The sequence below is a fragment of the Prunus dulcis genome, chromosome 3, assembly GCF_902201215.1.
Source record: "Prunus dulcis chromosome 3, ALMONDv2, whole genome shotgun sequence".
Classification (NCBI taxonomy): domain Eukaryota; kingdom Viridiplantae; phylum Streptophyta; class Magnoliopsida; order Rosales; family Rosaceae; genus Prunus; species Prunus dulcis.
In genome coordinates, this window is record NC_047652.1 from 10,124,615 (window position 1) to 10,177,071 (window position 52,457).

Genomic DNA, 52,457 nt, shown 5'->3' on the forward strand with positions numbered 1-52,457 from the left:
AACTCCGATTTTGATTATTTTTTACAGCTACACTCCTTGACCCTATATGAATACAATGACTGAATTTGATCTTCAATTTAAAATATTTACACTAGTGGATACCACAAAATCTTATGTTATATTTAGCGAAAATATAAATAAACTCTTAATTGTTAGTGAATATATTGTTTTGATGGCATACACATTCTACGAAACTAGTTTCAATGATCCAACCGTCAAACTTGTTTGTTTATACTTCGAGATCATATACGCCAAAAATCGGAAAAAATAAACATTCATTAATCAAGTAACGGGACAAAACTTTTCGATGGTTATAAATGAAAAATTATGATTTAATGATTATTTTAACTTCGATTTTGATGATTTTTTTACAGCTACACTCCTTGGCCCTATATGAATACAATGACTGAATTTGATCTTCAATTTAAAATATTTACACTAGTGGATACCACAAAATCTTATGTTATATTTAACGAATGTATAAATAAACTCTTAATTGTTAGTGAATATATTGTTTTGATGGCATATGCATTCAAAAAAACTAGTTTCAACGATCCAACCGTCAAACTTGTTTGTTTATACTTCGAGATCATATACGCCAGAAATCGGAAAAAATAAACATTCAGAGATCAAGTAAGGGGACAAAACTTTTTGACGGTTATAATGAAAAATCATGATTTAAGGGATATTTCAACTCCGATTTTGATGATTTTTTACTGCTACACTCCTTGACCCGATATGAATACAATGAACTAATTCGATCGTCAATTTAAAATATATATTTTCTAACAAAAACCCAATCCGAACAACAATAATATATTTTTCTAATAAAAATCCGATCCGATCTAAAATAATAAATTAAAGCTACTTAATAAATATATATACCGTTTAATTTCTTAAGTGTTATGCATACAAAATAAAAAACAAAAATAAATTGGTTTAGGTGACAAAATGTTTGGATTACGTCATGCAATGATTTTAAAAATTAATTTTTTTATTTTATTTATTTTTATAAGGACTTTGCGAGACGAAGTTTACTTTTCGTCGTGCAAAGTCACTTTGAGCGACGAATTATTTTTGGTGGCGCAAAATTGGTCGCGCAAGACTTTGAGCGACGATGTATTGTCGTAGGACAAAAGTTTGTCGCGCGAAGTGACTTTGCGTGACGAATTATTTTTCGTCGCGCAAAATTTGGTCGCGCAAAACTTTGAGCGACGAAGTTTCAAGTTTCGTCGTGCAAAGGGACTTTGAGTGATGAATAGTTTTTCGTCGCGCAAAATTTAGTCGCGCAAGGGGTTTTTTTTACTAGTGGCCCCTTTCACAGCTGCTTTTTGCATTGTTTACTTCCTACCAGGTATTTATTAGCTAGAGAGCAATCCTTGTTTCAAACTAGGGAGAGTTTGAGGTTGTCTAAAGTTGTACAACGATAAGCTAATGTTGGTCTTGCTGTGTGGCAGTAAAACACAGCAAATCCATCTTTGCTTATGGCAGGTAACAGCTATGTCGCCTCCCAGCTTCTTCAATCATGGCAAGACTGTATAGTTGTGCACCGACTTAGTGGCCCCTTGTACAAGTACCTTGGTAGAGACTGTTGGCAAGTTCTTAGTTAGCACTAGCAAAGGTGCCTGCACGTTGTTGCGGGTTTTAAAGCTTTATATAGACATGGAAGATCTAAATAGTGGCATAATATTTTGTTTAGCAAGTTTTAGTTACAAAAATTAGACTTATAATTGTCGTGTTAAAATATTGACCATATTTTAATAAATCAAGTAGTAATAAAAACATCAAAATAGCAGTAGTTTTGAGCCCTAATTGTTCAAAAGAGTTTGGACAGGTCTTATGCTACTCGGTGGTGGAAGGGAATTCATTGTTTTGATATCTGTTGGAAGGGGATCTATCTCTTGCAAGCTATGTTGTAGAGGTGGCTTCTGTTTTTCCTTGTCTTCAGTAGGGGTTTTAACTCTGTTGGTACAAATTTGCAAAATGATAGGTGTTAGTGTAGATAAATGGAAAATTTTGAGTGACAGTGATAACAATTATCACATAATGAAAGTTAAAAAAAATCCAATAGAACAAACAATAGTTTAGATACATCAGATTTTAGCTTGACATTGAGATAGAACCCACAAAATTTTGTTAAGAACAAACTATGCATGTAATGTGAATTTATGTGAGATAAATGAATTTTAAAATAAAAAATACAAACTCTGTTTGTGGGGCCGCAGTACGTAGTAATAATATTACAACTAGAGAAAGGAGGATTTTCAAATGCCACAGTATTTGCAAATAAATTAGCAACAACTACCATACATAGTCTTTTGAAAAATGAATAGAAAATTAACATGTAATCAGAGAAGCTATCAAACACTTCCCAAAATAGGTTCACAAAAGCAGAACAACATCACCTATCCAAAATACAAAGACAGAAAAACAAAATGAAACAACAATTAGGCGAGAAGAACAAAAAACTACCAAAAATAACTTGGTAACTACAAAATACAACCAAAAAACACTTCAAACACATGGCTCATCCGTAGGATCATACATAATTAATCACCAACTAACCTTACCCTAACCATAGTTACTCAAAAATTAAATATAATAAGAGATATATCCAGATGATTAAATAAATAAATTTGACAGTCCTGCTTAGTTGCGTGTGGAATACATAGATCGGACGAATATGGTTAATTGAGGAGACCACCATGCATATGACAAAAGCAGCTCCAGTACACATTTTCTTCACTCACACACACACACGAGATTGGACATAACGGGAGATTGGAAAGAACTAATTTTCACATGAGAAGATGAGAGATTGTTGATTGGGAAGAGACCAAACGGCTGCAACAATACAAGTTAGGTTAATTCTTTTTCTTCCGTTTTTGGTCGAAAGGTGGCATGTGGAGAAGAGAAATCAAGCAGATCATGATAGAGAAAAACCAAGCAGAGAATCCGAATCCGTATATAAGAGCATATATTGGTTAGAATAATTATAGTAGGCTGAGATTCTATCCTCTCCAATGTAACCAAATTGATTATAATGGCAAACTTATTGTCCTAAACAACAAAAGATGATAGACCTACACTTTCCATACACTGTTTTACCATGAATAATCCCTCAAGTATATGAAACTCATCATTTTGGTCCTTCAAATTGAGCAACGACGTAATGAGTTTGACTTAATTGTTCTTTTTAGTGAATTTGGGACGTGACACATCGGCTAGATATTGCACATAATTGAAACAACTATACCCCAAAACACGAATTGCATCAATTCCAAAGGTCTCTTGGAGAAAAAAAAGAAAAAGAGAAACATAAATAAATCTAAAGGATTAATGGGTTTGAGTAAAACATGTTCGAAAGATCGAACTATGCTTCAATTTAATTTTGAAAATAAATGCATGGATTATGCTTCTATTTATATGATATGTATAGTACAATTTGTCTTAATTATATGATAGCTAATTACATTTAATTGGTGTTTAAACTCCAAATCTTATTCTTTGGATGCTACAATATTATGGGAGGACATCCACGATGGGGACTACGTCTGCTTACCATCAGGAGCAATAAACATGTGCTCTGGAGAAGTTGATGGGTTGGTTGCAAGATTCCAAACAATTATTTGAATCCTCTCAAATTCAACTCAGCATGCTGATGATGTAGAGTCAAAAGGTTATGTAAGGCTTTCAATATAAAGTAGAAAGGCAGAATTCTAACCTTTGCTGTTTTACTCCCATTGACAGATAAAGAAGATGTGTAATCAAATAAGGGTTGCTGGCATTCTTTATACGCAAATCAAAGAGGCGCTGCAACTGCAACTATATGTCGAGAGGCCTCTTCGTTACAGTTGCATAGATGAGATCCATCTCACTATCTCAGTGGTGTCTCAAGATTATATGATTTTTATATACGGGATCCATTGAATTTCTTGTTTCCACATTGTATTTTACTCTGCATTAGAGTCCTTGTTGGGGTTAATAACTGTAAACTGGTTTGCAACTCATAACAATAGCCAAATTAGTTCACTACGTTTCGTCGCGCAAAGGTGTAAAGTCTATGTTATTGGCGCCAAACTCTTGCGTGACGACAGAGATCGTCGCGCATGACTATATTGCGCAACAATTCCAGATATGCGTCGCGCAAAGACGGACAGAAAATTGGCTCCTATTATGGCGGTAAAAATTTTTTGCGCGACGAGAGTTTTCGTCTCAAAAGACAACTTAGCGCGACGAAAAAATCAACCGTCGCGTAAGAAAACGAGGGAAACTTATTTTTGGCGCCAATATGCAGGTGGGTTTTTGCGCGACGGAAGTGCCGTCGTCGCGTAAAGTTTAATAGCGGTGCGTTCTTGCGCGACGAAATAGTTTTATTTGCGCGACGAAAGTTAAACTTTGCGCGACGCCGGATTTTTTATGCGCGACGGAATTTTGTGCGACGAATAATTTTTTTCGTCGCGCAAAAAAGCAGATGTCGACACGTGATTGCGCGACGGAAATGTTGTTTTGTGCGACGAAAAAGTGGGTTTTCGCGACGGCGTTTCGCGCGACGAATTTCCCTTATTCGTCGCGCAAAGTCCTTCTTCTTCATATTTGTATCTGCCTCTCTCTCACTCTCCCTCCCTGCTGCTGCTCTGCTGTGAATTCTGTACGTTTATTAGGTCTGTATTTTTTGTCGTTAGTTTAAATGTATTAATGTAAATTCGTACTAATGCTATTAATTTTGTTCTCGTTAGGGATATTTGTGATTAGTGATTGGTGGAGAACGATTGAGAAGGTATGTTATTGTAAAAGTTTGTTTGTTTTGTTTGTACTTTTTTTGTGAAGTTATATGTTTATAATGTTGTGAAATTGTGCGTGACGTAGCACAATGTGTTGTGATGTAAGAAGTTAATTGAAATTAACTTCGTACTTTTATTTTTATGTTTAGTAACACGTAGTTTCCCGTTCGAGATTAGTTGGATTTGGTGCATGGATGCGTAAGGCATGACTGCGGTCCAATTAATTCTTGAATTGTCCCATTATTTGGACAGTTTGGTAATGCATAGTGTTGTCACATAATCTTCGGCTACAGGATTAGGTTTTGATTGTGGAGATTTCGGTGTCATCTCGGTACGTTCTTCGGGTGGTACGTAGGTATTTATACCTATGCCCACTTCAAGAACTGTGTCGAGATGCTGCCGAAATTAATCCACGTCGAAATCTAATCTCATGTAACCGTAGGTTACGTGACAGGACTATGCATTCCCGAATGGGATAGGGCCCTTACCGGAGGCATAAGGTGACATTATAACTTCGTATGAAGTTGTTGTGATTGTTGTGTCGTGATTGTGGTTTCAGGAATTATGAGCAGAAGGTGGATACAGAACCCGAATAGATGCGCAGACGAATACTTGGATGGAATCGAGGATTTTATTGAGTTTGCACGTAGACACAACCCGGGTGCAACTAGAATCCGTTGTCCTTGTAGGAGGTGTAACAACACGTTGTTTGAGACAATTGAAAATGTTGGATTTCATTTAGTAAGGAATGGAATGATTGAAACATATAGCATTTGGAACCTTCACGGCGAACAAGTAGACCATGCTTCGTCTTCAAATGCCCCAAGAGTGGACAATGTTGAACCTATTGTGGATCCTAATGATCAAGTCATGGGTATTATACAGGATGCTTTTCCATTCGCATCGACCAACATCAATCAGGAAGGGGAAGATGACGTGCCTACACCAATAGACAGTGCGGAGTTTGAACAGTATGAAAAACTGTTAAAAAATGCCAACCAAGAGTTATACCCGGGGTGCGAGAGCTTTTCCGTTCTCACTGCCATTGTGGAGCTAATGCACGGAAAAATAAAGTATCGTATGTCGAACTTGTGTTTCGATTACTTTTTGGGGGTTTTCAAGAGAATGCTTCCGACGGACAATTGTTTGCCGAAAGACCATAAACATGCACAGAAGGTGTTGCATGGTCTTGGATTGGGTTATGAAAAAATCCACGCTTGCAAAAACAATTGCATGTTATTCTACAAAGAGCATGAAACGTTGGATACATGCCCTATATGCAATGAGTCGAGGTTCAAAATGACATCCCAGAATAGAACGACTAAGATACCACAAAAAGTGATGCGTTATCTGCCCCTTAAACCTAGGTTGCAGAGATTGTATATGTCGACGCATACTGCCACAGACATGAGATGGCATAAGGAAAAACGGGTAGACGATGATGTGATGCGGCATCCTGCAGATGGGGAGGCATGGAAAGAGTTCGATCGAGCGTTCCCCGAGTTTGCTGCTGATCCCCGAAATGTTAGATTGGGACTTGCCACTGACGGATTCAATCCGTATGGGGTTCTAAACCAACACCACAGCACTTGGCCGATTTTCGCATTCCCATATAATTTGCCGCCTTGGAAATGCATGAAAAAAGAATACATGATGATGACTGTTTTGATAACTGAGGATCCTGGCAGGTCAATTGATGTGTACTTAAGGCCTCTGGTTGATGAGCTGAAGGATTTATGGACAAACGGTGTTCGCACGTACGATAAATCAACTGGGAGGATGTTCACTTTGCGGGCAGCAGTTATGTGGACTGTGAATGATTTCCCAGCATATGCAATGGTTTCTGGGTGGAGCACAAAGGGTTATATGGCATGTCTGTATGCAAGGAAGATGTAACTTCTGGTTGGCACGCAGGAAAAGTTTGTTACCTTGGTCATCGGAGATGGTTGCCATGGGACCACGAATGGCGGGAAAAAGATAAAGAGTTCGACGGGAACACAGAGCGTCGCCTCAGACCTAGAGAATGGTCCGGTGATGAGATCTTGGAACAGCTGAACCGTTTGGATTTTGCTCCGTTCGGAAAAACAGTTAGTCGGACCAGACCTTCTACACATTTGAACTGGACGCACAAGCCTATGTTTTTTGAGCTCCCATATTGGTCGAAACTGAAATTGAGGCACAATCTAGATGTGATGCATGTTGAGAAAAATGTATTCGACACATTGGTGGGCACGATTCTAGATATCGAGGGGAAGACGAAGGACACGATCAAAGCTCGTCTTGATTTGGAAAGAATGGGCATACGAAGGGGTTTATGGATGAATAGGGACAGTGATAAAGCTAGAAGGGATCTTGCATTCTTTTCTATGAAACCGAATGACAAAAAAGAGTTTCTAAAGTTTGTATCGTCTGTCAAATTTCCCGATGGGTATGCTTCTAATATCGCACGTTGCGTGAATGTCGATGGGGGTAAATTTACTGGACTTAAGAGCCATGACTGCCATGTGTTTATGCAACGCCTACTTCCTGTGGGTATTCGACACCTACTGCCGGAAGATGTGGTGAAGCCAATCATGTTGTTATCCAGATTTTTTTCCCAACTGACGGCAAAAACATTGCGAAGGACAGACATGTTTCAGTTGCGCCATGACATTGTCCAAGTCCTATGCAAGTTTGAGATGATATTTCCTCCAGCTTTCTTACAAGTATGATGCACGTGATGGTTCACTTGCCAGAAGAGGCATTGCTTGCTGGTCCTGTCAACTATCGCTGGATGTATCCAATAGAAAGGTATATAATCTTTATCATTTGTGTATGCATCATTATCGACAGTTTGCTAATTTGTATCATATCGTTTTATTTTGGCAGGCTTCTCGGAGAGCTGAAAAAAAGTGTACGCAACAGAGCAAAGCCCGAAGGATCAATTATAGAGGCTTGGGTTCAATATGAGTCGCTTACTTTCTGTGGAATGTATTTAAAAGATGTGGAGACGGTTTTCAATCGTCCTCAACGCAATAATGACGGAGGTATGAGAAATGAAAAACTTTCTGTTTTTGCCCAAAGCGCACGACCATTTGGAGATCCTGGACGAGGAGAGTCGTTTTCTAGAAATGACATGGAGGTAGCGCATTGGTTCGTACTGAACAATTGTGATGAGATAATGGCCTACTTAGATGAGCATGAACAGATGATGAAGCGAGAACATCCATCACATTTGGTTGCCCGGAAACACCGTGAATTATTTCCACAATGGTTTTTGGATTCTGTAAGTTATAAGTGTTTTGTAATTGACAAATATAAATTGTAGTATTTAATTTTGTCAGACTAACATGTAAATGGTTTTGTATACTATTAGGTGAATAAATTGAAATCATCGAATTCCCCCACTTACAGTGATGAGTTATATAACTTGGCGTTCGGCCCAATTCGCGCTGAATTGTTCTCGGGTTGTAATGTTAACGGCGTCAAATTTTTGGGGGCCGCACGAGATGACAAGTTGTGTACGCAAAACAGCGGTGTCCATGTCCCAGGTGGAGGCGAAAGTACGGACATTGATTTCTATGGCAAACTGACAACTGTCGTGCAATTGCTTTACAAAGATCGATACCAAGTCATCATGTTTAAGTGTCGATGGTTCGATACCAACCCAAATAGGGCGGGAAGTGTTAAAATCGACCATGGAGTACTGTCTGTGAACATTAACAGAACTTGGTATGATGACGACCCGTACATTTTGGCAAACATGGCGTCCCAAATTGTGTATCTAGATGACCCTAAAGCCGGAACGGGTGGAAAGTTGTGCAGAAGATGGATCATAGGAACGTGTATGATATACCAGAACTAGACCCAAGTGACAACGACGTCGACAATGTGGCTGACCAACGTTTAGAATCTTCAATGGAAAATGATGCGGAAACACTTCGAGATACAAATGTTATACAAGAACCGTTTCAAATAGAAGGAGTGTCTTCAGTCGAAATACCGATTCAGTCAATTACAATTGACCTCGGTGATCTTCCCCGATACGATGTTGCAGTGGGCCCTAGCAACGCCGATGATGCAGTTATAGAGGAGGAGGAGGAAGAAGATTGGGAGACCGAGAGTGATGATAGCGACGATAACGAAAGTTATTATAGTTCAGATGATGAATAATGAATTTATTTGTAAATTTATTATGTTAGTGTATTCATTTTGTGTAATACAAATCTTTGAATATATGTAGTTGTCCATATGTAGTTGTGTATTCATTCTCCATATTTCATCACAAACTTCATTGGAATGTCAATACTTTAGTCAATACTTTAGTCAATACTTATTACGACCCCATGCTTGTTGATTGGTTTTTATTTATTTATTTATTTATTCATGCCTTAAGGCCTCTTCAATTATTATTTTTTTCTTTTGAGATATAGTTATTTCTTCATGTTTAAACAGAAAATTTAAGTTATTTCTCCAATATTAGCTGTGTGCCACTTATTTTTCTTCACTTTGGTTCATGATTAGTGGCATCAATCTAGTCAAACCGATAAATTCGGTCGATTCAAATCTTAATTATCAATTTAGTTTGGTTTTGATGAAGAAATACAAAGCCTTTCCAAAAAATACAAAGCATAAAAAATGATGAATACAAAACCTTTCCAAAAAATACAAAGCATACACAATTTGAATTAAAGGGGGAGTTATGGCGCCAAATCCTTGCGCGACGAAGTCTCTTTATCGTCGCGCAAAAATACCATACGCGACGCACAAAAATGCGTCGCGTAAATTTTGCGCGACGAACAAACCTCGTCGCAATAGTTTTGCGACGAATATATGTGCGTCGCGTATGGTTTTTTTGCGCGACGATAAAAAGTACTTCGTCGCGCAAATATATATTAGGTAACGTTATAGTATAATATATACACACATATATATTTCAAATTGGCGATCGAAGTAGTTCATTGTATTCATATGGAGTGTAGGACTGTTGGTGCAAAAAATCATCAACATCGGAGTTCAAATAACCGTTCAATCATCACTTTTTATTTAGAACCGTCGAAAAGTTTTACCCCGTTACTTAATCTCTGAATGTTTTTTTTGGCCGATTTTTGCTGTCTATGATCTCGAATTATAAAAAAACAAGTTTGACGGCTGGATGACTGAAACTAGTTTCGTAGACTGCGTGTGCTATCAAAATCATATATTCACCAAAAACTCAAAAATTTGTTCATACATTTGTCAAAATGTAACTTAACGTTTATGTGGTATCCCCTAGTGTAAAAATCTGAAATTGAAGATCAAACTCAGTCATTGTATTCATATAGGGTCAACAAATGTTGCTGTAAAAAATGATCAAAATCGGAATTAAAATAACCGTTAAATCATGACTTTTCATTTATAACCGTCGAAATATTTTGTCCCGTTTTCTGATATCTGAATGTTTGGTCGTTTTGATTTTTGGCGTATACGATCTCCAAGTATAAAAAAATAAGTTTGCCGGTTGGATCATTGAAACTATTTTAGGGTTTAGGGTTTAGGGCTTAGGGCTTAGGGCTTAGGGTTTAGGGTTTACATTTTAGGGTTTAGGTTTTGCGCGACGAATAACATTCCTATCGTCGCGCAAAGTGAAAGTCATAAAGATTGCGCGACGGATATGTTTTCATTCGTCGCGCAATCTGGGACACACAGTTCACCCCTCCATCCCCTTTGAACACTTAGTGAAAATTTCAACCGAATGAAATTCTGAACTAGCGCGACGAAAAAAACAAAAACGTCGCGCAATACATAGTCTATTCGTCGCGCAATCCCTCGACACTCTGAACACTTAGCGAAAATTTCAACCGAATCACAATCTTGAACTCGCGCGACGAATAACACGCCTTCGTCGCGCAAAAGGCAAAGACCCTTCAGTTTAAGCCAAACCCTAAACCCCAAAATTTTGGCGGCCAGAAGTGTTTTGAGCGATGAATAAAGAATGTGCCGTCGCACAAGTGTAATATTGCGCGACGCTTGACGCCTTCGTCGCGCAAAAGGCACAGACCCTTCAGTTTCAGCCTCCCGCTAAACCCTAAATCCCAAAATTTTGGCGGCAAGAATGTGTTTTGCGCGACGAATAGAGTGTTTTCCGTCGCGCAAAGGATGATATTGCGCGACGCTTACTTACTTCGTCGCGCAAAAGGCACAGACCCTTCAGTTTCAGCCTCCCGCTAAACCCTAAATCCCAAAATTTTGGCGGCCAGAAAGTGTTTTGCGCGACGAATAGAGATCTTCCCGTCGCGCAAGGATGTCCTTGGGCGACGCACAGTTCCTTCGTCGCGCAAAAGGCACAGTCCTTTCAGTTTCAGCCTCCCGCTAAACCCTAAATCCCAAAATTTTGGCAGCCAGACAGTGTTTTGCGCGACGAATACAGTCCTTCCCGCCGCGCAAGGTTCATTAATGCCATTTTGCGTGACGGATATGTCGTCACGCAAGATTCATTAATTCTATTTTGCGCGACGCATTTTACTATTCGTCGCGCAAAGTCGAATAAATCTGCAGAAACGACCCGAGGCCTCCTTCTTCCCCATTTCTGGTTTTCCTCCTTCCCTGCCTCTCTCTCCGCCGTCACCTCAGCCCTCTCTCTCCGCCGTCACCTCAGCCACCTCAGCCACCTCAGCCCTCCCTGCCGTCACCTCAGCACCCTCCCTGCCGTCGCCGCCTCCCTGCCGTCGCAAATTCGTCGATTTTTCCCGATTCTTCGCCGGCCGATTTCTCTCTCCTCCGGCCACCATTTCCGATGCCTGAGGTATGATTTCTCGACTATTTTTTGTGCTCTAGCTGATGGTTGGTTAGGATTTACTGAATTTTCGCTGTAGGAAATACGAATTAAAACCTAGGTTTTGGCCGGTTTGGGAATGTCAAATCCGGCCACTTCCGGCCATTTTTCGGGGTAGGTCCGAGAACAAAAGTGGCTCCAATTAATGTTTTCAACCTAGGGTAGGAACCTTGGCCCTTAGTTTTTAGAATTTTTCGGCGAATTTTATCGCTTTGGACACCCACGCGCTGCCGGCGCGTGTGGTGGCGGGTGGGATACTGTGGCAGTGGGGCATTGGGTCCCAGAGCAATCCCCTGTTTGTCACGAGCGCGTAGGTTTGCTCGGATTTGAATTTGGTTGCCGTTTGAGTCTTGATCGGATTTCGCCTATTGTGCGATTTCCAGGTTTGATATGTTCGGACCGTTGGATCGAACTGAAACTCACGTAGTTGTACCTTTGTGTTTCTAGGATCGTTTAGGATTCGACCGATCGTTGATCGGAGTCCCGGATACTCCGAAATTCCAAACCCTAGGTCATGCTATGCTTTTAATTAATTAGTTTAAATTCTGAATGAAATTATATGTGCAGATGTCAGACTTGATTAGGCGTGGTAGGTCGATGACGACTGCACCGAGTTCGGATCCCCCGGCTCAGTCGGCATCTGCTGCCACTGCTCCAGCTTTGCTGGACCACGTGGTGGTTGGTCCCAGGGCGTCCCGGGCGCCTGCGTCATCTGCGTCATCCGTCGCGCAGCCAGCTAGTGCTAGGCGGCGGCACCGGCCCACCGACACCATCGACACGACATCGACCGACGGTACTGGTGCCTCGGGATCACAGCCAGGTATAACTACACTTTTGTATTGTTAATTTTATATTGAAATTTGACAATGTTTTTTTATTTAACATTAATACCTTATTTCTTTGCAGCGAAGAAGAACACCCGAGGGCCGTGTCGTCAGCTGAAGACGGCGAAGGTCACCCGGGTGACCAACAGTCGTATTAGCATCGGATACGACGAGCGCCATCGGGCTGCACCGACGGCGGAGTTGCATAGCTCCTTGGCCCACGACATTGGCCACGTCGTGCGGACCCATTGCCCGATGCAATGGAAGTCTTGGAGGGTCATGCCTGACGAGATCAAGGTGGAGGTTCGCGGCCAGTTGTCGGTATGTACCTTACATTTTCATTATTTTTCTTTAAAATTGTGTATATTTCTATTACTTAACGTATCTAATTAATTGATTGCAGACGAACTATAACTTGGAGGATCTCGACGAAGAGTCGTTGACGTACGTCAACAGACTCTTCGCTGAGAGGTACAAGCAGTGGAAGAGCGACTTGCACCACCATTTTCAGGCCTATGATGATCCGCAAGTCGCTCTTCAGGAGGGTTGCCCGAAGGAGCTTGAGGGGCGGGAGGATAGTTGGGAGTGGCTCTGCGCTCATTTTCAAGCGCCCGAATTTGTGGTATTTTTTTAATTATATTTGTTTAATTATTACTTATTACTTATTAATGTTTATTTTATTTTTTTATTTCATTATTATTTAATTTTTTATATTTTAACTAATACGTTTCATTTTTTGTATAACAGAATAAAGCCCAAGTGAATAAGGGTAATAGGAAGAAGAAGACCCTTCTCCACCATTCCGGCTCCAGACCCTTTTCGTATAGGATGGATGCACGGCGTCGGGTAATAATCACAAAATTTTTATTTCATTTTTAATGTCATTTTTATTAATTTATTTTTTTCATACTAATATTTTTCTTCTCTTGTTCAATTTAGGAGGGGTCCAAGTTCCCAGAGATCGACGTCTTTGGTGGCGTTTATGTTCGACCCGGGAATGAGTTGGCCGAGTCCCTTCATGTAAGTATTATTTAATTTTAATTCTTATGTTACGCATTCAATTTATATGCATGTTTTAATTTATATTTTATGTTATGTTCAACAGACGACGATGGTGGAGAGGAGCCAGTTGGTTCTTCAGGAGTCCGCCTCCCAGCTTCCTCCCGAGACTCCGATCGAGTCTGTGGCTCCTCCACAGGATGCTGGATTTCAGATCTTGACGGAGGCGTTGGATCAGACTCTCGGGAGGAGGCCGGGGACATATTGTCGAGGGATGGGGAATGCCCGGCGGAGGGAACCTAGACCTCGTTCATCGGCGCAGTCAAACAGTCAGGTCACTGCTTTGACAGCACAGGTGGCCACTCTTGAGAACAAGTTGTCGGCCATTCTGCAGTCCCTCGCACAGTCCGGCATTCCAGTCCCGCATTTTGATGCGCCGACCTCCGAGCCCGTCCATCCTGAGCATCCCCACCAGACCACTGCCCCGGTGAACGCCCAGACCTCCAACCCGCATATTGGCGACGACTCGGTTGATTTTGATTCATTATTTGATTAGTGTATTTATTTTCATCATAAACATTTATTTTATTTGTAATACATTTATTTTATTTTATAACAAAATTTTATTCTAATTTATTTTTATTGCAATTTCATTGTTTAATCAATAAAAAAAAACCAATTTTATTTAAAATAAAAAATATTTAAAATAAAAAATATTAAAAATATTAAAAAAAAATTGTAATATTATGTTTGCGCGACGGCAAATATTTCGTCGCGCAAACCCGCATGTAACAAAAAAAAAAAATCAACTTTTTTATTACTTTTAATTCTTGCGCGACGAATACATACGTCTCGCAAACATGTTTTGCGCGACGAATTATTTCGTCGCGCCTTCCTATGGCGCGACGACAAAGATTTTTGTCGTGCAAATATATGAGCGACGAAAGCTTTCTCATCGCGCGAATGGTTCTGCGGCGAAGATCTACATCTCCGGAACACGTTTTGCCCGACGAATTATTTTTCGTCGCGCAATTCCAGTCGTCGCGCAAAGATATGTGCGCCGAATAATTAATCGTCGCGCAAATTTTATGCGACGAACAGTTGTTTCGTCTCCATACCGTTGGTGCAACGATGGTTTACCCGTCGCACAGTTTTGCGCGACGAATGTTTGTACCTGGTCGCGCAAAGGCTTTCTTCACAATCTTCGCGCGACGGAATATGTACGACGAATTGTTTGTCGCGCTGAAGTTAGGGCGACAAAATGAGACTTTGCGCGACGTTTTGTTATTCGTCGCGCAAAGAGTAAAATGTAGTAGTGGTTATAGGGATTCTCAGGGCTTGTCTTTGTGCCAGTAAAAGGAGATCTCTGAACTTGGAAGACTTTGATGTTGCAGAGGACTAATAGAAAACACAATGCCAAGTACCTCTTGTTACATTCTAATATTTCAATTTCATTTATTTACTTGGTTGAAGTAATGGGCTATTTTTCTCTTTTTGTGCTCACCCACATAAGCAACTCCGGGACTTCCATTTCTCGGCCCATCAATGGGCCTCATGTCAACTTATTACCATCCATACCACAATCCACTCAAGCAAGCCCCGGGCATCTTGCGTGGCTTGGGCCCACTTAAGCTTGTAGAGTGGCGTGTTGCTTATTTGTTTGGCGTGGCATGTGTGCAAACACATATGACAAATTTTCACGTGCCCAAATCGGGTTTCTTCTCGGTAAGGTATCGCATTGGGCCGAGAATTTAATTGGGCCAAACCGTGGATTTTTTGGGCCTCAACACAAGGCACAATTGACTATGGCATATGGTATAAGTCTACTACAGATCCAAGACTATTTAGCTATACAGACAGTGATTGGGCTGAATCAGTGGATGACATGAAAAGCACATCAGGCTATGCATTTACAATTGGGTCCGGAATATTTTCATGGTCATAAAAAAAAACAAGAGAATGTGGATCAATCATTAGCAGAAGCCGAGTACGTAGAAGCAGCAAGTTCAGCATGCCAAGCTATTTGGCTCAGAAGAATATTTGAAGATATGGGAGAATGCCAAACAAAAGCTACTAAAATACTTTGCGACAACAAGTCTGCTATAGCAATGGCAAAGAAACCTATGTTCCATAATAGGACAAAGCATATCGCCATCAAGCATCACTTCTTATGAGAAGTCTCAGCAAACAAAGAAGTTGAGCTCAAGTACTGCAAGACAGAGGAGCAAATTGCAAACATTCTCACTAAGGCACTTCCAAATCCAAAATTCGAACTACTACGAAGCATGCTCGGAGTAACATAAATGTGCATTAAGAAGAAGTATTAAAAATATAGAATAATATAGAAAGGTCTTTAAAAATATAGAAAAGTAAAGTCTAGAATTTGAATGAATGTGCAAACCGACTTTAACAAAGTCGGTAAATACAAAAATTCTGAGAGATCAAAAGTGTACTTTAATATAAAATATTCAAAGTGCTAATCCCACCAACTAAGCTATTGTCGTTAAGTCTCCAATATATAGGCTTGATGCCTATACAAAATTGTAAGTAAGAAAAGCTGAAAACCACAGCTGTCTAACTCTCCCATCAGCCAACTCTTGCATCCAACAAACTCTCAAGCCTTGTACCCTTCTTATTTCAATCAATAAAATAAAAATATTTTGTTCTCTTTCAAAAGTTTTCCTTTCTAAGTTAAGTTGTTGTCCCCTAAAGTAAATCATTCAAAGTGCTAATCCCACTAACAACCTCCTCTCTTAAACTAACAACCATTCAAAATGTACGGATGAGATCCATCTCACTATCTCAGTGGTGTCTCAAGATTATATGATTTTTATATATGGGATCCATTGAATTTCTTGTTTCCACATTGTATTTTACTCTGCATTAGTGTCCTTGTTGGGGTTACTAACTGTAAACTGGTTTGGAACTCATAACATTAGCCAAATCAGTGATAGGAATTCTCAGGGCTTGTCTTTGTGCCAGTAAAAAGAGATCTCTGAACTTGGAAGACTTTGATGTTGCAGAGGACTAATAGAAAACACAATGCCAAGTACCTCTTGTTAGATTCTAATATTTCAATTTCATTTATTTACTTGCACGAACAGATTCAGCGAAATTTAAAGTTGCGAATTGATGAAGAAGGGAAGCAGCTGAAGAAGATGTGTGATCTGCAACCAAAAAAAAAAAAAAAAGTAACAACCTGTTGAAGACTCATGCAGTTCTCTTTAGTCTTTGGTGAGAAAAGAAAAGGTGGCAGATTTTAACCAAACCATTACAAAGAAAAGGAAAGATGTACAAGAATCTCATGCAGTTGAAGCGCTCATGTGAATTGCTACTAAGGATGCATAAGATCCATCCGAGATATTCATCAAAGTATCATGCTTGCCTCTCTCTACGATAACCCCATTTTTTACCACTGCGATCACATCAGCATTCTTGATTGTGGATAGTCTATGGGCAACCACCACTGTGGTCCGGTTTACCATCACTCCATCTAATGCATCTTGAACCACTCTCTCAGATTCAGCATCGAGTGCACTTGTAGCTTCATCTAACAGTAATATCTTGGGGCTCTTGATTATAGCACGCGCAATGGCTATGCGTTGCTTCTGTCCCCCGGATAATTGCACTCCTCGTTCTCCTACTATGGTGTCAAACCCCTGCATAATGCATTCGGATTAATGTTGCAACAATCTATTATAAGTTATAACTAAGATCAGTTGACTTGTACCCAAAAACATTTATTATAATGCATTAATGTTCTAACCTGTCCTAAGCTACTAATGAACCTGTAAGCATTGGCCAACTCTGATGCAGCTATAATTTCGGCCTCAGTTGCATCTCCTTCTTTTCCATATGCAATGTTGGCGCGGATGGTGTCGTTAAATAAAGCAGGTTCTTGGCTCACAAGCCCCATCTGTTGCCTTAACCATTTCAATTGGAATTTTCCAAGTTCAATTCCATCAAGTGTGATATGACCTGAATCCGGATCATAAAATCTTTGCAACAATGCTACTACTGAGGATTTTCCACTCCCACTTTCTCCAACCAAGGCAACTGTCTGCAAAAGAGATTCACAAAAGAACCACCTATATGAAGACCTAAACTTCATCATCATGTCATCAAACTAAAATATTATAAGATAATAAATTTATTTATAAAAAAAATAACAGAACTGAAATCCAAATCAATGATGAAGTGCTTACATTGCCACAATGAATAGTCAAACTTAGGTCTCGGAAAATCTGTATGTCTGGCCTAGATGGATATTTAAAGATTACATGGTGAAGCTCAATCTCTCCCTTTACGCTGTCCAATTTCACACCAGACTCGTCACTAGAGTCTATCTCTGACTTCCTGTCTATTATTGCAAATATGGAAGCAGCAGCATTCTTGGCTTTACTAAAATCAACAGCAAAGGAGCTCGACTGAGAAATTCCCATAGCTGCCATGGTTAAAGCATAAAAAACCTGCAGGCCAAATACACGTCTTAAAACCATCTACTATGCTTTGGTCTTGTTTTAAAAACTATTCGATTAATGGAGGGAATAATTACTTGGAAAACGTGTGGAAATGTTGTTTTTCCAGCCTCAACAAGTTTAGCTCCCGCATAGAAACAGGTTGCATAGACACAAAACAGAGAGAAGAAAGATATTCCAAATCCTATTCCGCTGATCAAGCCTTGTCTTTTCCCTGCCTCCGTAGGGCCTTCACATTTCCTTCTGTATAGGTCCATTACCTTTTCTTCAGCACAGAACGAAGCAACTGTTCTTATGCTCCCAACTGCATCATTTGCAACTTGGCTTGCTTCCTCATACATCATCTGCAACCATTTAATACATCTTGATCGTTAGAAGAAAGAAGGGATTTGAATTTACAAATTGTGAAATGTTCTAATAATCCAGAATTGGCACTTGAAAATGTAAATGTGGACAAATTATAACTGTATTTAAATGAGAAAGCTTTTATTTACTGGGAGCTCTAGATCATACCTTTGCATCTGCACTGAATCCTTTCATGAACTTTGCTTGAACATATCCGTTAATTCCGATCAGAGGAATCAATGCGAGTAAAATGAATGCCAGCTGCCAACATGCAGTAAAACCAATGAACAAACCTGCAGCTGCAGTGGCAATGCTCTCAACTATATGAGCTAGTGTGTCTCCTACTAGGGCCCGCACTAGAGCGGCATCTGCTGAGAGCCTGGCACCAATTGCACCACTTGAGTTCTCAGCCTCATCAAACCACCCAACCTCCATGTGAACCACTCTCTCAAAACAAATCAATCTGATACGTTCAATTAACTTACTACCAGCCACAGAAAAGAAGTATTCACTTGCTGGGATCACCAATAATGATGCCACACCAAGGGTCATAAACATAAGTGCCCAAAACTCTGAATCTTTCTTTTGTTGACGAGGTGGTTCATAGAAAGTCTTTACTACCTTGGACAAAAGCAAACCAAAAATTGGAATCATAACACCAGTGATGATTGCAGCTACACTTCCAATAAGAAGCACTGGAATCTCGGGCTTATTGAGGGCAACAAGACGGCGCATTGAGATCTTTGGAGGTTGCTCTAATGGCAGGGCAGGGGCTTCTGGGTCTGCCTGCAATGTATTGTTCTCACGCATGCTACCAACAGAGGAATTCCGACTTAAGGATCTTACTAACGCCGTCCTTTGACTCAACTGTCTAAAACATTTCGTAGTAATTTCGGATTTGTTTTGAGCTTCTGCTGTTTGTTCTGATCCCTTGTTTACTTCTTGCAAGCGTATAAGTTGAGAGTACGCTCCTTCAGGATCCTTGAGTAAGTCTGAGTGCGAGCCTGATCAGTTGACAAAAAGTTACTGTTAATTGATATATACAGAAAGTACTGATCAGAGCTAACAGCCTCTTTGTGTATCTTTCCGTTGTGAATATATATACTGCTGTTTCTCTTCACCCTAGTAGATAAAAATATACCAGATCAATATAATAATTAACTGCAGCAGCAGTGGACTTCCTGTTGCCTTTCACATTATTTATAAGCCATACGTCTGCGCTCTAAGTGCCAATCCCCAACTAGTCTATCCACAGAAAAGATGTATCCATGGGAAAGAAGCAGGAAATGCATAATAGGCATGCATGCAGTTTGATTTTCTATACCATCTTAAACAAAATGACAAAATGATTTTCTTTTGCAGTAAATAAATTCTTAGTTGTAGGTTAGTTATTAATCTGTTTGGCTCCATTTACATCATCCTCTAAGTTAATTCTGCAGAAATAATTATGAGATAGTGTGCAAAAAACAGCAGAATTTAATTTGCTGCAATCTCCAAACAATGGGTGGGAGAATAAAAAGAATGTGCTATGAATGGCCTTATTAGATAGAATACCTCTTTCAACCATCTTTCCTTTATGAATGATAGCAATTGTATCTGCGTTCCTCACCGTGCTCAAACGATGAGCAACAATAACACTAGTTCGGTTGACCATAATCCTATCCAATGCTTCTTGAACTATCCTTTCAGATTCTGCATCAAGTGCACTTGTAGCTTCATCCAGAAGTAAAATTCGTGGATCTTTCAAAACTGCTCTTGCTATAGCAATTCTCTGCTTCTGCCCACCAGACAGCTGAGTTCCATGCTCACCCACCATGGTGTCAAACCCCTGAACACGAAATATATATGCACTTCCAAAGTGAAGTAAGCCTATATTATGTTCTTATGATGATCATGCGTGTATATATATGTACAGTTCAATCAAAATGAGCTAGCTAGAGCAAATAAATTAGAACCTGGGGCAGTTTATCAATAAATTTAGCAGCATTTGCAAGTTGAGCTGCTGCTTCTATCTCTTCAAGAGTAGCACCATCTTTTCCATAGGCAATATTTTCCTTAATGTTGGATGCAAACAGTACAGGTTCCTGGCTGACAAGACCAATTTTACTCCGAATCCATTTGAGCTGAAATTCTTTTAGGTTTATACCATCTATCAAAACTTCACCAGCTCTTGGATCATAAAACCGCTCTATCAGACTGATGACTGTTGACTTCCCACTTCCACTTTCTCCAACCAAAGCTGCGGTGGTGCCACTAGGGATATAAAGTGAGAACCCGTCGAATATTTGTTCATCTGGTCTGGCTGGATAACTGAAAAATACCTCTCTCAACTCTATATCTCCACGAACGTCATTCAGTCTCTTTCCTTTTTCGTCATAGGCATCAATCTCTGGCCTCCTACTGATAGTCTCAAACATCTTAAATGCTGCAACTTGACCAGCGGCGAATGCACTTAAGCATGTTGATGCCTGCCCCAGAGACCTAACTCATATCCCAAAATAGTTCCAAAAGAAAGAAAATTATCAAATTATTAAGAAAAAAAAGCAAATAAAAAAATAAAGGGAAGAAATTTGAAAGTTAAGAGTGGAGCTTACATGGATGCAGTCAAAACAGCAAGAATCACATTCAGCACATCACCCCCGGAATATCCTTTTTCCCTTATCATTCTTGAACCAAACCATACAGCCAAGGCATAAGAGAAGAACAAAACTAGCATAACGAAACCATGACCTATTCCAGCAGCCGAACCTTCATGAACACCTGATTTGTAAGCATCCACAAGATTTTTACTGTAACTTGTAATAGCTTTCTTCTCTCCAGTAAAGGATGCAACCTAGATATATGATATATAGGAACCAACCAAATGAAAAACATCATCATATATATTCTTGGCTGGTCACACATAAATAAATAAAAATGAATTAATTATTCCAATATCTAGCTCTAAGGCGAATAAATGTACGTTATGTGACTACATACGGTTCTAATGGAGCCTATCGTCTGATCAAGAACGTTTGCTGCTTTTGCGTAAGCACTTTGTCCATGGGATGCCATCTTGGTCACAATGAAGGATATAGATGCACCAGCTGCCACAAGCAGAGGAACACAGGATAACATGACAAGGGTAAGAGGCCGCACTTTGATGAATGCTATTATAAACCCTGCAATGAATGTTGAAAATAGCTGGACAAATTTCCCAACCTGCACCAACAAGTTGTTGTTACATTATTATAAGAAGAGTAACACATTTCAAGGTTTCTATTCTTCCATTCCATTTCCAGGTGATTTTTATTTTTATTTTTTGTGCTAGTACACGTACCTTCTCACCCATGGCATTTTGTATGAGAACAGTGTCGCCGGACATTCTCCCAACGACCTCTCCACCGCCATTTGTTTCCATATCAAAGAAAGCAATATCTTGTCTCAATATTGTTTTCAAATACAAAGCTCTTATCCTTGCAGCTTGGCTTTCCCCTGTTACCATCCAGCAACAGACCTCTATTGAACAAAAAAAACAGAGGCTTATCAATCAGTTCAAATGCTCAATTAATATATAGAAAAAGGAATTTCTCCATGCCTTGCATTATGTAAAACAAAAACTTATGATATGTACTTACGAAGAGTTGCAGCCACAGCTGCCCAGATAGCCAAATACACAAATTTTAGAGAGACCTGCAATTTTCCAAGATAAGTGATCATCAAGATGTTCAGCGAATCAATAGAGGAAGAGATCATGTTATAATTATGATATGAATACCTTGAAACAAAATATATGTGTAAAAAAACACCTGAGCTCCAGAAGTGAACAGGATTTTCTGGAACTTGAATATTTCACCTCATAAATTAAAACAGAAGTTGATAATGTAAATAAAACTAGACGTTTTTAACAGTGGTGGAGATTAAAACTCAGGTTGTGACTTGTATGTAGACTTGTGAAACAAAAGTTTACCTTGGAAACAACACTGAGTCCTATGTGTGTATTGTTTTGATTAGTTCCAAAAGAATCACTCATCTCCCCGACCAGTATCGTCATAATTGACATACATGAACCGTTCCCCATGGCACCAATCGTGCCGACGAGCATCAACATAATATCAGTCTTATCTGCAAACGAAAATAACTTTATAAAGGCAACTTTGTCAGTTTTCTCGTCTCCTCCATAGCTGCTCTTGTCATGATCCCTGTTCTCCATGCTAGACCTCCTCTCTTCTTCTTCTTCTTCTTCTTCTTGGTTTGTCTTTTATGTTGTACTATTATTTCCCACCAGACTTTTGATGTCTCAGTAAGTGGGTATTGACATTTTGTTGTTATCGGGTCAAGAATTTGATTAATTAGCAGATTTTGAATATCACCATTCACTCAATGATAGCCGTATACATATAGTTTCCTTTTAAGTCCTGTAATATACATCACACTAATTATTGTATACAATACACTCAAATATTCATACTGAACAAATATATGGATTCCCTCTTTGAGAACTCAACCTAATTAAGTTAAAAACAGGAATTTAATTTCACATACCAACTACATCCATCTATAAATACATAGCATCACATTAATTCAAATTCAAAATTCTTCACCAAATGTAATAAGGGAGACTTTGGAAAAACCCAAAGGAGAGAGAAATTTTTTAAAAGAAGCCAAAATGGACAAAATTGCCCTTATTTATTTTTGAATTTCCTAAGGAATCCTTTACATTTGCATGTCTTTGATTAGAAAGTTGAGAGGTTTTTATGTCTTTTTTGAAAAAACTTTGGCTTTTTCCAAAAGTAAAAGTTTTTTTGTGGCTAAAACCTAAATTTACTATGTAATAATGTTACTCTTACCACATTTGAATACCACATTCTCATACCACCTTATGTGGCAGATGAAGTGGACAATCACATCAATGAATAATGCTACTCTTAACACATTTGGATACCACATCCTTATACCATCTTATGTGGCAGTTGAGGTGGACAGTCACATCAATTAAAGTTATTTAATATTTTCTTTTCTTTTATGATTTATTCCAGTATTTGTTTTTCTAATTGTCTTAATTAAAATACACTTCATTGATTTAATTGATGTGGCATATAATATGGACATGCCACATCATGTGGTATAGAAATGTGGGATAAAAATGTGGTAAGTGTAGCATTACTCATTAAAAAGTGTCAATAAATCATAAAAGAAAAGAAAATTTTAAATTAATTTTAATTGATCCGTCACCTCATCTACCACATAAGTTGGTATACAAATATGGTAAGAGTAGCATTATTCCAAAAGAAAAACAGCTAAAAAAGGAAAAGATTTTCTTTAATAAGAAAAAGAAGAGAAAAAAATGTCAGTGCCTGTAGAGAATATATTTCCTTGTATTTAACAGATTACACAAAGTCCCTATTTATACTAGTGCACAGGATATCTACTTAAGGTAGGAAATAATATATACATGAATACAATCCGGTTTACAGCAAGAAAGGCTAATTGCTATGAGGAGATTGTGAAGTTGATCTCCGCCTACTCTAATTCCTCTCAGAATAGGCAGAGAGGCGAGCGTCGGCAGTTTGAAGAGTGAAGGTGAGGCCGAGATCAATAGTTCCCTTGATGTACCTAAGTATCCGTTTGGAGGCAACAAGGTGAGAGGTGAGAGGAGCACTCATGAACTGAGCAACAGTGTTGACAACAAAGGATATGTCAGGGCGAGTAAGAGTGAGATACTGTAAACTGCCAACAAGCTCGCGATACTCAGTTGGGTTGGAGATGAGAGCACCATCAGAGACAGAGAGGAGAACCTTGGCAGCCAATGAAGTAGATGCGGGTTTGGAGTTGAGAAGATTGGCTTTCTGTAAAAGATCATGTGCATATTTGAGTTGATTGATGTGGAGAGTACCATCCTTATGAAGAACTTGTAAACCCAAGAAATAGCTGAGCGGACCAAGGTCTTTGATGTCAAATTGGCCACCTAAAAAAGAGATGAATTGTTGGAGGTGAGTGGAATCACTACTAGTTACCACGATGTCGTCGACATATAGAAGGAGAAATATGGTATGAGACGCCTATTGAAAAATGAATAATGAAGTGTCAGTTTGGCTCCTTGTAAAGCCAATGAGGTGCTCGTTTGAGGCCATAGAGTGCTTTGTGAAGCTTGCAAACATAAGAAGGACGAGTGGGATCAGGGTTGAGCCATGTAGACATCTTCTTGAAGAAACCCATGGAGAAAGGCATTTTTGACGTCAAGTTGACGAAGGGACCAAACACAAGAAACTGCAAGACTGAGAACAGTGCGAATGGTGGCAGGTTCGACAACAGAATTGAAGGTTTCAGCATAGTCTATGCCCGGACGTTGATGAAAACCCTTGGCAACTAGACGAGCTTTGTAGCGTTCAATGGAGTCGTCAGAGTGACGCTTAATCCGAAAAACCCAATTGCACCCAACCAAGTTCTGAGACGAAGAGGAAGGAACCAAAGACCATGTATGATTTTTGAGGAGTGCATTGATCTCTTCAGTCATGGTGTCACGCCATTCAATATGCTTAGTGGCCTGTGAAAAACAAGTAGATTCAGTATGCTCAACAACAGTTAATAAGGCACGAGGAAGGGGATATTTGATAGTGCCGTCAATATAAAGCTGGGGCTTTTGAATGCCATCCTGAAGGTGGGTGCGCATGCGTGGAACAAGGGCAGGAGATTGCAGAGCTATTGGAACTTGGGGGTTCGGAGCTGCTTTAACCAGGGGGTTCGGAGCTACTGAAACTGTTGGGTCCGGAGTTGCTGGAACCAGGGAGGTCGGAGCTACTGGAACTAGGGGGTTTGGAGCTGCTGGAACTGGGGGGGTTCAGAGCTGCTAGAACTGGGGGCGTTCGGAGCTACTAGAACCGGGGTAGCCATAAGCGGAGAGAGCTGTATGCGAGGGCTTTGGGAATAAGTTTGGAGCAAGTGCTGGGATAAAGAAGAAGAAGTGTCGTTGAGTGGACTCGGGGGTGCGGCGAGGTCATGGCTTGAGACTGCAGTAGCTGGAAAGGTGCGCACCAGGGAGGTGCCGTGAGGTTGCGAGTCTGAATCTGAGTCTGCGGCAGGAGTAATCGATATGGGCCCAGGTGCGGAGGAGGGCAAAATTGGGTGGAATTCAATATCCACATACTCTGAAGAAGATGATACCTACAAATGCTCAAATGGAAAATTCATTTCGTTAAATAAAACATGACGGGACGTGTAAACACGACTCATGGAGGGACGTAAAAAATAGTAACCTTTGTGGTGAGAACTGTATCCAAGAAAAACACATTCAAGGGTGCGGTTGGTTAGTTTATTTTCAGTATATGGTCCAAGGTAAGGGAAACAAGAACACCCAAACACTCGAAGATGACAGTAGGAAGGAGGATGTTGGAAGAAACGATTGTATGGAGTGTCCCATTGAAGATTAGGAGTAGGTAAGAGGTTTATGAGATGGATAGTAGTGAGGGCAGCTTTGACCCAAAGATTGTGGGAAGTGTGAGAAGTGATGAGGAGGGTACAAATCATGGTAGCAATGTGTATGTGTTTACGTTTAGCTAGGCCATTTTGTTGGGGAGTGTGGGGACATGAGAAATGTTGGTGGATGCCTAGTTGACTGCAAAGATTAGAGAAAGCATTATTAACATATTCAGTGCCATTGTCACTTTGAAGGATTTGTACAGTGGTGTGAAATTGATTTTTAACCATGGCAAGAAAGGTTTGAAAGTGAGAAAAGACCTCATTTTTACAGTGCATAGAATGATCCAAGAGTAAAGAGAAAAGTCATCTGTAAACAAGACATAATAGCGATAACCAGTGACAGAAATGACCAGGGACATCCATACATCATAGTGAATTAAATAAAAGGGAGATGGGGCAAAGGTTTTATTACTAAGAAATGACAGTTTGGTGAATTTTCTAAGTGCACAATCCTTATAGAAAGCATAAGAAACTTTAAAGCCAAAAGATAGCGCTAAATGAGATAGCACAAGATGGGATGGATGGCCAAGGCGACGATGCCAAGCAGGAAAGTGAACTGTGGTATGGGCATGGGGGACTGTGGATGAGTGAGATGAGAGGGAAACTGGGTAAATACCATCTTTAGAAGTGCCCTGAAAGAGTAATGAACTAGTACGTAAGTCATAGGTTTGATAAAAGTCAGGAGTAAAGACAAAGAAAACTAAATTATCACAAGTAAAACGGGCAACAAAAAAAGATTAGAATGAAGAGATGGAAGACAAAAGACATTTTGAAGAGAAAATTTGTGAGAACCTAAAGGAAGAGGAAGAGAGCCAGTATAATAGATAGAGAGAAAATCTCCATTACCAAGAAATACATAATTATTACCCTAATATGGCTGTTGATTTTGGAGATTAGAAGAACTACCAGTCATGTGATGAGTGGCACCTGTGTCAGGGTACCAAGTAGAGTCAGGTGGCTGCATGAATTGAGCCCCAGCGAAGGAAGGAAAGGACTATGGGCCATGTAGCGATGGGGACATGTTGCAATAGCATGTTGATTGGTATTGCAGGTGGTGCACTAAGCGGGTCCTAAGACACTAGGAGCTGAGTTGGGTCATGCAGAGTGTTTGCTAGAAGCTGCAGATTTGGCCTAAGGAGGCTGAAAGGAAGCCCAGCTGCTTTGAGATACAGAACTTGGAGCAAAAGGAGGCCACGGTTGATTAGGCCATTAGGGCTGCTAGAAGCCATTCCACAGCTTGCTCCAGGAAGATGAGAAGTTGCTCCAGCCACCACAGCTGCGACTGCGCCAGCCACCGCGCCTGTTGCTGGAAGAGTCACCGCGGTCGCGGTGAGAAGGGAAGGAAGTATGACCAGTGGTGTGAAGAGAGGATTGGATGACCATTAGCACTGTGTTTTGATCATGAGAGATTCGAGGAGCCTGTGCGTCAAAAGCTAACAAACGAGCACGAAGATCAGCAAAGTCAGGAAGCGGAGGAAAATTGAGAATTGCCGTGACGAGCATTTTGTAATCGGATCCTAAACCCCAGAGCGCAGCAGTGATAAGTTCTTTTGGGGAGACAGATTCATTGATGGCAACCAGTGAATCCGCAAGGGACTTAGCATGACGAAGGTAAGCATCAATGGGTTGAGAGCCTTTTTGCAAATCCATGAGTTGAAAACGAAGAGCAGATTCACTGGCCATACTGGATTGAGAGAAGTGGCGTTGGAGACACTCCTAGAGATCGCACAGGTGCAACCAACAATGAGAGAGAGAATGGACTCAGAGAGTGTACTGGTGATGTAGCTAACAATGAGTTGGTCTTGTTGGTGCCATTGAGCATGGGCAGGATTGGTGATGGTTGTAGTTGTGGGTGTTGCGGTGGTAGAGGTTGAGGTGTGGGCAGAAGGTTGTTTATGAGTGCCATCGATAAATTTTCAGAGGTCATGACTGACTAAAAAGGGTTTGAGTTGACAGAGCCAAAGAAGATAGTTGGATTTTGAGTTGGCGGAGCCAAAGAAGATAGTTGGAGTCAGTAAGCTTGATAAAATGAGAAGAGTTGGGGCTTGGGAGGGAGATGGTGGATTCAGATGAAGCCATGAGGTGGACCTAAAGGAGAAAAGGATCGAATAAGGGAGAAAGAGAAAACCCTAGGTCAGGCTGATACCATGTAGAGAATATATTTCCTTGTATTTAACAGATTACACAAAGTCCCTATTTATACTAGTACGGTAAGGTAAGAAATAATATAGACATGAATACAATCCGATTTACAGCAAGAAAGGCTCATTGCAATGAGGAGATTGTGAAGTTGACTTCCGTGTAGGCTAGGAAAGGAAAGCTGCGTTAACACTGCCCCTCCTCCCCCTCCTCTCTTCTCGTCTTTTCCTTTTAGGTTAGTAAATAAGTCCACTGAGGCGTTTTGAATAAAAACCCCTTGTGGTAGTTTCTTTTAAACTATGGTTAGATTGAAGTTCCCCATCACCAGTGACGGAGCCAGGATTTTATAAGGGGCCCGCAATATATTGAGGTTTAGGGTTGATTCCTTTCCTAGTGTTAAGCTTGTAAAAAATAAATAACCGATTATCTTTAATTTCCTATTTTCTTAAATATACTTGTGAAAGAAAGATTTGATTGGCTGTTTCTTTTAATTTTTATTAATTATGTTGGTGGTATCCATGAGTAACTTAGCCATATTGCTTTGGAAAGAGCCTTTTAGTTGGAGGGGGAAATGTAAATCCCTCATTCTCTTTATTGTGGGAGGCCACAAGCATTATTTTAGTATATATATATATATATTATCCTAAGTTTTCCAATGCAGAGCCAATATGTATAGTATTTCAGAATTTTGGGAGGGCCAAGGACCTTGCAGGCCTAAGTCCACTGCCCATCATCCCTTTTAGTCTATGTTCTCCACTATCGATAGGTGCAACTTATGTTCTACAAGCTGAAACTTTTGCACTATGCCAAGCTCTCGATAGTGGCATACCCATAATTTTGTATGTGGGGGATAAAAAAAACTTGTAAATTTATGTAATTAAGTTATTAACACTTAATAAACAAAGGGTGGCAAATATAAGATTTGAAAGCTGGTTGGGCAAAATTTACATGCTAAACTCCATGGTACAAGTGAATTTCTTAAAATCAAACCCCTAATTAATTTCAGCAGTTTGTTGAAATACTCCCTGTGTGATTTCCAAATTGTCTTAGTTTGCCCCCATGACGTTTTAAATGACTCAATATCCCCAATAAACTTCCATTTTGTGACCAAGGTTGGCCCATTCCATTAATTTTCATAACAAAATCGTTAATTTCGCTAACGTGGCATGGGTAGCTTTAAAATAAATAATTTTTCCTTGGGGAAATTATTTTAAATGTTTATGTTCCCCATTCCGCGTGTGCTCATGACAGAACTTGTTAACAATGAAACAATCAGTGATTGATAAGGAGATTAAGGACTTGCATGAAAAAGGGGCGATGATGATGTGGCCAAAGGTTCTAAAATTAGCAAGCTGCAATCAAAAGAAAATGCCATAACTGAAGACATTCAGAGCATCTATCGTGATTTTGAGAAATTAGCTGCTGCAGCATGATGATTCTTATGATTCTCATGGATGACTCTTCGGATTACCACTGTTTTTGCTAACCTTTGCAGCATTGTGATGGATGACCTTCAGATTACCCTTTTGAACGTAGTAATGGAAGTGATACCAAACTGTTATGTAGTACTTTTTTGTTATAACAGCCATTAGCCCTAGAATGCTGGTAACAATTATCTGTACTGCTATAAAACTTACCTGAAGCTACCCTGATCAGCAATCCACCTTTATATCCCAAACCACTTAATGCTGCCAGTTGTAAGTAATTTTGATTTTGCTTTTCCTATTCTCTTCCGTACTATATACCTTGATCAACTTTGCCCATTTGAACTTGGATTTTAATATACAAACATCGAACATTTTTATTAACTTAAAAACTTAATACTACCCGTTTTATCTTAAAATGTTCATCAAGATTTACTTTCTAACTCTTAAATTTAAAAGAAGTTGGGTTAATTGTAATACGGTGTTTTCAACTTGAATTGTCATTAGATTGATTATGAAGAAGAATTAATTGATGACAAATCTAACTAGGAACCCACCTAGGGTTTTTTTTTTTTTTTTTTTTTTCTTTCTTTCTTGTTCTCTAATTTTCGAATTTGGGGTGAAAATGAAAATGGTTCAAAAAATATCAAATTTACCCTTCCGTCAAGTTTGTTTATTCTTTAAAAAAAACACAAAAAAGGCCATGAAATTCAAGGGTCCATAGTTTATTCCACCAATTCTTCCCTTTAGACCTCATTTTCACCCATGAAATCCCCATTCTTTGACCATTTTCATTTTTTCTGTCAATTCAAAATATGATTTGAAAGGAAGAATTGGTCAAGTAACTAAGAGCATAAAAAAGAACACTTGCACGAGAATTGAAAGGGAAAGGGTTGAACTTGAAGGGGTCAATCTAATAATTCGAAAACAAGAATGAAAAAAACCACAGGTGGGTTCCTATATAGTTAGATTCGTCATCAATTAATTCTTCTTGATAATCAGTTTAATGACAATTCAAATTGAAAACACCGTATTACCATGCTATCTAGTGAAAAATTCAGGATCCTAAATTAAAATTAACCCAACTTTTAAATTTATGAGTTAGAAAGTAACGTTTGATGAACATTTTTCAGATAAAACCAATAATATTAAGTTCTTAAGTTAGTAAAGATGTTTGCCGTTTATATCAAACCCCAAGTTCAAAGAGGCAAAGTAGATCAAGGTATATAGTACAGAAAGGAACAAGAAAAGCAAATCAAATTTAGTTACAACTGGCAGCATTAAGTGGTCTGGGATACAGAGGTGGATTGCTGATCAGAAGTAGCTTCAGGTAAGTTTTATAGCAGTACAGATAATTGTTACCAACATCTAGGGCTAATGGCTGTTATAACAAAATAGCACTACATAACAGTTTGGTATCACTTCCATTACTACATTCAAAAGGGTAATCTGAAGGGTCATCCATCACAGTGCTGCAAAGGTTAGCAAAAACAGTGGTAATCTAAAGAGTCATCCATCATAATCATAAGAATCACCATGCTGTAACATCTAATTTCTCAAAATCACAATGGATGCTCCGAATGCCTTCAGTTATAGCATTTGCTTTTGATTGCAACTTGCAAATTTCAGAACCTTTGGCCGCATCAATTGACATCAGCGTCGCCCGTTTTTCCTGCAAGTCCTTAATATCCTTATCAATCCGACTGATTGTTTCATTGTTTCTGGTTCTGTCAGGAGAATACGCTGTGATCTGAATGTCAACTTCTTGTGATCGGTTCTGAAGCTGCCCCAACTTAACTTTCATTTCAAGCAATTCCTTCAGATGATCCCATACTGCCTTGACATCAAAGCCCAACATTTCCAAGTCAGCTAGTGCCTCCAAAATGCTATCAAATAAGTCTCTAGGATTGCCAAAACTTGCAACTTGGAAGTCTTCTCCACCATAAAGGCAAAGTTTACCATCTTTCCAAGGGCTGATCCTTCACGACAGACCTCTTTACACTTCAATAGTGGATGAAAATGTGGCTTTTGCGGAAATCTTTTGAATACATCCATGGAATCAATATTTTCCCATAACGGAAAATTTCTCACAAAAGGAAAATGTGGTTGCCCAACTTGTGCTCCTCCATCCTCATTTTGTTGCTTGGCAGTCCCAGCAGGGTTACCTAGAGAACACAATCATGATCTTAGTCAAACTAACTACAGCCAAAGGAATCCATTGAAAATTTTCACAATAGCTTACTTGAGCACTCTATGGCTTTTACAGAATGCATTTCATCTATGCACAGTGATAAAGGTTGATCATGGGTGGATGCCGTTGCAGATATTCCAGTCACAGCCACCTGAACTTCTTTTGTCAAGTAATCCCTTGCAGAATCCACAGTTTTTGTCTCTCTCATCATTTCTTCAGAACCTGCGAATTTAAGAAAGATGAAATTTAAGACAACACAAGATATAAAAGTGAATAGGATAAGCAAGTGCTTCGAAAGAGGAAAAAAGAAGAAAAAGGACAAGCAGATCCCCAGTAAGTCTAACATCTTTTTATACATCCATGGTTTCAATTTTTTTCCCAACTGGAGAACATTTCAGAACAGCAAAGTGGACTGTCTTGTTGCTCGGTCTCACCTGTTACACCAGTTTCAACCTCTCTTCCTCCGACCTCATTTTGTTTGTTGGAAATCCCAGCCGGGTTACCAAGAAGAAACCTTGATGTTATTCAAACGAACCATAACCAAAACAATGCTTTGAAAACTTTCACAATAGCTTACTTGAGCCCTCTATTATTGTCTCAATATCCATTGCAGAATCTTCAATTTCTGCTTCGACCATTGCATCTTCATAACCTGTAATTTTAAGAAAGGTATGAATTTTGCACTACACGGGATAACAATAAATAGGATTAAACAATAACTACCAACAGGGAAAATAGTGAGAAGGATAAGTAAATCCCTTTTATTTCCTATTCACCTACCAATATGTTGTACATTTCTTATAGACTAATTTTAACAATAGAAAAATATTAAGGGATTTAATTGTAGCTCCCTCACACCAAGGATGAAAATATCGGCAATATAGATATTATTGGGCCTTCAATTTAGGGATATTTCAGGCATATATCGATGTCGTTTTGGAACTGTAGTTGCTCAAGTTGAATTGACTAAGACTCAAGTTGTGAATGAGAATTGTATGGTACATCACAACCTGGAAAAACCTTTCGTTTATGTAAAAAGAATAAGAGGAACTCATGTGCAATTTAATTTGATGGCTCCTAGCCTCTTCTTCCCTAATATGTTTTTTATTGGTGTTCTATATTTTTTTTGTGATGAAAAATATACAAGTCAATTACAACATTTGGATGGGTGTTTAGGAAAATGAATTTGGAAGGCTCAGTAAATAGAGATGGTGAAACATAATTAAGAAACAATGATTTTGCCATTAAAGAAAAACACTAACTTTTGGTTTTACCAAGTGTAGATTCTGCAACTGTTGAACGGCAATAAGATAAGTCGAAGTTCAATCTCTATGGCGGGTTTCCGCTGAGAACGGAATAGTGTTCGTGTCCAAAGGCGAACAAAGCCCTAGCTTCTAGAGTTCGCTACTTTTCCCAGGCCGGAGAAGGTCTTATACCGCTAGCCTTTGTTTGATATGACCATTGTAGAGTTGTCCCCTAGTTCGCCAAGATAAATTGCTGGGAGCCAAGCACCGAATATATGTTCTTTGCTGAGATTCACTTCCACTGCTGTCCCAGGGCTGAAAACTGATCCCACCATCCTCTTTGAACAATTAGTGAGAAATATCAGTTTTCTTTCTATTAGAATTAGAAGCACAGCATATAGAAATTTCTATCGTCCCTCAAAATTGCAAATGAACTGGAAAGGCATGAACTTGCAAACATATAAGTAAAGACCTCAATAAATCCAAATTTAAAACTCTATAAAATCACAAGATCCTAATTTGAGATACAAAAAACAAAGAGACGACATGAAAGAAAGAACCTTTGAGTGCAACAACATAAAAAGATTTATCTTTTCAGGAAAATAGAAATCTTTTTAAGGAAAAAAAGAAGAATCTAAAAGCAGAACAAGGCCAATGTACAATAAACAACCTCCATGTTCTTAAATCATGAAAACCAATGGTCAAGATCCAAAGAAAATTCATAAATAAACAAAAGAAAGCCCATGTAACTTGCAAGCATAAACCAAGTACAAATCCTGTATTAAAAAAACAAACCCACAAGCATAATAATTATTAAAATGTAGAACCCACTAGTACCTTCTTCCGGGGTCGAACCCATTTGCCTTTGAGAAAATCCCAATGAGGGCGCAGCTCAGAGCTCTTTAACTCAAGCAGATCAGACTTGTCATCCTCACACCTCATTACAACCCCGACCCACCAAACATCAATGTAAGAGGCGTCTACGACGTCGGCAGGCTCAAAGGGCTGGTCAGGATTGTCAGTAGGAGGAGGCACTGGGCGGATGGAGCTCGCGTGAACGAGCTCAATATGTGGCTTGTTTGGGTCATCGTCCGAGGCCAGAGTCTCTTACTGCAGACCCTCAGATCCCTCAACAAAGAAGAAAATGAAGAAGGCTGGGAACCATGCACCTCTGTAACCCTCTTCGTTGCTACGAACTTCGACCTTCGAATCCTTGCTCAGATGCGCTTCGCTCCTCCTCCTCCGCTTCACCATCACTTTCTTACTTGTTTTCGCTCACTTTCTTTCTCTAGAGGAAAAAACACTACTGCTACTATATTTACTAGTGTTTTAGTAGCAGGGCGGTCGAATTGCAGGACTCTCTCTCTCTCTCTCCTCAAATTGTGCAATATCTTATCCGTGGTGAAATGAAACGACTGATGGTAAAATTTGAACGATATATTTTTTTTCGTCTGAATTTGAACGATTTGTCGTGTCAATCAAGTTTCCTTGGAAGCCACAGTACGGAGAGAGTTATTGTCGGATTGGATGTTCTGGTTATCCCAAAGATATACCCAAAAACCCAAAGATATACATTTTGTTGGACCGTCCCACCTTTAGAGCAACTTCACCCATTTGCTCTTAGAGCAAGTCCAACAGTGCTGGACGAGCTCGGGCTGGGGGGGATTTGGGTCAAAAAACGGCGTCCAGCAGCAAAAGGCCACCCCGGGCGAGTCGTAGGGGCCACCAAACGGGCAGGCCCGAAGGCGAAAGCGGCCCGAACTCGGGCCCGAAGTCCCGGACAAAATAGCTGACGCCAGCATGGCGTCAGCCCTGAAGTTTGAATTTTTTTTTACCGTTGGCGCGTGCATTGCACGCGCCAACGTTAAAAAAAATTTCGAATCAGCGCGCTACAGTGCCGCCAACGGCTCTTGGACACGTGGCGGCCTCTGGTCACTCCGATTGAAATTTTTTTTGAAATCCAACGGCAGCCAATTTTTCTGCCCAAAAAAATTGAAAAAAAATCGAATTTTTTTTTAAAAAATACACAAAAATTACAGAATTTTTTGTGTATAAATACCAACCAATACTCTTCACTTTTAACACCAAATCCTCATATATTTTCTTCTCCTTCTACTATTGTTCACTTTCTCCTCAAAATTTATTCACTTTCTATTCAATATTTTTTCACTTTGAAGTTGTAATTTTTTTCTAGCATATTATGGGTTCTTCTAATGAAAATGGAGGGGCATGGAGCATGATGGAAGATGTTAGCTTGTGTGAGGCTTGAGTCCAAGTTAGTCATTGTCCAGTAATGGGCAATGAGATTAAATTTGCTCATATGTGGAAAAAAATTCATCAAGCATTTTGTGAAAGGGCAATTGGTTCTACACGTACAGAAATGGCATTATCCAGTAGGTGGAAAGTTCTTAATAAAGAGTTGGGGAAATGGAGAAATGCTTTAGCAAAAGCGATTGACAAACAACGAAGCGGAGAAAATCTTAGCAATGAGGTAATTTATTTGTCATTTTTCTTCTATTAATTTTTATGTCATATTAATTTTTATTTAAATGTTTCTTGCAATTTATATATTTTGTTAATATGTCTCTATTTTTTTTTAATACATGTTGCATTTTTTTTATTATTTCTTTAATTTCCATTAGTTTTTTTTTTACATGTTGCATTGCCAATATTTTAAAAATTCTCTTGCATTTCCATTTCATTTTTTTTTTATAGATTATACAAGCACAAATGTGGTTTGGTGCTACCGGGCAAGGGAAAAAAAGTTTCAACCATACCCATTGTTGGGATGTGGTGAAGACTTGTAAGAGATTCCAAATTATTCCAACCGGTCCGACGGTAGTCTTGAACGAGACTCCACTTCATGAGACGCCGGCATCAGATTCACCTATGGATTCCCCGATGAGTACCGACTCACCCATTGAAAATAATCCAAGGCCTATTGGGAGGAAGGCGGCGAAGGCGAAGAGAGGGAGTAATTCTGGCAAGAATGCAGAGAAGTTTTTGGAGGAACTTTCAAAGCACCAAGCCATGAGAATTGAAATGGACTTGAAACAACAAGAGCACGATATGGCAGTTCAAGTAGAATATGCAAAATAAAGGGAGTATGCACGCAAAGAAAGGGAGTATGCACGCGAACAAAACATTGAAAAAAAAGATCGGGAAACCATGGCCATGGATACAAACCATATGTCTCCTGAAACAAAACAATTTTGGAAGCTAGAACGAAGGGATGTTATGAGACGAAGACTTTTTCGTGACGATAGACCTAGCAACACCGATTGGTTAAATGATGGAAACCATTAAAATAGTTTGTTTGCCTTTAATGTCTTAGTTTACTTGCCTTTGATTTCATTGTATTTTTTGTTTTGTTTAATTCATGTACCTTTGATTTCATTGTATTTTTTGTTTTGTTTCATTCATGTATTTTATTTTATTATTAGTTGTATTGCTTTTCTTTTAGTCAATAAAGAAAATATTCAACAAAATTCCTTTTTATTCAAAACATTCCATACATAAAAAACAAACCACAACCAAAGCATAAAAAATAAAACAAACCACAACCAAAGCATAAAAAATAAAACAAACCACAACCAAAGCATAAAAAAAAACAACCCACAACCAAAGCATAATAAAATAAAACAAACCACAACCAAAGCATAAAAAATAAACAACCCACAACCAAAGCATAATAAAATAAAAACAACTTCTTCACTTCACTTTATTCACCTTCATTTCCTTCATTGCCTTTCCCCGCCCATAAATGCTCCATCAAGTCAACTTGACGGTGTTCATGAATATAGGACGATTGCATCTCCGTGTAGCGATCAATCATACGGGGCATGAAACTACCGTCTCTAACCAACGGTTCATGCTCCACTGCTTCTCCATTTGGCCCCACTGGTTTTTTATAAATTCGTGTTAGGGCCGTGTCCATGGGATTTGGTTCATACACCTCATCAGCATTGTAATCATATTCATCTTCCACAATCATGTTATGGAGGATGATACAAGTCATCATTATACTCCTAAGCACCTCCTCGTCAAATAGACGTGCCGCGCCCCTGATAATAGCCCACCTAGCTTGAAGGATACCAAAGCACCTCTCAACATCTTTTCTGTGCCCCTCTTGATAGCGAGCAAAAAATTTTTGCTTATGGGATCGGGGATGTGGAATTGTTTTCACAAATGTTGTCCACCTCGGGTAGATGCCATCAGCTAGATAATACCTGTTCTGGTAGATGGTATTGTTAATTTCATATGTGATATTTGGGGCTTCACCTCTCAAAACATCATTGAACACCGAGGATTGACCTAGGACATTCAAATCGTTTTGAGATCCGGCAACTCCGAAGAAGGCGTGCCAAACCCATGTATCAAAACCAGCAATTGCTTCCAGGATGATACTTTTCTGCCCTTTTCTATTTCCGTAGTCCCCTTGCCAAGCAGTTGGACAATTTTTCCTCTGCCAGTGCATGCAGTCAATGCTACCAATCATGCCAGGGAATCCTCGAGACTCAGCTTTTTGGAGAAGCCTTTGCAGGTCCATGGGCGTAGGTCTGCGGAGGTAGTCTCTGGTGTACAGAGTTTCCACTGCATCACAAAATCGCACCAAGCTCTCCAAAACGGTGGACTTCCCCATCCGAGCAATCTCATCCACCTGATCAGCAGATGACCCATACGCCAACATTCGTATCACATCTGTGAACTTCTGCTCTGGAAGAAGTCCCAAATTTCCAGCACAATTTCTCTTTTGAACAAAATATTCATCATAATTGCAAATATCATGCATGATTTTTTTGAACAAATGAGGTTGCATTCTATATCTCCCTCGAAAATGAACATCAGAGTACAGAGATTGTGGGATAAAATAATCTTCCATGAGATTCTTACCCCGGGAATGTCTATGTCTGTCCACATTTGGGCGACGGCCTTCTCGTGAACCACGGCGAGCCTGCTTTTCTTCCTCCAGCAAAGCAACTGCTATGCCAAGTTGCTCATCTAGTTCTCTCTGCGCCATTTTGCTTGCAGCTCGTCTACGCATTCTTTCTCTAGTTTCTCTCTCTTGCCTCTCCAAAATCTCTTCCATGTCTGCCATTGAGAATGGAGAATGAAAGCTAAAATTTGAGAAATGGAAATGTAGAGAAGAATTGGTGTGGGAGGTATGAGCTGAACCTCTGATTTTATAGAAAAATGTACACAGATAGATATGACACGGGGCGCAATCTTAGAGGGTGAAAATCTTATCTGAAATTTGAAATTCAAATGAAATTTCAAATTTCAAATTTATCTAAAATTTGAATTCCGAAATGTATCTGAAATTTGACATTTTGAATTTATCTGAAATTTGAATTTTGAAATGTATCTGAAATTTGAAATTTATCTGAAATTTATCTGAAATTTGAAACGAAAATCTTATCCGATATGAATAGTATTGACACGTAGGAACCCAAAAATCTTATCCGAAAATATTATCCAAATTAATTATTTAAGTAAACAAAATTGTGAAAAAAACAAAAAAATGAATAGTAATTGCCATGGCAAGCCCCTAACTGCTGGAAACACATTTTGCTAGAGGGGAATAGGGCAGCCACTATTCACGTGAATAGTGGCTGCCCTAGGGCTAATCTTGCCATGGCAAGGGGCAACTGGTGGAAATGTTCTTAGCCATGGCAAAGGTGGAGCTAGGGCAAGCACTATTCACGTGAATAGTGCTTGCCCTTGCAAATAGTAAATTGTGTCTCCACCCGTTGCCATTAGCCATGGCAATTACTATTCATTTTTTTATTTTTTCCTCCTATTTTTTAATGAAAATAATTAATTTGGGTAATATTTTCAGATAAAATTTTCGGATTCCTACGTGTCAAGACTATTCATAATCAGATAAAATTTTCGAATAAGATATTTGGATTCAAATTTCGGATTAATTTCAAAGTTCAAATTTCAGATAAATTTTTGAGTTCAAATTTCGAATGAATTTCAAAATTCAAAATTCAGATAAATTTGGGTTCAAATTTCGGATGAATTTCAAAATTCAAATTTCATACAAATTAGGATTCAAATTTCGGATGAATTTCAAATTTCAGATAAGATTTTCATCCAATAAAATCAAGCCACACGGCATGTCTATCTTGCCAAATTTTTCTATAAAACCAGAGTCTCAGCTCATACCTCTCACACCACATCTTTCTATATTTTCATTTGTGAGAGTTTATAATTCATACTTCATTCATTCTGAATGGAAGAATTTAGGAGATGTTTGGAGAGGCAAGAGAGAGAAAAAAGAGAGAGAAACCGTAGAGCAGATGAAGTCAATGACGGGTGAGTCTTGACTCATAGGAGAATCGAGAGGTGAATCCGATGTCATTGAATCACGGAGTGGCGTCTCGTTTAACACAACCTCCGGACCCGTCGGAATAATTACGAAGCGTTTGCAATATTTCACCACCTCCCAACATTCATGATGGGTGAAACTTTTTTTGCCACCCCAGGTTGCACCGAACCACATTTGTGCTTGAATCATCTATTTAACAAAAAAATGGAAATGCAATCAATATTTAAAATATATTGGATATGCAAGAAATATTAACAACATATTGAAAATGGAAGCAATATTAACAAAATATTGAAAATGCAAAAAATATTAACAACATATTGAAAATGCAAGCAATATGAACAAAATATTGAAAATGCAAGCAATATGAACAAAATATTGAAAATGCAAGCAATATTAACAAAATATTGAAAATGCAAAAAATATTAACAACATATTTAAAATGCAAGCAATATTAACAAAATATTGAAAATGCAAGCAATATTAACAAAATATTGAAAATGCAAAAAATATTAACAACATATTTAAAATGCAAGCAATATGTACAAAATATTGAAAATGCAAGCAATATTAACAAAATATATATATTAGGAGATTAAACTTAATAAAAAAAAAATTATAAAATACTTACCTCGTTAGTACGATTTTGCCCACTTCTATAGTTGTCCATCGCTTTTGCTAGGGCATTTCTCCATTTTCCCAACTCTTTATTGAGAATTTTCCACCTACCGGATAATGCCATCTCCGTACGAGTAGTCCCCGGAATTTTTTCACAAAACTCGGCATGAATTTTTTTCCACATATAAAAAAATTTCATCTCATTGCCGGACACGAGACAATGACAAATTTGGAGCCAAACCTCACATAAGGAAACATCTTCCATGGTGCTCCAAGCCCCTCCGGTTTCGATAGAAGAAGCCATAAAAATATGAAATCAAAATGATAGATGAAAAAGTGGAAAATGTTGTGTAAAAAGAGTGAATTATAGTAGAAGTATAATGAAATGTAAGAGTATTGGTGTTGAAAGTGAAGGGTATTGATAGGTATTTATAGAAAAAAAAATATCAGATTTTTTTAGAATTTTTTAGAATTTTTTACGATTTTTTTTCATATTTTTTTTCACCCAAAAAAGCCTCAACCGTTGGATTAGAAAGGAGAAGCAGATCGGAAGGCACCGAGCGCAACACGTGGCAGCGTACCGTTGGAGCTGGCGTCGCGCTGACGTCAGCGCGCGCCAGTAATTTTGAACGCGCTAGCTGACGTCAGCGTGACGCGAGCGCTGACGTCAGCAACCGCGTTTTGGACCTGGGGCTGGTTTGGCCTTCGGGCTGGGCCGAGTTGGTGGGTCCCACACCACCCCTGGGCCTGGGCGCACCGCTGGAGCGAAATTTTTTTTTTTTTTCTGCCCTTGCCTTGGGATGGGCTGCATCAATGGGATTGCTCTTATACCAGAGAATATACATTTTGTTGGGCGGTCCTACCTTTATACCAAAGGAAATATAGGAATGTTAGGAACCCTCTTTTTTAGACATTGTTATCATGAAAGTGATATCATCATTATTTTGTGTTTAACAAAACATACGTCCTTTTTGAAAAAAAAAAAAATTTAACTTTCAATGTTTATTTTTTTATTTAATTTTTTAACAAGGTAGTGAGAAAGTTGTAAAAAAAAATTAGCTCGTTTCTAAAAAAGAGTTAATACATTTAATAAAGGTAAACTTGGAAAACAAAAACTAGTTGTGTGATGCATTAATGACATTGTTTTAAGTGTAAGGAAAGTGACACTTATCATGAGAAGAAGAGAGAAGATCCAAAAGAGAAGTTAGAGAGAAGATTACTAACATTTCACAAGAAAAAATTTGAATAAATACTTCCCAAACCACCAAATCCCCTTCAAGATCTCTCCCCTCAATCAATTTACTACCTGCGTTGCGCTCTATCGTGTCAAATCTCAAATGCTGTCATATGAGGCCGATCAAATTCTTAGGCCATCATGAGTCACATTGTAAAAATTCAGACATTTTTATATAAGAAAATAACATTGAAAAATTAAAAATAGCACTTTCATTCCTAATCAATTGATCAAAACACAAAATCGTAAAATCAATTAATTAAAACATAAGCCTTAATCAATTAATGAAAAAAAAAATGCTATCAATAAACTTTAATCAAAACACAAATCTCATCCAATAAAACAAACCATAATTTCGCATATATTATCATCAATTGGCAATTAGGGTATAAAATTTAGGAAGCTATCATTTTTATTTTTATTTTTGAAAAAAAAAAAATCAAAGAGTAAGAAACTTTCATACCAACCAACAAAGGTACAATTTGCAAACAAAACAGGATGCAAAAAAGAAATGGCATCATTAAAACCTTGCCATAAAAACCCCCAATGGAAGAAATCCGATCAAGAAAAAAGAGTACCACAACATCCGAAAGTAATAAAACTACCCACCCTCCATGTCTATTACCAACATTGATACTAGCTAGTAAGAAGCTAAACCATCCTAGAAAGATGGACGTTGTTCTCGCAATCCAAATTGCGCCATAGAATGGGCTACTCAATTCCCCAATCGCGGTTGAAAACAAACATCAACAATACGCAACTGCACCATCAACCTTCTAGTGTCGTCCACAATATGTCCCAAATTACTCCATAGCTCACCGTCACCCTTCAGTAAAGCCACCATTTCTTGCAAGTCGGATGCTACCAAAAAACTAGATAGTCCCAACTCGACAGCCTTCATCAAACCTTGTGTATATCAACACATTCAGTACCCAAAACATCCAAACCTGCTGGACCCTTATCTGCAAACCCCCAAATAAAATTACCCTCAGAGTCCCTTAAGACACCACCAACCCCTCAATTACAACCTTCTTTTCCAAGAGCTCCATCACAATTCAATAACAAAAGAGAAGAATGAGGTTTAATACCTAATAAAATGTGGCACCCTTGCTGGCTTAGTGTAAGCATTATGAATTTTGAACTGCTCCAAAAACTCCATGGTCCATTCAACGACCTCAGTAAGCCCATCAACTTCCTTTCCGTAAAGCACATCATTGCGAAGCTTCTAAACTCTCCAACAACAGCACACAAACCGTTCCAAAATCGCTTGTTGAAAATGTATGAAACATAACGTCCAAAAAGTCAGCAAAGGAACCTTGTATGCCCACCAAATCAACATTGAAGGAAGTTTGTGCCCAAAATTGTCTACTTCGTTTACATCCCCTGAAAGCATGGACAACATCCTCCGTTGCAGTCTCACAACCAAAACAAGAAGTCAAAGCCAGTACCTTCCTTTGAACAAGATTTAGTGATGTAGGCAAAATATTTAAACTTGGCCTCCAAAGAAAGATTTTAACCTTGTTCGGTACCTCCAAATGCCGAAGTTTTTTTTTCTTTCCAAAAAGCACACTGAGATCCCGAATTTGAGCCTCTAATCTCCCTAGTAACAGGGAGCTTCATTTTAAACACTATATAGTTTACTAATTTGAAAGATAGAAATACAATTTCACATAATTAGCATAAGGCCAAAGACCAAAAAGTAGTACCTAATTTTACAATAACGTAAAACATCAAAATTACATACAATGCCACTCCTTCTAAAGAAAGCACATTATGCCACATGTCCACTTCCGGCAATCCCCCTTCGGGCCAGCCGCCACTACACCTACTGCCGACCAATAACCCCCACCTATTGCCGGCCAACCGGGGACCAACTCCGTTGCCCTTTATTCACCCTAAAAAATTAGAAGATTTTGTGTCATTGAAGGGAATCATCATCAGTTTCCAGTATTTTCATTTAGACAGAAATTGTTAAAATAACTTACCAATACTTCCATTTAGAGAAATTGTATATAAAGCTCAACAAGAAGGCATCCGATCCGAATAAGCGATCAAACTATGTCGACCCTATTCCCAGCCTGACAACCCCCTCAATTCCCAGCCCCATTTTTTATGTTTTTCTGATCTCTTTTGTATCATGAGTGACTACCTTCATCCTGTGATTTGGCTTGAGCAAGTTTTGTTTCATAAGCAGCTCTTGTTTGTTATCTGCAAGTTTGCCTCCTTTGAACAAAAAATAAATAAATGTCACACATACAAGAAGCGTATGTGGGCCAAACATACAATGGACAATCGGATTTTATCCTTGCTAGCAGAAGGGATTGAAAATATATTTATGAGAAGCCAATCAGTAAATCCCCCTTTTATCCTTAGCTTAACAAATTATCATGACAAAAGTTCTTTCAATTTCAAGTGAAGGATGATCTTACTAGCTTGGGTATGTATGTGTTACAACTCAGAAATTAAACATACTCAAAGGTAATGCTTCAAGCAAAACTGTTAAGAAAAATTTGTATGGTAATGAGACTTTCTTTCATGAATCATGATTGACAATACTAATGAGTTTCATTTTTACGGGTATTTTTTGTCTAAATTTTTTTGAGAACTTTACATGTCGACCCAGGAGGGGAAGAAATATTCCTAGATTCGCCACTGATCATATTTGGACTATCTAAACAACAGAACATAGCAGAGCAACCCTTCAAAGCCAAAAGAATGCTGGTAGTCCACAACAAACACTTACAACCTCTCTTCTACTTTCTCCATCTCCCTAATTCTCTTTTGAATTTTTGTTTCCCCTGCATCAAACCCTTTATCAAATAACTCAGATTCTCATAACCTAAACCTAAAGAATGAAAAAAGAAAACATGCGAAAAATGTCCAAAAGCTTCCCATTCTTCTGGATGCGCGGGCTGTGAAAACCTCTGCCAAGCAATCCTTTGAGAATCCAGAAGCTCACGTAGGTTAGAGCATCATGAACACAAGATGGGTTTTTCGTAGTCCATTCGCTCTGTTTTCAGTTTTGTTTTCGCTTCCAGTTGTGGCTTCCAAGGAAAAAAAAGAGTTTCGCAGGAAAAAGTTGTGTGTTAATGAGTTTTGTTTAACCATAAAGGGAATTCTTATGCACATTATATTAGTTTGACCAAATTATAGAACAAGGGCAAACATAAAACCAGCAGCCATGGTTTAAGACACAGGGGCAGAGCAGGCAGACGCAAAGGCACCGCTACCTCTACAGCATTGGTTTTAAAACAAAGAGCTCACAGCAGCCACCCAAAGCCAGCTGCAGGACATGAACATCAGCGAATTCCTCGGGGCAAAGGGGGATCTGAAAATTGGAAAATCCCCATGGAAGAGCTGGTTTTGATCCCCTTGGAGGTGTGGATGTGCCGTAAAAATGTACGCCCACCAATCCCACAGCCACCCACCTCCCCCGCACAGCTAGCTACCCCACTCAATTCACGCACCTCCACCCAAAGGCAGATAACAGCCAGAGCCTCACCAAAGCCATCCTTCACTGATATCAAGGCAGTTACTTGATGATTTTTGAATTAGGGATTGAATTTTATTGTAATATAATGTGAATTGAATTGCTGTTTTGAGTATAATGGTTAAGTTTCAGAATGGTGATGATCATTTTTTTTACTCTGAATTTTTTTATGGGTTTTGATGAGTTGCTGTGGAGTTTTTATGGGTTTTTTTCCACTCAAATTCACATAGAATTCTACATATTCACCTCCATGGAATACATAAACAGTACACAGTAAACACAGTGTGATGATGAATATAAAACACCAAACTCAGTGATAAAACTAAACTAAAAATAAAAAGAATAAAAATATTTTTAAAAAAAATTTAAACAATCTGAATGAGATGAGATTAGCAGGGGATTTGAGAAGTGAACCACTCCATCACATGAATTGGGGCTTTGACCAACTCCAGAGCCAACTCCACGACCACCGTCACGCACAAACAGCACGGGCATATGCAAGTCAGCAACAATCTACACCGATAAAAGAAGATTACCCCCACCCAAAAATAAAAACAAAAAAACCAATCAGACCCAAACTTCAAAATCAACAAGCTCCAGGCACTACGAAATATCAGATTGCATAAAAATCGCATAATTTCAAAAACCCATATGACCAAATTGAATGAAACCGCATAACAAGTTAAGAACCAAGAAAATTAGAGATTGCCCAGATGACCCATATGCCTGAAAATCAATTGAATTGAGAAAGGCAGAAGGAATTGTACCCGACGATCCAGATAACGATGCCGACGATGGAGAGGACGAGGGAGAGGAGAGCAAAAGGAAGGCCGAGCAGAAAGCCCAGAGGCCTGCAATCACCTTCTGAAGAGCACATTTTCTCTCACTTTCTTTCTTCTTCTTTTTTCTGGGATTTTGGTTCTTCAGCAGCAACTGCTTGAGAGTTGAGAGAGAAGAGAATGGAGAGAGACTTGTTTAAGTAATGGGAGACGGCACACGTTGTGTGTTGTATTGTTGGAAGTTTCTTGTGCTTTTCTATTTTCTTTTACCAACGCAACCAGTGGGATATGCATGATTACGAAAAATCTGTATTGGTTTTCAATTAAAAAATATTTAAATATTAAAAACATATTTAAAGCATCGAATCTTGTACCTTTTCTTTTCCTAACAGGAATCTTTTACACTTACCCTATATACTTTCGGAATAAAGTTTTACATTCTAAACCATGTATTTTTCAACTTTTTTTTTTAAATAATAAAAAGAGTGACTATTATTATGTTTTTTTTTTTTTTAATTCTCCACTCATATTTTGTAACAAGAGATATGGAGTTTTTTTCTTTTTAATACAAGTGATAGTCTAAACGATAAGGGGATGAAGAGTTTTTCACACACACATTACTAAAAATGGAAAATACCCTTGTTGGGTCCTCAACCCTAACGAGGGAAGATTTTGGGGAAAAATTAGGCCCGGTACGAAGATCTCCGAATTTTAAAAATTCCCGATCAGGTACAGGGCAGAATGGTATTGTTATCCCCATACCAAAATAATTTACATATAAGATTACTATGTATTATTATAATATAATCAATAAATATATAATTTAATATTTATTTAGTTTTCTAAAATAAAATTGAGATGATTATGAGCAGTTTCATTGAATTTTATAGGTCAATTAAATGTGATTGATAGTTAAAGTTGAAATAAATGTTATAATGTAGGATAAATATTTTTTTATATAAAAATTATCTGGAATTCAGGCCGGGTTTGAGAGAAAGCCCCTCGACAAGACGAGGAGGAGGATTTCCCGAAAATTGTTATTGGGGATGAGGCACGAAGGCACATATAAGAAGCTGAAACAAGGATAATATTGTCATATTCGGCCCCAAACCGTTATGTTGTCATCCTTATCAAAATGTCATGAAGTTTAAATCTAAGGCTATTAAAGTGCCCCAAACCGCTCGTAGTATTTTGACGTAGCAAATAATTTCACAGCAATGACGATGTGCCAGGTGAACTGAAAGATGTCCATATGGGCTGCCACCTGGAAAAGTAGGTTGTAGTTAAATAGATGTCTATATGACCTTTTTTTTATATTATTTTTTCATATTCTCAAATAGACATTTTTGTGTGGAGCCAAAGAAAAAGACTTATGAGATATTTTGTCAACAAAGCTAGTGTGGCGGTGAGCCCATGATTCCTTAGCGTGTCGTATTAAATGAAGAACAGATGTGCAAAGCAAGTTTGAGAAGAGAAGTCGCCTACGCGTGTAGGTAGTGATGCGAGAGGTTATTTGCATCTCCTATGGCCATGTGAGCCACGTGCTAAATTATGCATCCCACCACATTTTAATTCCGACTCTCATTATTTTGGCCAATTTCTTTGACCGGCTTGGATGCCAGAAAAGAAAAGGAGAGAGAACTTCTATAATCGTACATATAACAAATGCATGTACAAAATTTACAAGAAAAAACTATAATAGTGAAGCATCTTAACAAAAACAAGAAAGAAGAAAAAAAACTACAACTGTGACCCAGAAGTAGACAAGAATTTGACAACAGCTTTTGTACTTGAATTTTTCTGTTGAGCAGAAAAAGAAAGAAATTGAAGATGAGGGTAAAGATAATAACTCAAAAATATGTGCACTTTTCTAGATCTAGTATGATGTCGCTTTCTCTCTTCTCTAAACATGCCAAATTAGGTGATGCCCTGAAGAAAAATCAGCAAGATAGGTAACTGGGTTGTAATGCTTCTTGCGAACGCACATGAAAGAAAGAAAGTGTGCAACCATATACGAGGATATGCTTCATACCAATTGCTCGGAGACGAAAACATTTGCTGAAGCAAAACAACTAAGGCCTGTTCAAACTTGAGTTCTCACTCTCCATGGAAATTATGGAAGCAAGCCTACCATAAACCTGAATAATAGTTGAGATGTTAACAGTATCCATTTGCCAAAGGATAAAAGATAAATAATAAAGTTCTGAAATTAGTTCCACGGAGCATGTAATGCTAGGATCACATACCTCCGTAAGCTTCCCAGTTTTATCCTTTTTCTTATTCTTATCCTGGTCATTTGTAGGTAAGTCATACCTGTAGAGGAGATGAATCAAATTGTTATGATTCCATGAAGATATATTTTTAAACATGCAGACTAGAACGAGAATTTAAGTCATTTTTCAAAAAGATATAACAAAGTTGAACTTGATATTTAATAGTGACATTTTGTACAAAAACTCTTCCTAATTAATACCAATCCAAAGAACTGCCAAGAAATACAATTTGCTCACCAATCACGAGGAATGCCAGCCTCATCACGAGCAGAATAATTGAAGGGCCCTCTCAACTCCACATTATACTCTTTTAACAAGTCTGCATGGTTATTGTAAAAAATCCGTGCTCTAAGAATGTAGTAGGACAATAGATGAGAATATATACACAGGAAATATGAAGGGACAGCCAACCTTTAAATGCGGAAGATGGGGTACAATCCATTTTCTGACAGACATCAACAAACCAATGGACTCCAACAGCCACATGTGCAACTTCTTCATCAGCAATTCTAGCTACAATGTCTGATGTCCTGAGATCTCCAAAGCCAACCAATTTTTGCACAAGTCGTGGTCCAGCATCTAGTCCTCGAGCTTCCTAAAACCAAGGATTACAACTCATCAAATATAAGCTAAAGACAATAAATCTGGACGAAACAAAGATTAAATTCTTTTCTTTTCTTTTCTTTCTTGCTTTCTCTTTGTCCCTTTTTTTAATGTGTGTGCAGAACACGTGTACACATGTGTGCATTCTTTTCTTCCCTTTCTTACCAAGGAGTCTACCCTTAAATTGGTTAATAACAACATGCTAAAATGTTGGGGGGAAAACTAATGTTTCTTAAGTCATCCATCCTCAAATTAACTATATATCCAGATAACTATATATCCAGATGTTCATGGAGTGACTGATGAGGAAATTATCTTGCAATCAATCAACCATCTCCAATTTTTCTTGGTATTATAAACAGCACCAAATCTTAGCTTTTAAAGAAGCAAATGCCCATCATTCTTAACGAGTTATCAATGTTAAAAAATAGCCTCAAGAAGTACGTGTCAGGTAAATTAATTGAAGGAAAACTAAGAGTTCAAGACAATGCCAATCCTGCCTGCAGTAAGGGCAAGTAGATGCAACACAGTTATGCGACATCAAACATTATCGCAAAATCATTTGTTTTTGTGTCCAATATGCATCACTAGAAATCCAAAATTTGGTCATAGTAGCTAAAGGTAGAACAAGCAGCAGAAGAGTTTATATAATAAATCAGTCAACTGTTACAGCACTAATCTAGGCTTCTCGCGCTTTCTTCCTATAATTTAGCTCAACAATCCTCTAGACCTCACCATAATTTGACAAAAGTTCTACAGATTCAAAAAATTCATTATTCCAATTTATTTATTTTCAATTTTTGGAGCAGCCATTGTTCTAAAAACCACGAACTTTTACAACTTGATCCCATGTAGTATCAACCGTATAGGCTTACACTTCCTCAACATTCCATACAAATATATACAAAGGTCATAAAGCTCTCTTTATTTGGAGAAGGACATAATAATTTTGAGAGAAATTATACATAAAACATGTGAATATTATCGATAAATACATTCAAATAAAAGTTTTCAAATACTACATACATATATTATATATATAAAGGATGATCTCTTTCCAGAATGTCTAGCAAATCAAGACTGCAGATTCAGACACAACTTAACCAATTAAACTATCCTGATTGATAGTCTGACAAGATAACAACATGTTACACAACAAAGCAAGAGAAACTGATTACATATACATTGCACACATGTGAAGATTTTAAACTATGCAACACTGCAATTGGAGATGTTGCCAATCACCAGACAATAGTCAACACAAAACATTGGTATTGAGGGATGTCACAGATTGTTATCGCATGGAAAAAACAACATATTTTTTCTTCAAGAAGTTTTAATAAGGACATTTTTCTCAACCGTTACATTATATATGGATACCTAAGATGCAATGACATGCATCTCAGCTTGTTTATGTCTGATCTATTGGCTGAGAAAAATGTTGTTTTTTTAAATATTAGACATAACATAGGGTTTATGGATATTACCTGGACTAGAGGGATCACTGCCAAACGTGCAGCAACATTTTCAGATGATTTCTCACACTCCCTCCAAAGCAGATTATGAGCAGGCATGTCTCCATAACTTGTCACAAAAGCAAAGTTACAAGTCAACCTAAGAAACAACAACCAATTATGTACCCAAAGTAACTACTCTCCTCACTTGAAACCAAGTTCAGCAAGTCTCTGAGAACACCAAGCAAAATGGCGACTCTCATCGTCAGCGACATGAGCAAAGTCAGCAAAAAATCCCTCCCCTAGAGTCTCACTAAAAGGTGAAAAACGAACAACAGTATCCCAAGCCAAGTCAATCGCATTGAGCTCAACATGAGCAAGATTATGAAGCATATAAGCATTAAGAGGCAAACCCGAGTTCTTGGGAGCTGGAATTTCTTTCGGGGAAACCTGAATTCACATAGTACATGGCAAAAATGAGTGCCCACAGATGTGCATAAGCATTGTATACATCTTTATAGTTTGTTCAGAAAAAATTAATATAAATTAAAACACTGGAAACAGGAAATTTGCATGAGAAAATATGCAATACCCAATTCAAGGGAATATTAAAAATACCCTCAAAGGCAACAAGTACAAAGCTTTATCATTATTTATAAATTACAAAAAAAATGTATTTTTAAGGAACAGAGAAACAAACCAGTTGAGGTTTGAGAGGGCGAGCGGGTCGAGGAGGGGGTTCACACGAGCCAATTGGAAGGTTCTCTAGGCGCCACCTGGAAAAAGCAAGATGGGAAAGCTTGGATTTGGCGAGAGGGTCACTGGTGGAGAGAACCAGAGCACCAAGCTCTGCAAGAGAGGAAGCTGATGACACCATTGGACTGTCATCGCTGTTAAGAGAAGACGGCTGTGACTGTAGTGGCTGAGGTTTTGGGCCTTTGGGTCCCCAGCAACGATTCTCATTGAGTGGGGACTCTCTCCAGGTTTGCAGACCAGTCCAAGGTGAACATTGCAAGGAAGAAGAAGAAGAAAAGGAGTTGATTTTGAGGCAGAATAAGAAAGGGACATGGGAACACAAGGAGCGTTGTAATGTTGGAGAAAGCATGGGTTTCAGTTTCAGACGCTGCATTTCATTTCATGTGACCTCCCATTCATCGATTCTTGTTTTTCTTTTTGTTTTCCTGGTCCGTTTAATGCTTGTTGATTAACTTTTCTGGTCTGTTTGTTTGGGCCTGGTTTTGGCATTTTAATTTGCTGGGATTGGTTTTCTATCGCCCAAAGCCCATAATTGTTTAATTTGTTCGTCTCTTATTTAGTTAATGATGCAAAGTCACACGTCATGGGGTTTGTGGTTCAAGTAGTTAAGAACAATTATCATTGTACTTGAGGTTCTGTATTCCAATCACCCCTCAATATCGCTCGTATTCATTAAAAAAAAAATTTGATGCAAAGTCACAGGAATTTTGTTTGCATCATGGTTGGGCACAACGTCGTTTGGTTTAGTGTTGGGCGAAACTAGGAATTTTTGTAATGGTGGGCTTTTTCTTTTTTTTTTTCTTATGGGAGATATGTTATATTACATATTTTTCTTAAAACAATCAAGTTCATTCACATACCGAACAAATATAATGCAAAGAAGTACATAATATATGTAAAACATCAGATTAAACACATATTGCCAAACATCCTAGTGAAGTAGAACTCTAAGCTATTTGAGTTTCTCAAAATCTGTGATTATTGAATCTGAATCAATATCCATAGAAAGTTCTTTCTTAATGTAGACAATAAGGGAATCTATCAAATACTCATCCTCCATCTTGTTGCGAAGTATAGTTTTAATATGTTTCATAGCTGAAAATGTTTGTTCTGTAGTCGCCCCAGAAACTAGAAGAGTTAACACTAAACAAATCAACCTATCAATCAAATAATATGTCTGTGCTCTGTTTGTTTGAGTTCATCATTAATATAGTTTAGAAATAGTAAACATATTTTGAAAGATATCAAGATGTACTTCAGACTAAAAAAGTTCTAGATGATACCTCAATAAATGTAAGTCTTTAGAAGTGAAATCTCCTGGATAAAATTTCTCTGCAAGCTTGGGAATATCATCAATTTTAAATGCTTTAAAATCATTGCTAGGGTCCAAAGCAAAGCTAAGAGTAAGAAGTTCTATTGTTCCATCACTGAATCTAGTGTTTAACTCTTCCAATTGATAATCTATGGTATCATTGAATAAATCAACCTGGTAGTGATGTTCAATTGTAATATCATCACATTTTTGACAAGAACGACGTGTACCAATTTTGTAAAGAGCATTCATATCTGGCATATCAATGTCATGTTTTTTGCAAAATGATTCCACTTCCTCAAAGAAAATATCCCAACCACCCAATCTTAATTTCTTAAGAACATCTTTTGTACTACGAACTAAACTCATAGCAGTCAAGATATCTTGAAATTTATTTTGTAGTGCTCGGCAAAGGCCATTAGTAACTCCCATAATTTTTTTCCAACAAATGCAAGACAAATATGAACTTAAAAGATGTCATTGCTTTGAAAGTACTAGTAGCTTCCCTGCATATAGAGTTAGTGGCTCCATCCTTAATTAAGGTCTCAACCACTGAACAAGATGCATTATACATATATACCAAGTCTGAAACATAATCATAATGAGAACCCCAACAAGTAGCTCCAAGTTGAAGCAAGGTACCAATTCGATTAGCCCCTCTACTTGTGTCACGTTCACCAATATCCAGCATATGTGCATTATCAACTGCTTGAGTAGATTGTAACTCGCCATGGCACTTAGGAGAAGCAGTAATAAGATTAATAATAGAATTCAAGATTGAAAAGAATAGCCAAATAAGAGTCACACCTTTTGTTGCTGCAACTAATGTTAATTGTAGTTTGTGAGCAAAATAATGTACAAATATGCATAAGAGCAATCTCTAAGAAATAATGCTTGTAATCCATTCTATGAACCTCGCATATTG

At 38.4% G+C, this 52,457-nt stretch overlaps 4 protein-coding genes across 8 annotated transcripts; all 4 read right to left on the bottom strand.

Annotated features, from left to right (window-relative positions):
* Nucleotides 1-16,702: 16,702 nt before the first annotated feature.
* Nucleotides 16,703-22,454, bottom strand: LOC117621373 (ABC transporter B family member 11-like). 3 transcript variants are annotated; one of them, XM_034351805.1, is made up of 12 exons: nt 22,173-22,454; nt 21,841-21,895; nt 21,543-21,721; nt 21,203-21,424; nt 20,818-21,056; nt 20,179-20,704; nt 19,778-20,051; nt 18,392-19,227; nt 17,956-18,222; nt 17,606-17,869; nt 17,167-17,460; nt 16,703-17,059 (listed from the first exon to the last, which is right to left on the bottom strand). In XM_034351805.1, exons 1-12 carry the CDS (start codon nt 22,413-22,415, stop codon nt 16,703-16,705), a joined length of 3,756 nt encoding a protein of 1,251 aa, XP_034207696.1. In that variant the 5' UTR covers nt 22,416-22,454. The 3 variants fall into 3 exon arrangements, with proteins under 3 accessions (XP_034207696.1, XP_034207697.1, XP_034207698.1); XM_034351806.1 differs by lacking the exon at nt 16,703-17,059 and having other exon boundaries at nt 17,379-17,488; nt 22,173-22,346; XM_034351807.1 differs by lacking the exons at nt 16,703-17,059; nt 17,167-17,460 and having other exon boundaries at nt 17,670-17,844.
* An 8,036-nt stretch (nt 22,455-30,490) lies between these two features.
* LOC117622270 (DUF724 domain-containing protein 5-like) lies at nt 30,491-34,038 on the bottom strand. Its single transcript, XM_034352877.1, is given in 6 exon segments — nt 30,491-31,156; nt 31,159-31,409; nt 31,487-31,657; nt 32,013-32,087; nt 32,710-33,017; nt 33,517-34,038. Coding segments are annotated over 4 exon segments (864 nt in total). The 5' UTR covers nt 32,074-32,087; nt 32,710-33,017; nt 33,517-34,038; the 3' UTR covers nt 30,491-30,775.
* A 10,511-nt stretch (nt 34,039-44,549) lies between these two features.
* Nucleotides 44,550-45,372, bottom strand: LOC117623619 (signaling peptide TAXIMIN 1). Its single transcript, XM_034354669.1, has 2 exons — nt 45,123-45,372; nt 44,550-44,868 (listed from the first exon to the last, which is right to left on the bottom strand). The coding sequence occupies exons 1-2, from the start codon at nt 45,230-45,232 to the stop codon at nt 44,745-44,747; spliced, it is 234 nt and encodes a 77-aa protein (XP_034210560.1). The 5' UTR covers nt 45,233-45,372; the 3' UTR covers nt 44,550-44,744.
* An 830-nt stretch (nt 45,373-46,202) lies between these two features.
* Nucleotides 46,203-50,622, bottom strand: LOC117620534 (uncharacterized protein HI_0077-like). 3 transcript variants are annotated; one of them, XM_034350620.1, is made up of 8 exons: nt 50,165-50,622; nt 49,673-49,914; nt 49,498-49,594; nt 47,819-48,002; nt 47,645-47,726; nt 47,381-47,447; nt 47,167-47,272; nt 46,203-46,398 (listed from the first exon to the last, which is right to left on the bottom strand). In XM_034350620.1, exons 1-7 carry the CDS (start codon nt 50,591-50,593, stop codon nt 47,207-47,209), a joined length of 1,167 nt encoding a protein of 388 aa, XP_034206511.1. In that variant the 5' UTR covers nt 50,594-50,622; the 3' UTR covers nt 46,203-46,398; nt 47,167-47,206. The 3 variants fall into 3 exon arrangements, with proteins under 3 accessions (XP_034206511.1, XP_034206513.1, XP_034206510.1); XM_034350622.1 differs by lacking the exon at nt 46,203-46,398 and adding an exon at nt 46,768-47,063; XM_034350619.1 differs by lacking the exon at nt 46,203-46,398 and having other exon boundaries at nt 46,768-47,272.
* Nucleotides 50,623-52,457: the final 1,835 nt, after the last annotated feature.

Excerpts from the sequence above, each read along its gene's own strand:
- LOC117621373 (XM_034351805.1), bottom strand. The coding sequence starts at position 22,415 with ATGGAGAACAGGGATCATGACAAGAGCAGCTATGGAGGAGACGAGAAA. Across the intron at positions 21,425-21,542 it reads AAAATGCCATGGGTGAGAAG|GTTGGGAAATTTGTCCAGCT; the intron begins GTACGTGTACTA and ends TTGTTGGTGCAG. Across the intron at positions 19,228-19,777 it reads AGGAAAGATGGTTGAAAGAG|GCTCGCACTCAGACTTACTC; the intron begins GTATTCTATCTA and ends TCAACTGATCAG.
- LOC117623619 (XM_034354669.1), bottom strand. The coding sequence starts at position 45,232 with ATGTGCTCTTCAGAAGGTGATTGCAGGCCTCTGGGCTTTCTGCTCGGC. Across the intron at positions 44,869-45,122 it reads ATCGTTATCTGGATCGTCGG|ATTGTTGCTGACTTGCATAT; the intron begins GTACAATTCCTT and ends TTATCGGTGTAG.
- LOC117620534 (XM_034350620.1), bottom strand. The coding sequence starts at position 50,593 with ATGCAGCGTCTGAAACTGAAACCCATGCTTTCTCCAACATTACAACGC. Across the intron at positions 49,595-49,672 it reads CTTGCTGAACTTGGTTTCAA|TTATGGAGACATGCCTGCTC; the intron begins GTGAGGAGAGTA and ends TTTTGTGACAAG. Across the intron at positions 47,273-47,380 it reads AAACTGGGAAGCTTACGGAG|GTTTATGGTAGGCTTGCTTC; the intron begins GTATGTGATCCT and ends ACTATTATTCAG.